This window comes from Rhinoderma darwinii, unplaced genomic scaffold, assembly GCF_050947455.1.
Source record: "Rhinoderma darwinii isolate aRhiDar2 unplaced genomic scaffold, aRhiDar2.hap1 Scaffold_601, whole genome shotgun sequence".
Classification (NCBI taxonomy): domain Eukaryota; kingdom Metazoa; phylum Chordata; class Amphibia; order Anura; family Rhinodermatidae; genus Rhinoderma; species Rhinoderma darwinii.
Window position 1 is genome coordinate 77,336 of NW_027464156.1, and position 70,781 is coordinate 148,116.

Consider the following 70,781-nt stretch of genomic DNA (forward strand, 5'->3'; position numbering starts at 1 on the left):
TCATATCCTATAACAGCCTGGACATGCTGGGATATGTAGTTATTTCCTTCAATACTCCTAATTGTAGTCTTCACTGATATTTTATAATAAGAGCCTAGACATGCTAGGAGTTATAGTTTTTTTTTCATGGAATATTCTCTGTTATACCCTAATAATAGCCAGAATATGTTGGGAGTTGTAATTCTCTCCTAAATATTGGTGTTTCCTGTCAGAGTAATCCTGCCTGTGATAATAATGAGATCGTACTGAGAAGGGATCTCTACAGAACAGGAAGGGTCAGTCAATTCTGAATGGTGGATCCTGTGTTATCTACATATAGGTGTTACCTGCCAGAGTAATCCTACCTGTGATCGTGAGATGAGAAGTGATCTCTACAGAACAGGAAGAATCAATCTATTATGAATGGTGTATTCTGTGTTATCTATATAGAAGTGTTACCTGTCCTATTACATGGCCCAGGGATGGAATTCAAATTTTTAACAACAGGTTCCCTGTTTTTCGGACAAAGACATACGCGCCGCGGGGGAGGGGGGCTCACTGTGTTTTGCTGTGTATAGCGCCATTGAAAATGATTCTAATAATAAAATAAAACAATTACGATATTCCAAATACCCCCTACGTTAAAGTGGACTCTAAATAAAGAAATTCCCGGTCCAGAATGCTTTAGTGTGGATTGCCACACTATGTATATAATTACATAAGCGTGCAGACCTACCCACACATTATATTAAACTCACCCATTACGTATAGGCCTATATGGGCACATTCAATATTGTAAGCGTGCTCGGCCCATTTAGTTAGGCAGTGCACATGAGAAGAGTGGAGGACAGGGCGGAGTTCGCAGTAAGCCGTGACAACTCTCCCGGCTAATGCACAGATGCGATGTCAGGAAAAAGCTCGGTACATATATACAGCACCAGAACAAGCTCAGTACAAATATACAGCACCAGAACCAAGCTCAGTAAATATATACAACACCAAAATCAAGCTTAGTACCTAAGTACAACACCAGAACAAAGTTCAGTACATATATACAGCACCAGAACAAAGTAAAGAACTTATATACAGCACCAGAACAAAGCGTAGTACATATATACAGCACCAGAACAAAGCTCAGTACATATATACAACACCAGAACAAAGCTCAGTACATATATACAGCACCAGAACAAAGCTCAGTATATATACTAGTCCTTCTCAATGAATTAGAATGTCATCAGAGTTAATTGATATCAGTAATTCAATTCAAAAAGTGTCTCTCATATATTATATAGATTCATTACACACAGAGGAATCTATTTCCAGCATTTTTTTTTCTTGCAATTTTGATAATTATGGGAACAGTTAATGAAAACCCAAAATTTAAGTCACTCATAAAATTAGAATATTATATAAGCTCAATTTCACAAAATTGATTTTTAATACTGAAATGTTGTCCTACTAAAAAGTATATCCAGTATCTACCCTGGATACTTGGTCAGGGCTCCTTTTGCATGAATTACTGCATCAATGGTGTGGCATGGAAGCTATCAGCCTGTGGCACTGCTGAGGTGTTATCAATGCAGCGTGGCATGGAAGGGATCAGCCTGTGGCACTGCTGAGGTGTTATCAATGCGGCGTGACATGGAGGCGATCAGCCTGTGGCATTGCTCAGGTGTTATGGAAGCCCAGGTTGCTGTGATATCTGCCTTCAGCTCGTCTCCATTGTTGGGTCTGGTGCCCTCATCTTCCTCTTGACAATACCCTATAGATTATGGGGTTTAGATCAGATGAGTTTGCTGGCCAATCAGGCGCAGTGATCCTGTGGTTATTACACCAGGTATTGGTACTTTTGGCAGTGTGGGCAGGTGCCAAGTCCTTCTGGAAAATGAAATCCGCATCTCCATAAAGCGTGTCAGCAGAGGGAAGCATGAAGTGCTGGGAAATGTCCTGCTAGACGCTGCACTGACTCTGGACTTGATATAACACAGTGACCAACACCAGCAGATGACACAGCGCCCAAACCATCACTGACTGTGGAAACTTCACACTGGACCGCAAGACATTTGGATTGACGCCTCTCCACTCTTCCTCCAGACTCTGGGACTGAGATTTCCAAATGAAATGCAAAATTTACTTTGTGAAGTTTCCATAGTCAGTGATGAAGCAACCTGGGCTTCCATAACAGCTCAGCAGTGCCACAAGGTGATCGCGTCCATGCCATGCCATTGATGCAGTAATTCATGCAGAGTCGGAGCCCCGGCCAAGTATTGAGGGCAGATACTGCACATACTTTTCAGTAGGATGACATTTCCGTATTAAAAATCATTTTTGAAATTGGGCTTATATAATCCAATTTTCTGAGACACTAAATTTGGGGTTTTCAGTAACTGTTCCCATAATCATCAACATTAGAAGAAAACAATTTTGGAAATAGATCCCTCTGTGTGTAATGAATTCATAGAATATATGACAGACACTTTTTTAATTGAATTATATATGTTTTGAGATTGGTTGTTCTGATATACATGTACTGAGCTTGGTTCTGGTGCTGTATTTATGTACTGAGCTTGGTTCTGGTGGGTATATATGCACTGAGCTTGGTTCTGGTGTTGTATTTATGTACTGAGCTTGGTTCTGGAGTTGTATGCATGTACTGAGTTTTGTTCTAGTGTTGTATATGTGTATGAGCTTGGTTCTGGTGGGTATATATGTACTGAGCTTTGTTCTGGTGCTGTATTTATGTACTGAGCTTGGTTCTGGTGGGTATATATGCACTGAGCTTGATTCTGATGCTGTATTTATGTAGTAAGCTTTGTTCTGGTGTTGTATATGTGTATGAGCTTGTTCTGGTGCTGTATATATGTACTGAGCTTGGTTCTGGAGCTGTATATATGTACTGAGCTTGGTTCTGGTGTTGTATATGTGTATGAGCGTGGTTCTGGTGCTGTATTTATGTACTGAGCTTTGTTCTGGTGGGTATATATGTACTGAGCTTTGTTCTGGTGCTGTATTTATGTACTGAGCTTGGTTCTGGTGTTGTATTTATGTACTGAGCTTGGTTCTGGAGTTGTATACATGTACTGAGTTTTGTTCTGGTGTTGTACATGTGTATGAGCTTGGTTCTGGTGCTGTATTTATGTACTGAGCTTGGTTCTGGTGGGTATATATGCACTGAGCTTGATTCTGATGCTGTATTTATGTACTAAGCTTTGTTCTGGTGTTGTATATGTGTATGAGCTTGTTCTGGTGCTGTATATATGTACTGAGCTTGGTTCTGGAGCTGTATATATGTACTGATCTTGGTTCTGGTGTTGTATATGTGTATGAGCGTGGTTCTGGTGCTGTATTTATGTACTGAGCTTGGTTCTGGTGGGTATATATGTACTGAGCTTTGTTCTGGTGGGTATTTATGTACTGAGCTTGGTTCTGGTGGGTATATATGTACTAAGCTTGGTTCTGGTGGGTATATATGTACTGAGCTTGGTTCTGGTGAGTATATATGTACTGAGCTTGGTTCTGGTGGGTATATATGTACTGAGCTTTGTTCTGGTGCTGTATTTATGTACTGAGCTTGGTTCTGGTGTTGTATTTATGTACTGAGCTTGGTTCTGGACTTGTATACATGTACTGAGTTTTGTTCTGGTGTTGTACATGTGTATGAGCTTTGTTCTGGTGCTGTATTTATGTACAGAGCTTGGTTCTGGTGGGTATATATGCACTGTGCTTGATTCTGATGCTGTATTTATGTACTGAGCTTTGTTCTGGTGGGTATTTATGTACTGAGCTTGGTTCTGGTGGGTATATATGTACTGAGCTTGGTTCTGGTGGGTATATATGTACTGAGCTTGGTTCTGCTGGGTATATATGTACTGAGCTTTGTTCTGGTGCTGTATTTATGTACTGAGCTTGGTTCTGGTGGGTATATATGTACTGAGCTTGGTTCTGGTGTTGTATTTATGTACTGAGCTTGGTTCTGGAGTTGTATACATGTACTGAGTTTTGTTCTGGTGTTGTACATGTGTATGAGCTTGGTTCTGGTGCTGTATATACACTACCGTTCAAAAGTTTAGGGTCACTTAGAAATGTCCTTATTTTTGAAAGAAAAGCACAGTTTTTTTCAATGAAGATAACATTAAATTAATCAGAAATACACTCTATACATTGTTAATGTGCTAAATGACTATTCTAGCTGCAAACGTCTGGTGTTTAATGCAATATCTACATAGGTGTATAAAGGCCCATTTCCAGCAACCATCACTCCAGTGTTCTAACGGTACATTGTGTTTGCTAACTGTGTTAGAAGGCTAATGGATGATTAGAAAACGCTTGAAAAGCCTTGTGCAATTATGTTAGCACCGCTGTAAACAGTTTTGCTGTTTAGAGGAGCTATAAAACTGACCTTCCTTTGAGCTAGTTGAGAATCTGAAACATTACATTTGTGGGTTCCATTAAACCCTCAAAATGGCTAGAAAAAGAGAGCTTTCATGTGAAACTCGACAGTCTATTCTTGTTCTTAGAAATGAAGGCTATTCCATGCGAGAAATTGCCAAGAAACTGAGGATTTCCTACAACGGTGTGTACTACTCCCTTCAGAGGACAGCACAAACAGGCTCTAACCAGTGTAGATAGAGAAGTGGGAGGCCCCGCTGCACAACTGAGCAACAAGACAAGTACATTAGAGTCTCTAGTTTGAGAAATAGACGCCTCACAGGTCGTTAACTGGCAGCTTCATTAAATAGTACCCGCAAAACGCCAGTGTCAACGTCTACAGTGAAGAGGCGACTCCGGGATGCTGGCCTTCAGGGCAGGATGGCAAAGAAAAAGCCATATCTGAGACTGGCTAATAAAAGGAAAAGATTAATATGGGCAAAAGCACACAGACATTGGACAGAGGAAGATTGGAAAAAAGTGTTATGGACAGATGAATCGAAGTTGGAGGTGTTTGGATCACACAGAAGAACATTTGTGAGACGCAGAACAACTGAAAAGATGCTGGAAGAGTGCCTGACGCCATCTGTCAAGCATGGTGGAGGTCATGTGATGGTCTGGGGTAAAGTGGGAGATTTGTACAAGGTAAAAGGGATTTTGAATAAGGTAGGCTACCACTCCATTTTGCAATACCATGCCATACCCTGTGGACAGCGCTTGATTGGAGCCAATTTCATCCTACAACAGGACAATGACCCAAAGCCCACCTCCAAATGATGCAAGAACTATTTAGGGAAGAAGCCGGCAGCTGGTATTCTATCTGTAATGGAGTGGCCAGCGCAGTCACCAGATCTCAACCCCATAGATCTGTTGTGGGAGCAGTTTGACCGTATGGTACGCAAGAAGTGCCCATCAAGCCGATCCAACTTGTGGGTGGGGCTTCTGGAAGCATGGGGGGAAATTTCTCCCGATTACCTCAGCAAATTAACAGCTAGAATGCCAAAGGTCTGCAATGCTGTAATTGCTGCAAATGGAGCATTCTTTGACGAAAGCAAAGTTTGAAGGAGAAAATTATTATTTCAAATAAAAATCATTATTTCTAACCTTGTCAATGTCTTGGCTATATTTTCTAGTCATTTTGCAACTCATTTGATAAATATAAGTGTGAGGTTTCATGGAAAACACAAAATTGTCTGGGTGACCCCAAACTTTTGAATGGTAGTGTATGTACTAAGCTTTGTTCTGGTGTTTGTATATGTGTATGAGCTTGTTCTGGTGCTGTATATATGTACTGAGCTTGGTTCTGGGGCTGTATATTTGTACTAAGCTTTGTTCTGGTGTTGTATATGTGTATGAGCTTGTTCTGGTGCTGTATATATGTACTGAGCTTGGTTCTCCAGCTGTATATATGTACTGAGCTTGGTTCTGGTGTTGTATATGTGTATGAGCGTGGTTCTGGTGCTGTATTTATGTACTGAGCTTGGTTCTGGTGGGTATATATGTACTGAGCTTTGTTCTGGTGCTGTATTTATGTACTGAGCTTGGTTCTGGTGGGTATATATGTACTGAGCTTGGTTCTGGTGGGTATATATGTACTGAGCTTGGTTCTGGTGCTGTATTTATGTACTGAGCTTGGTTCTGGTGGGTATATATGTTCTGAGCTTGGTTTTGGTGTTGTATTTATGTACTGAGCTTGGTTCTGGAGTTGTATACATGTACTGAGTTTTGTTCTGGTGTTGTACATGTGTATGAGCTTGGTTCTGGTGCTGTATATATGTACTGAGCTTGGTTCTGGTGTTGTATATGTGTATGAGCTTTGTTCTGGTGCTGTATTTACGTACGGAGCTTGGTTCTGGTGGGTATATATGCACTGAGCTTGATTCTGATGCTGTATTTATGTACTGAGCTTTGTTCTGGTGTTGTATATATGTACTGAGCTTGGTTCTGGTGGGTATACATGTACTGAGCTTGGTTCTGGTGGGTATACATGTACTGAGCTTGGTTGTGGTGGGTATACATGTACAGAGCTTGGTTAGGGTTGGGGTTGGGGTTAGGGTTAGGGGTTGGGGTTAGGATTAGGGGTTAGGGTTTTGCTGCGGTTTCTGATGCGATTTTAAACAAATTCTTTACTTTTAGGGTTAGGGTTAGGATTAGGGTTAGGGTTGGGGTTGGATTTGAGGGTTGGGGTTAGGGTTAGGGGTTGGGGTTTGGGTTGGGGTTAGAATTAGGGTTGGGGTTGTGGTTAGGGTTAGGATTAGTTTTAAAGGTTTGCTGCGGTTTTTGATGCGATTTTTAAACAAATTCTTTGTTTTTAGGATTAGGGTGTAATGACAGGGGGGTAGGGAAACAAACAGTGAGCCCTAATCTACCCACCACTCGGTCCCTGCCTACTTGCAACGACCCGCCCAAGCGACGGGATACAACTGGGCGACGGTCCCTACGCTCAGTAGGTGCACGACAGACAAACAGACAAGGGGACACAAGCAAAGGGAAATGGGGCAGTTGCCCACGGCAACACCGTGAGCAACAAGAGAGGTGAACGAGCCGAGTCAAACCAGGAATGTACGAGGTACCAAACGCAGAGCAGGAGAGTAGTCAGTAAGCCGGGGTCAGTATGAAGAAAGGTCAAATAGCTAGGAGCTGCAGCAAGGCCAGGAAACCACACGAGAAGAATCACAAGCAAAGGAGGAACAGGAAAGGCAGGTATAAATAGACAGAGGGCGGGAGCTAGCTCCGTCTGGCCAGGCTGCGATAGGCTCTCCCACTCCTAAGACTGCCATCCTGAGTGGTGGAAGATGTGTATGACATAGAAGCAGGTGCAGACTGATTACCCATGGGCGTATACACAGAAGTTGTGCCTGGCAGATCCTTTACAGTACCCCCCCCCTCTTATGAGGGGCCACCGGACCCTTTCTAATTGGATCTAGTTTATGGGAAATGAAGGTGGAACTTCCTGACCAATACCCCAGCGTGAACATCCCGGGCGGGTACCCAAGTTCTCTCCTCAGGCCCGTATCCTCTCCAATGGACCAGGTACTGGAGGGAGCCTTGCACCATCTTGCTGTCCACAATCTTGGCCACCTCGAATTCCACCCCCTCAGGGGTGAGAACGGGAACAGGAGGTTTCCTCGAGGGAGTCCTGGACGGGCAGCAGCGTTTAAGGAGGGAGGCATGAAACACGTCGTGTATACGAAAAGATGGAGGCAACTCCAGTCGGAAGGAGACAGGATTGAGGACTTCAATTACCTTATATGGCCATATAAACCGGGGAGCAAACTTCTTGGACGGGACCTTAAGGCGCAAGTTCTTAGACGATAACCACACCAGATCCCCGACCACAAACAAGGGGTTAGCAGAACGTCTTCTATCAGCCTGAGTTTTTTGTATACTCTGGGACGCCTCTAGGTGCTTCTGAACCTGGGCCCAGACTGTGCACAGTTCCCGATGAACGACCTCTACCTCGGGATTGTTGGAACTACCAGGTGAAACGGAGGAGAACCGTGGATTAAACCCAAAATTACAGAAAAAGGGGGAGACCCCTGACGAGTTACTGACCCGGTTATTAACAGGTTCCCGACCGCTGGCCGTAAATATACGGCCAGCGGTCAGGGTCTCTAAAGTCCGGCGTATAGTATATATACGGCCGCACTTCAGAGACTGTGCACGCGCGATCGCGTGCACACAGCTCTATGCCCTGGCTGTTGCTAACAGCCATGGGCACTGGGCAGAATGTCAGGGGTCAATCTTTTGGCCCCTGAACATGTGATCGCTGTGACAACCAATCACAGCGATCACATGCATTTCTGCATAGAAAACAGTGTGCACGCGATCGCGTGCACACAGCCCTGTGCCCTCGCTGTTACCAACAGCTCTGGGCACTGGGCAGAGTATCAGGGACCAATCTGATGGTCCCTGAACATGTGGTCGCTGTGACAACCAATCACAGCGATCACATGCATTCCTGCTTATAAAACAGTGTGCACGCGATCGCGTGCACACAGCCCTGTGCCCTCGCTGTTACCAACAGCTCTGGGCACTGGGCAGAGTATCAGGGACCAATCTGATGGTCCCTGAACATGTGGTCGCTGTGAAAACCTATCACAGCGACCACATTTGTTTTATTTTGACTTTTCTGGCAGTAAATCTCCTGCCTCTTTTCTTCTCCTCAAACATTGTTTCAGTTTGAGGAGAAGAAGAGACTCGGGAGAATTGCTGCCAGAAGATTACAGTTACAGTTACAAAAAAATACAGTTACACTCTAAAACATTCTCTGTATAGATAGATTTCTATCTATCTATACAATCTATCTATCCATCTATCTTTTTTTCTATCTATCTACCTTTCTTTCTTTTATTCTATTAGAATAGGCAGGTAGGGAGTATATAATTATATATATATCCACATATATATAATATATATAGCAATAGCGGTTTATTTTTTTGTTAGCGGTAGTGTAGATATATATAGCAGTTAGTTTGTGTGTTTTATAAAAATAAAAAAAAATAAAAAAATTTGTTTAGTTAGTGTTAGTGTTAGTTACGTTATGGCGAGGAAGTTGTTTAGCGCCGAGGAGGCATACGCCATGCTGTGGTCTGAGCCGGAGACCGCATCAGAGATGGCGTCCGAGATGGAACCTGTTTTAGGTAGTGACGATGACAGCGTCACTTCAGGTTCATCTTCAGGGGACGTTGTCCCTGATGCAGTCGAAACTGCAGAACATGAAAGCGCAGGGCCAAGTAGCGCTGTAGCACGGGAGAGCCTGGTCCCTCCAGTCCAGGCTCTTGTATGGGCACCTGCCCCATCTTTTGGGCCTAGAATCCACGGATTTACGGCCACTCCTGGCATAACCGTGGACAATACAAATTTTGTCCAAATGGATTACTTCCATTTATTTATAACGGACGACATCCTAAATCAGATTGTCCACGAAACAAATTTATATGCCACGCAATATATAAGGCAGAAACCTTCATCCACCCATGCCAGAGATTGGACGCCCACCAATTTGCAGGAATTAAAAAATTTTTTGGGGCTCACCCTAAATATGGGTATTGTCAAAAAGCCCTCCATTAGGTCTTACTGGTCAACAAGACCCGCCCAAGCCACCCCAGTATATTCTGCAGTAATGCCCAGGTCTCGTTATGAGACAATAATGAGGTTCCTCCACTTCAATGACAACGCACAGGCCCCCCCAAGTACCGATGCAAACCGGGATCGGTTGTTCAAAATAAGACCGCTAATAAATTCCCTGAATAATTTATTTCTGCAACTCTACACCCCTGAGCAGAATGTAAGTGTGGACGAATCCCTCCTCAACTTTCATGGCAGACTTAGCTTTCGCCAATATCTACCTTCCAAAAGGGCAAGATATGGCGTTAAGCTCTACAAATTGTGTGAAAGCGGGTCAGGATATACCACCGCCTTCAGGATTTATGAAGGGCGGGACCGCACAATAAATGTTCCTGGATGCCCCCCTGATCTTTCCACCAGCAGTAAGATCGTGTGGGAGATAATGCAGCCTCTGCTTCACAAAGGGTACCACCTGTACTGTGATAATTTTTATTCGAGTGTGCCCCTGTTTAGGCATTTGCATGCTGCAAGGACTGGGGCATGTGGTACCATGCGCAAAAACCGAATTGGTTTTCCACAGCAATTAGTGGGGAAGCGCATGGTAAAGGGGGACTCCTGTGCTTATGCATCTGAAGAATTGCTGGCGGTCAAGTTCAGGGATCGCAAAGATGTGTATGCGCTAAGCACGATTCATACCGCAGGAACAGTGGCAGTGAGGGAAAGGGGGGCAACATCGGACAAGCACAAACCAGTGAGCGTGTCCGAATATAACAAGTACATGGGGGGGGTGGATTTAAGCGACCAGGTTTTACAGCCCTATTTAGTAAAACGCAAAACTAAAACCTGGTACAAAAAGGTGGCCATTTATTTGTTACAGGTGGCCATCCACAATTCATTTGTGCTGTATAAAAAAAACAGAGGCAGAGACACAAACCTGGATTTCCAGGAAAAAATTATTGAAGGCCTCATTTTTGATGTTCAGGACACCCGAGAATGCCCCCAGTCTGAGGATGTCACGCGACTGACTGAAAGACACTTCATCAGTCGGATTCCCCCAACAGCAACCAGAAGCAACCCCCAGAAAAAGTGCCGCGTCTGCAGAAAAGACCGGCACCGCAAAGATTCCCGATATTTCTGTCCCTCATGTCCCTCGCAACCAGGCCTGTGCATTGAGCCATGTTTTAAAAAATACCACACTGTTCTGAATTATTAGATTTTAGTTAATTTGTTGAAAATATATTTGCCCTACATTACGTTTTTATTTTTCCCATGATTTTACTCCAGGGGTGAGGGAGGGAATGGGTGGGGGGGGGTGGATGTCATGTTTGATGTTTTCTAAAGTTCATCTGCTGGAGAGCTCCATTTGCATTAACCTGCAATTTCTTATTTTAGAAAACCCCAAAAAATAAATTCCCATTATACCCCTAGATGAATATTTTGGGATTTCTGCTTCAAGAGCAGATATTTTGGACGTGTTATAGAAACTCTGTTGAGTTTTGTAAAACCAGCTTTGAAAAAAAGCGATATGTGAAATAAGCTTCTTCTATCCTCCGCCCTCCTACATCTCTATGTGATAAATAAGGCCACATATTTGGTATCCCCGTGCACGGGAGAAGTGGCAGAATGTGAACGGAGATTAATTTTGACCGTGGTCTATGCTGTGTGTGAAAAATGCTAGCATAAACTGACGCATTTGCTAAAAAATTGCTAATTTTATTTTGATCCATCTTATTCAAGAAACTTTCAGAAGAAAACTGGACTGTCTAAAAATATGATAAACCCCTTGAAGAAAACCTTGTGGGGTCTACTTGTGTGAATGAAGTCATTTATGGGGTGTTTCTAATCTTTCAGCAGCATTACACCCCCCAGAAAACAGTATGCGGCTATAAAATCAAGTGCAGAATTCCTGGACCGAAAAGGCCAAAAAGCCTCTTTTTATGCCAAGCCCTGGCACATGCCCATGAATAAAGCACACATATTTGGTATCCCCATGCACGGGAGAAGAGGAAGAATGTGAAATGCGATGAATTTTGTCCGTGGTCCATTTTGTGTGTGAAAAAGCTAGCATAAACTGACGCATTTGTTAAAAAAAAAAGCTAATTTTATTTTGTTCCATCTTATTCAAGAAACTTTCAGAAGAAAACTGGACTGTCTAAAAATATGATAAACCCCTTGAAGGAAACCTTGTGGGGTCTACTTGTGTGAATGAAGTCATTTATGGGGTGTTTCTAATGTTTCAGCAGCATTAGGCCCCCCAGAAAACAGTACGCTGCTATAAAATAAAATGCAGAATTCCTGGACCAAAAAGCCTCCTTTTATGCCAAGCCCTGGCACATGCCCGCACAGTAAATAAGGCACACATATTTGGTATCCCCATGCACGGGAGAAGTGGAAGAACGTGAAAGGAGATGAATTTTGGCCGTGGTCTATACCGTGTGTGAAAAATACTAGCCTAAACTGACGCATTTGCTAAAAAAGTGCTGATTTTATTTTGTTCCATCTTATTCAAGAAACTTTCAGAAGAAAACTGGACTTGCTAAAAATATGATAAACCCCTTGAAGGAAACCTTGTGGGGTCTACTTGTGTGAATGAAGTCATTTATGGGGTGTTTCTAATGTTTCAGCAGCATTACGCCCCCCAGAAAACAGTATGCTGCTATAAAATCAAATGCAAAATTCCTGGACCGAAAAGGCCAAAAAGCCTCCTTTTATGCCAAGCCCTGGCACATGCCCGCACAGCGAATAAGGCACACATATTTGGTATCCCCATGCACGGGAGAAGTGGAAGAACGTGAATGGAGATGAATTTTGGCCGTGGTCTATACCGTGTGTGACAAATACTAGCCTAAACTGACGCATTTGCTAAAAAAGTGCTGATTTTATTTTGGTCCATCTTATTCAAGAAACTTTCAGAAGAAAACTGGACTTGCTAAAAATATGATAAACCCCTTGAAGGAAACCTTGTGGGGTCTACTTGTGTGAATGAAGTCATTTATGGGGTGTTTCTAATGTTTCAGCAGCATTAGGTCCCCCAGAAAACAGTATGCTGCTATAAAATCAAATGCAAAATTCCTGGACCGAAAAGGCCAAAAAGCCTCCTTTTATGCCAAGCCCTGGCACATGCCCGCACAGCGAATAAGGCACACATATTTGGTATCCCCATGCACGGGAGAAGTGGAAGAACGTGAAAGGAGATGAATTTTTGCCGTGGTCTATACCGTGTGTGACAAATACTAGCCTAAACTGACGCATTTGCTAAAAAAGTGCTGATTTTATTTTGGTCCATCTTATTCAATAAACTTTCAGAAGAAAACTGGACTTGCTAAAAATATGATAAACCCCTTGAAGGAAACCTTGTGGGGTCTACTTGTGTGAATGAAGTCATTTATGGGGTGTTTCTAATGTTTCAGCAGCATTAGGCCCCCCAGAAAACAGTACGCGGCTATAAAATCAAATGCAAAATTCCTGGACCGAAAAGGCCAAAAAGCCTCCTTTTATGCCAAGCCCTGGCACATGCCCGCACAGTGAATAAGGCACACATATTTGGTATCCCCATGCACGGGAGAAGTGGAAGAACATGAAAGGAGATGAATTTTGGCCGTGGACTATACCGTGTGTGAAAAATACTAGCCTAAACTGACGCATTTGCTAAAAAAGTCCTGATTTTATTTTGTTCCATCTTATTCAAGAAACTTTCAGAAGAAAACTGGACTTGCTAAAAATATGATAAACCCCTTGAAGGAAAACTTGTGGGGTCTACTTGTGTGAATGAAGTCATTTATGGGGTGATTCTAATGTTTCAGCAGCATTAAGACCCCCAGAAAACAGTATACGGCTATAAAATAAAATGCAAAATTCCTGGACCGAAAAGGCCAAAAAGCCTCCTTTTATGCCAAGCCCTGGTACATGCCCGCACAGCGAATAAGGCACACATATTTGGTATCCCCATGCACGGGAGAAGTGGAAGAACGTGAAAGGAGATGAATTTTGGCCGTGGTCCATACCGTGTGTGAAAAATGCTAGCATAAACTGGCGCAATTGCTAAATTCTTGCATTTTTTTCCAATTTTGCCCACTTTAGAGAAAAAAATAAAAATGATATATACTGACAAATGCCACTAAAACAAAGCCCTATCTGTCCTTTAAAAAGAGTGTAAAATTCAAAGATGAACTTTATTCACCTGCAGAGTTATAGTCATCTAAAGAAGCGCATAGCAAAATTGTGAAATTTGCTCTGGTCATTTAGCTGTAAAACAGCCTAGTCCTTAACCGGTTAAGGGAAAATTCGGCGAGGTGAATGAATGAGACCCAATCATATTGACAGTCAGAGATAAAACACCTTAAATATTGTTCTAGAGACTGACTAGTCCTCTCAGTTTGGCCATTAGTTTCAGGATGGAAGGCAGAGGAGAAGGACAGATCAATCTCCAACTTTTTACAGAAGGCTCTCCAAAACAATGAAACAAATTGTACCCCTCTGTCCGAAACAATATTGACAGGGACCCCATGGAGATGCAGGATGTGTTTGACAAACAAGGTAGCTAACGTCTTAGCATTGGGTAGTTTCTTGAGGGGCACAAAGTGGCACATCTTACTGAAGCAGTCTACTACAACCCACACCACCGACTTGCCTTGAGATGGAGGCAAATCGGTGATAAAATCCATGGAGATATGGGTCCAAGGTCTCTGGGGAATGGGCAAAGAACGTAGTAAGCCCGCTGGTCGGGACCTGGGAGTCTTGGAACTGGCACAAACCTCACAAGTGGCGACGTAGGCCTTAACGTCTTTAGGCAACCCAGGCCACCAATAGTTTCTGGCAATGAGGTGTTTGGTACCCAGGATGCCTGGATGACCAGATAGTGCGGAGTCATGATTTTCCCTAAGTACCCTTAGCCGGAATTGCAGGGGAACAAACAACTTGTTCTCAGGAAGTTTCCCGGGAGCTGAACCTTGATCAGCCGCAATTTCAGAGGCTAAATCTGAATCAATAGAAGAAACGACTATACCAGGAGGCAAAATACAAGCAGGATCTTCCTCCGAAGGAGGGCTGGCCATGAAGCTACGCGACAGTGCATCGGCCTTAATATTTTTAGACCCAGCCCAATAGGTAACCAAAAAGTTGAATCTGGTAAAAAATAGCGCCCATCGAGCTTGTCTCGGGTTTAGCCTCTGGGCAGATTCTAGGAAAACCAGATTCTTGTGGTCGGTAAGGACCGTTAACTGGTGCCTAGCCCCCTCCAGGAAGTGGCGCCACTCTTCAAATGCCCATTTAATGGCTAAGAGTTCGCGGTTGCCAATATCATAGTTACTCTCAGTGGGCGAAAACTTCCTGGAGAAGTAGGCACAGGGACGGAGATGGGTGAGGGACCTGGGACAAGACAGCCCCCACTCCCACCTCGGATGCGTCAACCTCCACGATAAATGGCTCCATTTGGTTGGGCTGGACCAGCACTGGGGCCGAGATAAAGCACTTCTTAAGAAACTCAAAAGCCTGGACAGGCTCAGGAGGCCAGAGGAGGAGATCAGCACCTTTGCGAGTGAGGTCCGTAAGAGGCTTAGCGATGACCGAGAAGTCAGCAATAAATCTCCTGTAATAATTAGCGAACCCCAAGAAACACTGTAACGCCTTCAGGGAGGCAGGTTGGACCCATTCCGCCACAGCCTGGACCTTGGCGGGGTCCATGCGGAATTCATGAGGAGTGAGGATTTGACCCAAAAATGGTATCTCTTGCACCCCAAACACACATTTTTCGGTCTTAGCAAACAGTTTGTTTTCCCGAAGGACCTGGAGCACCTTCCTGACATGCTCAATGTGGGAGGACAAGTCCTTGGAAAACACAAGTATGTCATCAAGGTACACTACAAGAAATACCCCCAGGTAATCTCTTAAAATCTCATTTATGAAATTCTGGAAGACCGCGGGGGCATTACACAACCCAAAGGGCATGACGAGGTATTCGAAATGACCTTCGGGCGTGTTAAATGCAGTCTTCCACTCATCCCCCTCTTTGATGCGGATAAGGTTATACGCCCCCCGTAGATCAAACTTAGAGAACCATTGGGCCCCCTGGACTTGATTAAAGAGATCAGGAATCAAAGGAAGGGGATACTGGTTCCTTACAGTGACCTTATTCAAGTTACGGTAGTCAATGCATGGCCTAAGACCACCATCCTTCTTCCCTACGAAGAAGAAGCCAGCACCTACCGGAGAAGTAGAGGGGCGAATGTAACCCTTGGCCAGGCATTCCTGGATATTTTCCTCTCATGGCTTCATGTTCGGGACAAGAAAGGTTAAATATCCTACCCTTAGGGAGCTTAGCTCCTGGTACCAAATCGATAGCGCAATCGTATTCTCTATGAGGAGGTAACACTTCGGAGGCCTCCTTAGAGAAAACATAGGCGAAGTCCTGAACAAACTCAGGTAGCGTGTTCACCTCCTCAGGGGGAGAAATAAAATTAACAGAAAAACATGACGTCAAGCATTCATTACCCCATTTGGTAAGCTCCCCAGTATTCCAGTCAAACGTGGGATTATGCAACTGCAACCAGGGAAGGCCTAAAACCAAATCGGACGATAATCCCTGCATCAACAGTACAGAGCACTGCTCCAAATGCATGGAGCCAACAAGGAGTTCAAAAACAGGGGTATGCTGAGTAAAATAACCTTTAGCAAGAGGAGTGGAGTCGATACCCACTACCGGGACAGGTTTAAGCAAATCAATCAAAGGCATAGCTAGAGACATAGCAAATTCCACAGACATGATATTAGCAGAAGACCTTGAATCCACGAAGGCACTGCCGGTAGCAGACCTTACCACCAAAAGAGACCTGAAAGGGAAGCAAGATTTTATTACGTTTCATATTTACGGGAAATACCTGTGCGCCCAAGTGACCTCCCCGATGATCACTTAGGCGCGGAAGTTTTCCGGCTGCTTGTTCTTACGCCTAGGACAGGTGTTCACTTGATGTTTGTCATCCCCACAATAGAAGCAGAAACCATTCTTCCTGCGGAACTCTCTACGTTGTCGGGGGGACACGGAGGCCCCGAGTGTAATGGCAGGAAGGAGGTGAAGGGAACAAGTGAGCCCTAATCTACCCACCGCCCTGTCCCTGCCTACTTGCAACGACCCGCCCTAGGCGACGGGGTACAACTTGGCGGCGGTCCCTACGCTGTCTAAGTGCAAGGGAGACAAACAGGGAACACGCAAGGGAATACAGTAGCCCACGGAACGCCACGAGGAAACGGAGCGGGGAATGAGCCAGTCAGGATCAGGAAGTAGTGGAGTATACAAATGGGAGCACGGAGCAGAAGCAAGCCAGGGGTAGAGCAACGCAGGATAAACGGAACTGAAGCAAGGCAGAAGCACGGCAGAAGCATCCTGGAGCAAGGCAGCAGTGGGGCCAGGAATCCAAGAAGAATAACAAGCAAGGAGGAAGAGAAAACGGCAGGTATAAATGGACAGGGGGCGGAGCTAACTCTGACTGACCAGGCCGCGATAGGCTCTCCCACTCCTGAGCCTGCCACCCTGATTGGTGGGAGCAGGTGTCAGTCTAGAGGTCTGGCCTCAGGTGTCGACTGATTAATCCTGGGAGTATACCCAGACGTAGTGCCTGGCAGATCCTTTACAGTACTCCCCCTTTTATGAGGGGCCACCGGACCCTTGCTAAGAGGACCCGGTTTAGTGGGGAAGAGAAGGTGGAACCTCCTTATCAATACCCCAGCGTGAACATCTCGAGCAGGTACCCAAGTCCTCTCCTCCGGCCCGTATCCTCTCCAATGGACCAGGTACTGGAGGGAGCCCTGGATCATCCTACTGTCCACAATCTTGGCCACCTCGAATTCCACCCCCTCAGGGGTGAGAACGGGAACAGGAGGTTTCCTCGAGGGGGACCAGGACGGGGAGCAGCGTTTCAGGAGGGAGGCATGGAAGACGTCGTGTATGCAAAAGGATGGGGGCAGCTCCAGACGGAAGGATACAGGGTTGAGGACTTCAATGACCTTATAAGGTCCAATAAATCGGGGAGCAAACTTCCTGGACGGGACCTTAAGGCGCAAGTTCCTCGACGACAACCACACCAGATCCCCGACGACAAACCGGGGGTTAGCAGAACGTCTACTATCAGCCTAAATCTTTTGTGCGCTCTGGGACGCCTCTAGGTTCTTCTGAACCTGGGCCCAGACTGTGCACAGTTCCTGATGAACGTCCTCTACCTCGGGATTATTGGAACAACCAGGGGAAACAGAGGAGAACCTAGGATTAAACCCGAAATTACAGAAAAACGGGGAGACCCCTGACGAGTTACTGACCCGGTTATTCAGGGAAAATTCGGCGAGGGGAAGGAATGAGACCCAATCAAATTGACAGTCAGAAATGAAACACCTTAAATATTGTTCCAGGGATTGGTTAGTCCTTTCCGTTTGGCCATTAGTTTCGGGATGGAAGGCGGAGGAGAAGGATAGATCAATCTCCAACTTTTTACAAAAAGCTCTCCAAAATAAGGAAACAAATTGTACCCCTCTGTCCGAAACTATATTGACCGGGGCCCCGTGGAGACGCAGAATGTGTTTCACAAACAAAGAAGCTAACGTCTTGGCGTTAGGTAGTTTCTTAAGGGGCACAAAGTGGCACATCTTGCTGAAGCGGTCTACTACCACCCACACCACCGACTTGCCCTGAGATGGAGGCAAATCGTGATAAAATCCATGGAGATATGGGTCCAAGGTCTCTGGGGAATGGGCAAGGAACGTAGTAAGCCCGCAGGTCGGGACCTAGGGGTCTTGGACCTAGCACAGACCTCACAAGCGGCGACGTAAGCCCTAACGTCTTTAGGCAACCCAGGCCACCAATAGTTTCTGGTAATGAGGAGTTTGGTACCCAAGATGCCAGGATGACCAGATAGAGCGGAGTCATGGTTTTCCCTGAGTACCCTTAGCCGGTATTGCAGGGGGACAAACAGTTTGTCCCCAGGGAGGTTCCCGGGAGCTGAACCTTGATCAGCCGCGATGTCAGAGGCTAAGTCAGAATCAGTGGCAGAAACAATTATACCAGGGGGTAAAATACAAGAAGGATCCTTCTCAGAAGGAGGATTAGCCATGAAACTACGTGACAGTGCATCAGCCTTAATATTTTTGGACCCAGCCCTATAGGTAACCAAAAAATTAAATCTGGTAAAGAAGAGTGCCCAACGAGCTTGTCTAGGATTAAGCCTCCGGGCAGATTCTAGGAAAACCAGATTCTTGTGGTCAGTAAGGACCGTTACCTGGTGTCTGGCCCCCTCCAAGAAGTGACGCCACTCTTCAAAAGCCCATTTAATGGCTAAAAGTTTGTGGTTGCCAATATCATAGTTACACTCCGTGGGCGAAAACTTCCTAGAGAAGTAAGCACAGGGGCGGAGATGGGTGAGGGAGCTGGTACCCTGGGACAAGACGGCCCCCACTCCCACCTCGGACGCGTCAACCTCCACAATAAATGGCTCCCTTTGGTTGGGCTGAACCAGCACGGGGGCCGAGATAAAGCACTTCTTGAGGGTCTCAAAAGCCTGGACGGCCTCAGGGGGCCAATGGAGGACATCAGCACCCTTGCGAGTGAGGTCCGTAAGAGGCTTAGCGACAACCGAGAAGTTGGCAATAAATCTCCTGTAATAGTTAGCGAACCCCAAAAAACACTGTAGCGCCTTCAGGGAGGCAGGTGGGACCCATTCCGCCACAGCCTGAACCTTGGCAGGGTCCATGCGGAATTCATGAGGAGTGAGGATTTGACCTAAAAATGGTATCTCCTGTACCCCAAACACACATTTTTCGGTCTTCGCAAACAGATTATTATCCCGAAGGACCTGGAGGACCTTCCTGACATGCTCCACGTGCGAGGACCAGTCCTTGGAAAACACCAGTATGTCATCAAGGTACACTACAAGAAAATTACCCAGGTAATCTCTCAGAATTTCATTAATAAAATTCTGGAAGACGGCAGGGGCATTACACAACCCAAAGGGCATGACTAGGTATTCGAAATGACCTTCGGGCGTGTTGAACGCAGTTTTCCACTCATCCCCCTCTTTGATGCGGATAAGGTTATATGCCCCCCGTAGATCGAACTTAGAGAACCATTGGGCCCCCTGAACCTGATTAAAAAGATCCGGAATCAAAGGAATGGGATACTGGTTCCTTACTGTGACCTTATTCAAGTTCCGATAATCAATGCACGGCCTAAGACCACCATCCTTCTTCCCCACGAAAAAGAAGCCAGCACCTACAGGAGAAGTCGAGGGGCGAATGAAACCCTTGGCCAGGCATTCTTGGATATACTCCCTCATAGCTTTACGTTCAGGACATGAAAGATTAAATATCCTCCCCTTAGGAAGCTTGGCACCAGGCACCAAATCGATGGCGCAATCGTAATCTCTATGAGGGGGCAACACCTCGGAGGCCTCCTTAGAAAACACATCAGCGAAGTCCTGAACAAACTCAGGAAGCGAGTTTACCTCCTCCCGGGGAGAAATAGAGTTAACAGAAAGACATGACATCAGGCAATCACTACCCCATTTGGTGAGATCCCCAGTATTCCAATCAAACGTGGGATTATGCAGCTGCAACCAGGGAAGACCTAATACCAGATCGGACGATAATCCCTGCATCACCAGTACAGAGCACTGCTCCAAATGCATGGAGCCAACCAGGAGTTCAAAAACAGGAGTATGCTGAGTAAAATAACCATTAGCAAGAGGAGTGGAGTCGATACCCACTACCGGGATAGGATAAGGTAAATCAATAAAAGGCATTTTTAGAGACATAGCAAATTCCACAGACATGATATTAGCAGATGAGCCAGAATCCACGAAGGCACTGCCAGTGGCAGACCAGCCAGCAAACGAGACCTGAAAGGGAAGCAAAATCTTATTGCGTTTAGTATTAACGGGAAATACCTGTGCGCCCAAGTGACCTCCCCGATGATCACTTAGGCGCGGAAGTTTTCCGGCTGCTTATTCTTGCGCCTGGGACAGGTGTTCAGTAGATGCTTGTCGTCCCCACAATAGAAGCAGAGACCATTCTTCCTGCGAAACTCTCTACGTTGTCGAGGGGACATGGAGGCCCCGAGTTGCATAGGTACCTCCGAGTCCTCCGTGGAAGAGCGAGGTGACGGGACCTCGGGGGGAATCGCAGGGCAGTCAGAGGGGAAAACATTGAAACGTTCAAGCTGACGTTCCCTGAGACGTCGGTCAAGTCATACTGCTAGGGCCATAACCTGGTCTAGGGAGTCAGAAGAGGGGTAGCTAACCAGCAGATCCTTCAGGGCGTCAGATAATCCTAACCTAAACTGGCACTTTAGGGCCGGGTCGTTCCACCGAGAAGCTACGCACCACTTTCTAAAATCAGAACAGTATTCCTCAACAGGTCTCCCACCCTGACGTAAGGTCACCAGCTGACTCTCGGCTAAGGCAGTCCTGTCAGTCTCGTCGTAAATGAGACCGAGGGCAGAGAAAAACCGATCAACGGAGGAAATTTCAGGGGCGTCAGGAGCCAAGGAGAAGGCCCACTCTTGGGGCCCTTCCTGGAGTCGGGATATAATGATACCCACCCGCTGGTTCTCGGAACCTGAGGAGTGAGGTCTTAGGCAGAAATAAAGTCTGCAACTCTCCCGGAAGGAGAGAAAAGTCTTACGGTCCCCTGAGAACCGGTCAGGTAACTTGAGGTTGGGTTCTAAAGGTGAGGTGAGGGGTACTGCAAAGGCAGCGTCAGACTGATTGACCCTCTGAGCCAGGGCCTGGACCTGTAGGGAGAGGCCCTGCATCTGCTGTGTCGGGGTCTCAAGGGGGTCCATGATAGCGTCAGCGTAGAAGAAATGGTAGACTAGGTAAGGGCTTGTTATTATGTAATGGCAGGAAGGAGGTGAAGGGAACAAGTGAGCCCTAATCTACCCACCGCCCTGTCCCTGCCTACTTGCAACGACCCGCCCTAGGCGACGGGGTACAACTTGGCGGCGGTCCCTACGCTGTCTAAGTGCAAGGGAGACAAACAGGGAACACGCAAGGGAATACAGTAGCCCACGGAACGCCGCGAGGAAACGGAGCGGTGAATGAGCCAGTCAGGATCAGGAAGTAGTGGAGTATACAAACGGGAGCACGGAGCAGAAGCAAGCCAGGGGTAGAGCAACGCAGGATAAACGGAACTGAAGCAAGGCAGAAGCACGGCAGAAGCAGGCTGGAGCAAGGCAGCAGTGGGGCCAGGAATCCAAGAAGAATAACAAGCAAGGAGGAAGAGAAAACGGCAGGTATAAATGGACAGGGGGCGGAGCTAACTCTGACTGACCAGGCCGCGATAGGCTCTCCCACTCCTGAGCCTGCCACCCTGATTGGTGGGAGCAGGTGTCAGTCTAGAGGTCTGGCCTCAGGTGTCGACTGATTAATACTGGGAGTATACCCAGACGTAGTGCCTGGCAGATCCTTTACACCGAGTTGCATAGGTACCTCCGAGTCTTCCGTGGAAGAGCGAAGCAACGGGACCTCGGGAGGCATCATGGGGGAGTCAGAGGGGTAAACACAAAACCGTTCAAGTTGTCGTTCTCTGAGACGTCGGTCAAGTCGTACCACTAAAGCCATAACCTGGTCTAAGGAGTCAGAACAGGGATAGCTAACTAGCAGGTCTTTCAGGGCGTTCGACAGACCCAACCTAAACTGGCACCTTAAGGCAGGGTCATTCCACCGAGAAGCTACGCACCACTTCCTAAAGTCAGAGCAATACTCCTCCACTAGTCTCTTACCCTGACGTAAGGTCACCAGCTGACTCTCGGCAAAGGCAGTCCTGTCAGTCTCGTCATAAATGAGTCCGAGAGCAAAAAAGAAACGGTCAACGGAGGAAAGTTCAGGGGCGTCAGGAGCCAGGGAGAAGGCCCATTCTTGGGGCCCTTCCTGCAGCCAGGACATAATTATACCCACCCGCTGGCTCTCAGAACCTGAGGAGTGGGGCTTTAAGTGAAAGTAGAGCTTACAACTCTCCCGAAAGGAGAGAAAAGTCCTCCGGTCCCCTGAGAACCGGTCAGGCAACTTGAGGAGGGGTTCAAGAGGTGAGGTGAGGGGTACTACCATGGCAGCGTCAGGCTGGTTGACCCTCTGAGCCAGGGCCTGGACCTGTAGGGAGAGACCCTGCATTTGCTGAGCCAGGGTCTCAAAGGGGTTCATAATAGAGTGAGTGACCAGGGTAGCCTAGGTATATGGGCTTGTGATTATGTAATGACAGGGGGGTAGGGAAACAGACAGTGAGCCCTAATCTACCCACCACTCGGTGCCTGCCTACTTGCAACGACCCGCCCTAGGCGACGGGGTACAACTGGGCGACGGTCCCTACGCTCAGTAGGTGCACGACAGACAAACAGACAAGGGGACACAAGCAAAGGGAAATGGGGCAGTTGCCCACGGCAACACCGTGAGCAACAAGAGAGGTGAACGAGCCGAGTCAAACCAGGAATGTACGAGGTACCAAACACAGAGCATGAGAGTAGTCAGTAAGCCGGGGTCAGTATGAAGAAAGGTCAAATAGCTAGGAGCTGCAGCAAGGCCAGGAAACCACACGAGAAGAATCACAAGCAAAGGAGGAACAGGAAAGGCAGGTATAAATAGACAGAGGGCGGGAGCTAGCTCCGTCTGGCCAGGCTGCGATAGGCTCTCCCACTCCTAAGCCTGCCATCCTGAGTGGTGGAAGATGGAGTCAGTCTCAGAGACATAGAACCAGGTGCAGACTGATTACCCATGGGCGTATACACAGAAGTTGTGCCTGGCAGATCCTTTACATAGGGGTTGGGGTTAGGGTTTTGCTGCGGGTTTTTATGCGATTTTTAAGTAAATTCTTGTTTTACTCCGCATGCATTTCTGATGCGGTTTTTGATGCGGGTTTTGTGGCGATTTTTTATGCGCTTTTTAAACAAATTCTTTGTTTTTAGGATTAGGGGTTGGGGTTGGGGTTTGGGTTTTGCTGCGGTTTTTTATGCGATTTTTTATGCGATTTTTGATGCGATTTTTAAGTAAATTCTTATTTTACTCCGCATGCATTTCTGATGCGGTTTTTGATGCGGGTTTTGCTGCAATTTTTTATGAGATTTTTAAACAAATTCTTTGTTTTTAGGTTTAGGGTTAGGGGTTGGGGTTGGGGATAGGGTTAGGGGTTAGGGTATGTGCACACACACTAATTACGTCCGTAATTGACGGACGTATTTCGGCCGCAAGTAGTGGACCGAACACAGTGCAGGGAGCCGGGCTCCTAGCATCATACTTATGTACGATGCTAGGAGTCCCTGCCTCTCCGTGGAACTACTGTCCCGTAATGAAAACATGATTACAGTACGGGACAGTTGTCCTGCAGAGAGGCAGGGACTCCTAGCATCGTATATAACTATGATGCTAGGAGCCCGGCTCCCTGCACTGTGTTCGGTCCGGGACTTGCGGCCGAAATACGTCCGTCAAGTACGGACGTAATTAGTGTGTGTGCACATACCCTTAGGGTTTTGCTGCGGTTTCTGATGCGATTTTAAACAAATTCTTTGCTTTTAGGGTTAGGGTTGGGGTTGGGGTTGGAGTTGGGGTTGGGGGCTAGGATTGGGGTTAGGGTTGGGGTTGGTATTAGGGTTAGGGTTAGGGTCGGGGGTTGTGGTTAGGGTTAGGATTAGGGGTTAGGGTTTTGCTGCGGTTTTTGATGCGATTTTTAAACAAATTCTTTGTTTTTAGGGTTAGGGTTAGGGGTTGGGGTTGTTGTTAGGGTTAGGGTTAGGAGTTAGGGTTAGGGTTTTGCTGTGGTTTTTAATGCGATTTTAAAACAAATTCTTTGCTTTTAGGGTTAGGGTTGGGGTTGGGGTTAGGGTTTGGGTTAGGAGTTGTGGTTGGGGTTGGGGTTAGGGTTAGGGTTAGGGTTGGGGTTGGGGTTGAGGTTAGAGTTAGGGTTAGGGGTTGGGGTTAGGGTTTTGCAGCGGTTTCTGATGCGATTTTAAACAAATTCTTTGCTTGTAGGGTTAGGGTTGGGGTTAGGGTTTGGGTTAGGAGTTGTGGTTGGGGTTAGGGTTAGGGTTAGGGGTTGGGGTTGTGGTTAGGGTTAGGGTTTTGCTGCGGTTTCTGATGCGATTTTAAACAAATTCTTTACTTTTATGGTTAGGGTTAGGATTAGGGTTAGGGTTGGGGTTGAGGGTTGGGGTTGGGTTTGGAGGTTGGGGTTAGGGTTAAGGGTTAGGGGTTGGGGTTTGGGTTGGGGTTAGAATTAGGGTTAGGGTTAGAGTTAGGGGTTGGGGTTGTGGTTAGGGTTAGGATTAGGGGTTAGGGTTAAGGGTTTGCTGCGGTTTTTGATGCGATTTTTAAACAAATTCTTTGATTTTAAAGTTAGGGGTTTGGGTTTCGGTTAGGGTTAGGCTTAGGGTTAGGGGTTAGGGTTAGGGTTTTGCTGCCGTTTTTGATGCGATTTTTAAACAAATTCTTTGTGTTTAGGATTAGGGGTTGGGGTTGGGGTAAGGGTTAGGGGTTAGGGTTTTGCTGCGGTTTTTGATGCGATTTTTGATGCGATTTTTGATGCGATTTTTGATGCGATTTTTAAGTAAATTCTTGTTTTACTCCGCATGCGTTTCTGATGCGGTTTTTGATGCGGGTTTTGCTGCGATTTTTTATGCGATTTTTAAACAAATTCTTTGTTTTGTAGTGGGTCTGCACCACATGCGTTTTTGATGCGATTTTTGATGTGATTTTTGATGCGATTTTTAAGTAAATTCTTGTTTTACACTGCATGCGTTTCTGATGCAATTTTTGATGCGTTTTTTAATGCGTTTTCTAGGGTTAGGGGTTGGGGTTGGGGTTGTGGTTAGGGTTAGGATTAGGGGCTAGGGTTAGGGTTTTGCTGCGGTTTTTGATGCGATTTTTAAACAAATTCTTTGTTTTTAGGGTTAGGGTTAGGGGTTGGGGTTGGGGTTGTTGTTAGGGTTAGGAGTTAGGGTTTTGCTGTGGTTTTTGATGCGATTTTAAAACAAATTCTTTGCTTTTAGAGTTAGGGTTAGGGGTTGGGGTTGGGGTTGGGGTTAGGGTTAGGATTAGGGGTTAGGGTTAGGGTTTTGCTGCAGTTTTTGATGCGATTTTTAAACAAATGCTTTGTTTTTAGGGTTAGGGGTTAGGGGTTAGGGTTAGGGGTTTTCTGCAGTTTCTGATGCGATTTTAAACAAATTCTTTACTTTTAGGGTTAGGATTAGGGTTAGGGTTGGGGTTGGGTGTTGGGGTTGGGTTTGGGGGTTGGGGTTGGGGTTAAGGGTTAGGGGTTGGGGTTTGGGTTGGGGTTAGAATTAGGGTTAGGGGTTGTGGTTAGGGTTAGGATTAGGGGTTAGGGTTAAGGGTTTACTGCGGTTTTTGATGCGATTTTTAAACAAATTCTTTGTTTTTAGGGTTAGGGGTTGGGGTTGGGGTTAGGGTTTTGCTGCGGTTTTTGATGCGATTTTTAAACAAATTCTTTGTTTTTAGGACTAGGGGTTGGGGTTGGGGTTTTGCTACAGTTTTTGCTACGATGTTTGATGCGATTTTTGATGCGATTTTTAAGTAAATTTTTGTTTTACTCCGCATGCGTTTCTGATGCGGTTTTTGATGCAGGTTTTGCTGTGATTTTTTATGCCATTTTTAAACAAATTCTTTGTTTTTAAGTTTAGGGTTAGGGGTTGGGGTTGGGGATAGGGTTAGGGGTTAGGGTTTTGCTGCGGTTTTTGATGCGATTTTAAACATATTCTTTGTTTTGTAGTGGGTCTGCACCACATGCGTTTCTGATGCAATTTTTGATGCGTTTTTTAATGCGTTTTCTAGGGTTAGGGGTTGGGGTTGGGGTTGTGGTTAGGGTTAGGATTAGGGGCTAGGGTTAGGGTTTTGCTGTGGTTTTTGATGCGATTTTAAAACAAATTCTTTGCTTTTAGAGTTAGGGTTAGGGGTTGGGGTTAGGGTTTTGCTGCGGTTTCTGATGCGATTTTAAACAAATTCTTTGCTTTTAGGGTTAGGGTTGGGGTTGGGGTTAGGGTTTGGGTTAGGAGTTGTGGTTGGGGTTGGGGTTGGGGTTAGGGTTAGGGTTGGGGTTGGGGTTAAGGTTAGGGTTAGGGTTAGGGGTTGGGGTTGTGGTTAGGGTTAGGGTTTTGCTGCGGTTTCTGATGCGATTTTTAAACAAATTCTTTGATTTTTAAAGTTAGGGGTTTGGGTTGGGGTTAGGGTTAGGCTTAGGGTTAGGGGTTAGGGTTAGGGTTTTGCTGCCGTTTTTGATGCGATTTTTAACCAAATTCTTTGTGTTTAGGATTAGGGGTTGGGGTTGGGGTTAGGGTTAGGGGTTAGGGTTTTGCTGCAGTTTTTGATGCGATTTTTTATGCGATTTTTAAACAAATTCTTTGTTTTGTAGTGGGTCTGCACCACATGCTTTTTTGATGCAATTTTTGATGTGATTTTTGAAGCGATTTTTAAGTAAATTCTTGTATTACACTGCATGCGTTTCTGATGCGATTTTTTATGCGTTTTTTTATGTGTTTTCTAGGGTTAGGGGCTTGTGGTTAGGGTTAGGATTAGGGGTTAGGGTTAGGGTTTTGCTGTGTTTTTTGATGCGATTTTTAAACAAATTCTTTGTTTTTAGGGTTAGGGTTAGGGGTTGGGGTAGGGGTTTTTGTTAGGGTTAGGGTTAGGAGTTAGGGTTAGGGTTTTGCTGTGGGTTTTGATGCGATTTTAAACAAATTCTTTGCTTTTAGGGTTAGGGTTGGGGTTGGGGTTGGGGTTGGTATTAGGGTTAGGGTTAGGGTCGGGGTTGTGGTTAGGGTTAGGATTAGGGGTTAGGGTTTTGCTGCGGTTTCTGATGCGATTTTAAAAAAATTCTTTGTTTTTAGGGTTAGGGGTTGGGGTTGGGGTTAGGGTTAAGATTAGGGTTAGGGGTTAGGGTTTTGCTGCGGTTTTTGATGCGATTTTAAACAAATTCTTTGTTTTGTCGTGGGTCTGCACTACATGCATTTTTGATGCGATTTTTGATGTGATTTTTGATGCGATTTTTAAGTGAATTCTTGTATTACACTGCATGCGTTTCTGATGCGATTTTTGATGCGTTTTTAATGTGTTTTCTAGGGTTAGGGGTTGGGGTTGTGGTTAGGGTTAGGATTAGGGGTTAGGGTTTTGCTGCGGTTTTTGATGCGATTTTTAAACAAATTCTTTGTTTTTAGGGTTAGGGGTTGGGGATGGGGTTAGGGTTAGGGTTTTGCTGCGGTTTCTGATGCGATTTTAAACAAATTCTTTGCTTTTACGGTTAGGGTTAGAGTTGGGGTTGGGGGTTGGGGTTGGGGTTAGGGTTTGGGTTAGGGGTTGTGGTTGGGGTTGGGGTTAGGGTTGGGGTTGGGGTTAGGGGTTGGGGTTGTGGTTAGGGTTAGGATTAGGGGTTAAGGTTAGGGTTTTGCTGCAGTTTTTGATGCGATTTTTAAACAAATGCTTTGTTTTTAGGGTTAGGGGTTAGGGGTTAGGGTTAGGGGTTTTCTGCAGTTTCTGATGCGATTTTAAACAAATTCTTTACTTTTAGGGTTAGGGTTAGGATTAGGGTTAGGGTTGGGGTTGGGGTTGGGGTTAAGGGTTAGAGTTGGGGTTAAATTAGGTTTAGGGGTTGTGGTTAGGGTTAGGATTAGGGGTTAGGGTTAAGGATTTACTGCGGTTTTTGATGCGATTTTTAAACAAATTCTTTGTTTTTAGGGTTAGGGGTTGGGGTTGGGGTTAGGGTTAGGGGTGTGGGTTAGGGTTTTGCTGCGGTTTTTGATGCGATTTTTAAACAAATTCTTTGTTTTTAGGACTAGGGGTTGGGGTTGGGGTTAGAGTTTTGCTACAGTTGTTGCTGCGATTTTTGATGCGATTTTTAAGTAAATTCTTGTTTTACTCCGCATGCGTTTCTGATGCGGTTTTTGATGCAGGTTTTGCTGTGATTTTTTATGCCATTTTTAAACAAATTCTTTGTTTTTAGGTTTAGGGTTAGGGGTTGGGGTTGGGGATAGGGTTAGGGTTAGGGTTAGGGGTTAGGGTTTTGCTGCGGTTTTTGATGCGATTTTAAACATATTCTTTGTTTTGTAGTGGGTCTGCACCACATGCGTTTTTGATGCGATTTTTGATGTGATTTTTGATGCGATTTCTAGGGTTAGGGGTTGGGGTTGGGGTTGTGGTTAGGGTTAGGATTAGGGGTTAGGGTTAGGGTTTTGCTGCGGTTTTTGATGCAATTTTTAAACAAATTCTTTGTTTTTAGGGTTAGGGTTAGGGGTTGGGGTTGTTGTTAGGGTTAGGGTTAGGAGTTAGGGTTAGGGTTTTGCTGTGGTTTTTAATGCGATTTTAAAACAAATTCTTTGCTTTTAGGGTTAGGGTTGGGGTTGGGGTTAGGGTTTGGGTTAGGAGTTGTGGTTGGGGTTGGGGTTAGGGTTAGGGTTAGGGTTGGGGTTGGGGTTGAGGTTAGAGTTAGGGTTAGGGGTTGGGGTTAGGGTTTTGCTGCGGTTTCTGATGCGATTTTAAACAAATTCTTTGCTTGTAGGGTTAGGGTTGGGGTTAGGGTTTGGGTTAGGAGTTGTGGTTGGGGTTAGGGTTAGGGTTAGGGGTTGGGGTTGTGGTTAGGGTTAGGAGTTAGGGTTTTGCTGTGGTTTTTGATGCGATTTTAAAACAAATTCTTTGCTTTTAGAGTTAGGGTTAGGGGTTGGGGTTGGGGTTAGGGTTAGGATTAGGGGTTAGGGTTAGGGTTTTGCTGCAGTTTTTGATGCGATTTTTAAACAAATTCTTTGTTTTCAGGGTTAGGGGTTGGGGTTGGGGTTAGGGTAGGGGTGTGGGTTAGGGTTTTGCTGCGGTTTTTGATGCGATTTTTAAACAAATTCTTTGTTTTTAGGACTAGGGGTTGGGGTTGGGGTTAGAATTTTGCTACAGTTGTTGCTGCGATTTTTGATGCGATTTTTAAGTAAATTCTTGTTTCACTCCGCATGCGTTTCTGATGCGGTTTTTGATGCAGGTTTTGCTGTCATTTTTTATGCAATTTTTAAACAAATTCTTTGTTTTTAGGTTTAGGGTTAGGGGTTGGGGATAGGGTTAGGGTTAGGGTTAGGGGTTAGGGTTTTGCTGCGGTTTTTGATGCGATTTTAAACATATTCTTTGTTTTGTAGTGGGTCTGCACCACATGCGTTTTTGATGCGATTTTTGATGTGATTTTTGATGCGATTTCTAGGGTTAGGGGTTGGGGTTGGGGTTGTGGTTAGGGTTAGGATTAGGGGTTAGGGTTAGGGTTTTGCTGCGGTTTTTGATGCTATTTTTAAACAAATTCTTTGTTTTTAGGGTTAGGGTTAGGGGTTGGGGTTGTTGTTAGGGTTAGGGTTAGGAGTTAGGGTTAGGGTTTTGCTGTGGTTTTTAATGCGATTTTAAAACAAATTCTTTGCTTTTAGGGTTAGGGTTGGGGTTGAGGTTAGGGTTTGGGTTAGGAGTTGTGGTTGGGGTTGGGGTTAGGGTTAGTGTTGGGGTTGGGGTTGAGGTTAGAGTTAGGGTTAGGGGTTGGGGTTAGGGTTTTGCTGCGGTTTCTGATGCGATTTTAAACAAATTCTTTGCTTGTAGGGTTAGGGTTGGGGTTAGGGTTTGGGTTAGGAGTTGTGGTTGGGGTTAGGGTTAGGGTTAGGGTTAGGGGTTGGGGTTGTGGTTAGGGTTAGGGTTTTGCTGCGGTTTCTGATGCGATTTTAAACAAATTCTTTACTTTTATGGTTAGGGTTAGGATTAGGGTTAGGGTTGGGGTTGAGGGTTGGGGTTGGGTTTGGAGGTTGGGGTTAGGGTTAAGGGTTAGGGGTTGGGGTTTGGGTTGGGGTTAGAATTAGGGTTAGGGTTAGAGTTAGGGGTTGGGGTTGTGGTTAGGGTTAGGATTAGGGGTTAGGGTTAAGGGTTTGCTGCGGTTTTTGATGCGATTTTTAAACAAATTCTTTGATTTTAAAGTTAGGGGTTTGGGTTGGGGTTAGGGTTAGGCTTAGGGTTAGGGTTAGGGTTTTGCTGCCGTTTTTGATGCGATTTTTAAACAAATTCTTTGTGTTTAGGATTAGGGGTTGGGGTTGGGGTAAGGGTTAGGGGTTAGGGTTTTGCTGCGGTTTTTGATGCGATTTTTGATGCGATTTTTGATGCGATTTTTGATGCGATTTTTAAGTAAATTCTTGTTTTACTCCGCATGCGTTTCTGATGCGGTTTTTGATGCGGGTTTTGCTGCGATTTTTTATGCGATTTTTAAACAAATTCTTTGTTTTGTAGTGGGTCTGCACCACATGCGTTTTTGATGCAATGTTTGATGTGATTTTTGAAGCGATTTTTAAGTAAATTCTTGTATTACACTGCATGCGTTTCTGATGCGATTTTTTATGCGTTTTTTATGCGTTTTCTAGGGTTAGGGGCTTGTGGTTAGGGTTAGGATTGGGGGTTAGAGTTAGGGTTTTGCTGTGGTTTTTGATGCGATTTTTAAACAAATTCTTTGTTTTTAGGGTTAGGGGTTGGGGTTGGGGTTGGGGTTTTTGTTAGGGTTAGGAGTTAGGGTTAGGGTTTTGCTGTGGGTTTTGATGCGATTTTAAAACAAATTCTTTGCTTTTAGGGTTAGGGTTAGGGGTTGGGGTTAGGGTTAGGGTTTTGCTGCGGTTTCTGATGCGATTTTAAACAAATTCTTTGCTTTTAGGGTGAGGGTTAGGGTTGGGGTTGGGGTTAGGGTTTGGGTTAGGGGTTGTGGTTGGGGTTGTGGTTAGGGTTAGGGTTGGGGTTGGGGTTAGGGATAAGGGTTGGGGTTGGGGTTAGGGTTAGCTGTGGGTTTTGCTGTGGGTTTTGATGCGATTTTAAAACAAATTCTTTGCTTTTAGGGTTAGGGTTAGGGGTTGGGGTTAGGGTTAGGGTTTTGCTGCGGTTTTGCTGTGGGGTTTGCTGCGGTTTAGCTGTGGGGTTTGCTGTGGGTTTTGATGCGATTTTAAAACAAATTCTTTGCTTTTAGGGTTAGGGTTGGGGATAGGGTTAGGGTTAGGGTTAGGGGTTAGGGTTTTGCTGCGGTTTCTGATGCGATTTTAAACAAATTCTTTACTTTTATGGTTAGGGTTAGGATTAGGGTTAGGGTTGGGGTTGAGGGTTGGGGTTGGGTTTGGAGGTTGGGGTTAGGGTTAAGGGTTAGGGGTTGGGGTTTGGGTTGGGGTTAGAATTAGGGTTAGGGTTAGAGTTAGGGGTTGGGGTTGTGGTTAGGGTTAGGATTAGGGGTTAGGGTTAAGGGTTTGCTGCGGTTTTTGATGCGATTTTTAAACAAATTCTTTGATTTTAAAGTTAGGGGTTTGGGTTGGGGTTAGGGTTAGGCTTAGGGTTAGGGTTAGGGTTTTGCTGCCGTTTTTGATGCGATTTTTAAACAAATTCTTTGTGTTTAGGATTAGGGGTTGGGGTTGGGGTAAGGGTTAGGGGTTAGGGTTTTGCTGCGGTTTTTGATGCGATTTTTGATGCGATTTTTGATGCGATTTTTGATGCGATTTTTAAGTAAATTCTTGTTTTACTCCGCATGCGTTTCTGATGCGGTTTTTGATGCGGGTTTTGCTGCGATTTTTTATGCGATTTTTAAACAAATTCTTTGTTTTGTAGTGGGTCTGCACCACATGCGTTTTTGATGCAATGTTTGATGTGATTTTTGAAGCGATTTTTAAGTAAATTCTTGTATTACACTGCATGCGTTTCTGATGCGATTTTTTATGCGTTTTTTATGCGTTTTCTAGTGTTAGGGGCTTGTGGTTAGGGTTAGGATTGGGGGTTAGAGTTAGGGTTTTGCTGTGGTTTTTGATGCGATTTTTAAACAAATTCTTTGTTTTTAGGGTTAGGGGTTGGGGTTGGGGTTGGGGTTTTTGTTAGGGTTAGGAGTTAGGGTTAGGGTTTTGCTGTGGGTTTTGATGCAATTTTAAAACAAATTCTTTGCTTTTAGGGTTAGGGTTAGGGGTTGGGGTTAGGGTTAGGGTTTTGCTGCGGTTTCTGATGCGATTTTAAACAAATTCTTTGCTTTTAGGGTGAGGGTTAGGGTTGGGGTTGGGGTTAGGGTTTGGGTTAGGGGTTGTGGTTGGGGTTGTGGTTAGGGTTAGGGTTGGGGTTGGGGTTAGGGATAAGGGTTGGGGTTGGGGTTAGGGTTAGCTGTGGGTTTTGCTGTGGGTTTTGATGCGATTTTAAAACAAATTCTTTGCTTTTAGGGTTAGGGTTAGGGGTTGGGGTTAGGGTTAGGGTTTTGCTGCGGTTTTGCTGTGGGGTTTGCTGCGGTTTAGCTGTGGGGTTTGCTGTGGGTTTTGATGCGATTTTAAAACAAATTCTTTGCTTTTAGGGTTAGGGTTGGGGATAGGGTTAGGGTTAGGGTTAGGGGTTAGGGTTTTGCTGCGGTTTTTGATGCGATTTTAAACATATTCTTTGTTTTGTAGTGGGTCTGCACTACATGCGTTTTTGATGCGATTTTTGATGTGATTTTTGATGCGATTTTTAAGTAAATTCTTGTTTTACACTGCATGCGTTTCTGATGCAATTTTTGATGCGTTTTTTAATGCGTTTTCTAGGGTTAGGGGTTGGGGTTGGGGTTGTGGTTAGGGTTAGGATTAGGGGCTAGGGTTAGGGTTTTGCTGCGGTTTTTGATGCGATTTTTAAACAAATTCTTTGTTTTTAGGGTTAGGGTTAGGGGTTGGGGTTGGGGTTGTTGTTAGGGTTAGGAGTTAGGGTTTTGCTGTGGTTTTTGATGCGATTTTAAAACAAATTCTTTGCTTTTAGAGTTAGGGTTAGGGGTTGGGGTTGGGGTTGGGGTTAGGGTTAGGATTAGGGGTTAGGGTTAGGGTTTTGCTGCAGTTTTTGATGCGATTTTTAAACAAATGCTTTGTTTTTAGGGTTAGGGGTTAGGGGTTAGGGTTAGGGGTTTTCTGCAGTTTCTGATGCGATTTTAAACAAATTCTTTACTTTTAGGGTTAGGATTAGGGTTAGGGTTAGGGTTGGGGTTGGGTGTTGGGGTTGGGTTTGGGGGTTGGGGTTGGGGTTAAGGGTTAGGGGTTGGGGTTTGGGTTGGGGTTAGAATTAGGGTTAGGGGTTGTGGTTAGGGTTAGGATTAGGGGTTAGGGTTAAGGGTTTACTGCGGTTTTTGATGCGATTTTTAAACAAATTCTTTGTTTTTAGGGTTAGGGGTTGGGGTTGGGGTTAGGGTTAGGGGTGTGGGTTAGGGTTTTGCTGCGGTTTTTGATGCGATTTTTAAACAAATTCTTTGTTTTTAGGACTAGGGGTTGGGGTTGGGGTTTTGCTACAGTTTTTGCTACGATGTTTGATGCGATTTTTGATGCGATTTTTAAGTAAATTTTTGTTTTACTCCGCATGCGTTTCTGATGCGGTTTTTGATGCAGGTTTTGCTGTGATTTTTTATGCCATTTTTAAACAAATTCTTTGTTTTTAAGTTTAGGGTTAGGGGTTGGGGTTGGGGATAGGGTTAGGGGTTAGGGTTTTGCTGCGGTTTTTGATGCGATTTTAAACATATTCTTTGTTTTGTAGTGGGTCTGCACCACATGCGTTTCTGATGCAATTTTTGATGCGTTTTTTAATGCGTTTTCTAGGGTTAGGGGTTGGGGTTGGGGTTGTGGTTAGGGTTAGGATTAGGGGCTAGGGTTAGGGTTTTGCTGTGGTTTTTGATGTGATTTTTAAACAAATTCTTTGTTTTTAGGGTTAGGGTTAGGGGTTGGGGTTGTTGTTAGGGTTAGGAGTTAGGGTTAGGGTTTTGCTGTGGTTTTTGATGCGATTTTAAAACAAATTCTTTGCTTTTAGAGTTAGGGTTAGGGGTTGGGGTTAGGGTTTTGCTGCGGTTTCTGATGCAATTTTAAACAAATTCTTTGCTTTTAGGGTTAGGGTTGGGGTTAGGGTTTGGGTTAGGAGTTGTGGTTGGGGTTGGGGTTGGGGTTAGGGTTAGGGTTGGGGTTGGGGTTAAGGTTAGGGTTAGGGGTTGGGGTTGTGGTTAGGGTTAGGGTTTTGCTGCGGTTTCTGATGCGATTTTTAAACAAATTCTTTGATTTTTAAAGTTAGGGGTTTGGGTTGGGGTTAGGGTTAGGCTTAGGGTTAGGGGTTAGGGTTAGGGTTTTGTTGCCGTTTTTGATGCGATTTTTAACCAAATTCTTTGTGTTTAGGATTAGGGGTTGGGGTTAGGGTTAGGGGTTAGGGTTTTGCTGCAGTTTTTGATGCGATTTTTGATGCGATTTTTAAGTAAATTCTTGTTTTACTCCGCATGCGTTTCTTATGCGGTTTTTTATGCGTTTTTTTATGTGTTTTCTAGGGTTAGGGGCTTGTGGTTAGGGTTAGGATTAGGGGTTAGGGTTAGGGTTTTGCTGTGTTTTTTGATGCGATTTTTAAACAAATTCTTTGTTTTTAGGGTTAGGGTTAGGGGTTGGGGTAGGGGTTTTTGTTAGGGTTAGGGTTAGGAGTTAGGGTTAGGGTTTTGCTGTGGGTTTTGATGCGATTTTAAACAAATTCTTTGCTTTTAGGGTTAGGGTTGGGGTTGGGGTTGGTATTAGGGTTAGGGTTAGGGTCGGGGTTGTGGTTAGGGTTAGGATTAGGGGTTAGGGTTTTGCTGCGGTTTCTGATGCGATTTTAAAAAAATTCTTTGTTTTTAGGGTTAGGGGTTGGGGTTGGGGTTAGGGTTAAGATTAGGGTTAGGGGTTAGGGTTTTGCTGCGGTTTTTGATGCGATTTTAAACAAATTCTTTGTTTTGTCGTGGGTCTGCACTACATGCATTTTTGATGCGATTTTTGATGTGATTTTTGATGCGATTTTTAAGTGAATTCTTGTATTACACTGCATGCGTTTCTGATGCGATTTTTGATGCGTTTTTAATGTGTTTTCTAGGGTTAGGGGTTGGGGTTGTGGTTAGGGTTAGGATTAGGGGTTAGGGTTTTGCTGCGGTTTTTGATGCGATTTTTAAACAAATTCTTTGTTTTTAGGGTTAGGGGTTGGGGATGGGGTTAGGGTTAGGGTTTTGCTGTGGTTTTTGATGCGATTTTAAAACAAATTCTTTGCTTTTAGAGTTAGGGTTAGGGGTTGGGGTTAGGGTTTTGCTGCGGTTTCTGATGCAATTTTAAACAAATTCTTTGCTTTTAGGGTTTGGGTTGGGGTTAGGGTTAGGCTTAGGGTTAGGGGTTAGGGTTAGGGTTTTGTTGCCGTTTTTGATGCGATTTTTAACCAAATTCTTTGTGTTTAGGATTAGGGGTTGGGGTTAGGGTTAGGGGTTAGGGTTTTGCTGCAGTTTTTGATGCGATTTTTGATGCGATTTTTAAGTAAATTCTTGTTTTACTCCGCATGCGTTTCTTATGCGGTTTTTTATGCGTTTTTTTATGTGTTTTCTAGGGTTAGGGGCTTGTGGTTAGGGTTAGGATTAGGGGTTAGGGTTAGGGTTTTGCTGTGTTTTTTTATGCGATTTTTAAACAAATTCTTTGTTTTTAGGGTTAGGGTTAGGGGTTGGGGTAGGGGTTTTTGTTAGGGTTAGGGTTAGGAGTTAGGGTTAGGGTTTTGCTGTGGGTTTTGATGCGATTTTAAACAAATTCTTTGCTTTTAGGGTTAGGGTTGGGGTTGGGGTTGGTATTAGGGTTAGGGTTAGGGTCGGGGTTGTGGTTAGGGTTAGGATTAGGGGTTAGGGTTTTGCTGCGGTTTCTGATGCGATTTTAAAAAAATTCTTTGTTTTTAGGGTTAGGGGTTGGGGTTGGGGTTAGGGTTAAGATTAGGGTTAGGGGTTAGGGTTTTGCTGCGGTTTTTGATGCGATTTTAAACAAATTCTTTGTTTTGTCGTGGGTCTGCACTACATGCATTTTTGATGCGATTTTTGATGTGATTTTTGATGCGATTTTTAAGTGAATTCTTGTATTACACTGCATGCGTTTCTGATGCGATTTTTGATGCGTTTTTAATGTGTTTTCTAGGGTTAGGGGTTGGGGTTGTGGTTAGGGTTAGGATTAGGGGTTAGGGTTTTGCTGCGGTTTTTGATGCGATTTTTAAACAAATTCTTTGTTTTTAGGGTTAGGGGTTGGGGATGGGGTTAGGGTTAGGGTTTTGCTGCGGTTTCTGATGCGATTTTAAACAAATTCTTTGCTTTTACGGTTAGGGTTAGAGTTGGGGTTGGGGGTTGGGGTTGGGGTTAGGGTTTGGGTTAGGGGTTGTGGTTGGGGTTGGGGTTAGGGTTGGGGTTGGGGTTAGGGGTTGGGGTTGTGGTTAGGGTTAGGATTAGGGGTTAAGGTTAGGGTTTTGCTGCAGTTTTTGATGCGATTTTTAAACAAATGCTTTGTTTTTAGGGTTAGGGGTTAGGGGTTAGGGTTAGGGGTTTTCTGCAGTTTCTGATGCGATTTTAAACAAATTCTTTACTTTTAGGGTTAGGGTTAGGATTAGGGTTAGGGTTGGGGTTGGGGTTAAGGGTTAGAGTTGGGGTTAAATTAGGTTTAGGGGTTGTGGTTAGGGTTAGGATTAGGGGTTAGGGTTAAGGGTTTACTGCGGTTTTTGATGCGATTTTTAAACAAATTCTTTGTTTTTAGGGTTAGGGGTTGGGGTTGGGGTTAGGGTTAGGGGTGTGGGTTAGGGTTTTGCTGCGGTTTTTGATGCGATTTTTAAACAAATTCTTTGTTTTTAGGACTAGGGGTTGGGGTTGGGGTTAGAGTTTTGCTACAGTTGTTGCTGCGATTTTTGATGCGATTTTTAAGTAAATTCTTGTTTTACTCCGCATGCGTTTCTGATGCGGTTTTTGATGCAGGTTTTGCTGTGATTTTTTATGCCATTTTTAAACAAATTCTTTGTTTTTAGGTTTAGGGTTAGGGGTTGGGGTTGGGGATAGGGTTAGGGTTTGTGTTAGGAGTTGTGGTTGGGGTTGGGGTTAGGGTTAGGGTTAGGGTTGGGGTTGAGGTTTGGGTTAGGGCTTGGGGTTGTGGTTAGGGTTAGGGTTTTGCTGCGGTTTCTGATACGATTTTAAACAAATTCTTTACTTTTATGGTTAGGGTTAGGATTAGGGTTAGGGTTGGGGTTGAGGGTTGGGGTTGGGTTTGGAGGTTGGGGTTAGGGTTTGGGTTAGGGGTTGTGGTTGGGGTTGGGGTTAGGGTTAGGGTTTGTGTTAGGAGTTGTGGTTGGGGTTGGGGTTAGGGTTAGGGTTAGGGTTGGGGTTGAGGTTTGGGTTAGGGGTTGGGGTTGTGGTTAGGGTTAGGGTTTTGCTGCGGTTTCTGATACGATTTTAAACAAATTCTTTACTTTTATGGTTAGGGTTAGGATTAGGGTTAGGGTTGGGGTTGAGGGTTGGGGTTGGGTTTGGAGGTTGGGGTTAGGGTTAAGGGTTAGGGGTTAGGGTTAAGGGTTTGCTGCGGTTTTTGATGCGATTTTTAAACAAATTCTTTGTTTTTAAAGGTAGGGATTGGGGTTGGGGTTAGGGTTAGGCTTAGGTTTAGGGGTTAGGGTTAGGGTTTTGCTGCAGTTTTTGATGCGATTTTTAAACAAATTCTTTGTTTTTAGGATTAGGGGTTGGGGTTGGGGTTAGAGTTAGGGCTTAGGGTTTTGCTGCGGTTTTTGCTGTGGTTTTTTATGCGATTTTTGATGCGATTTTTAAGTAAATTCTTGTTTTACTCCGCATGCGTTTCTGATGCGGTTTTTGATTCAGGTTTTGCTGCGATTTTTTTATGCGATTTTTAAACAAATTCTTTGTTTTTAGGTTTAGGGTTAGGGGTTGGGGTTGGGGATAGGGTTAGGGTTAGGAGTTAGGGTTAGGGGTTAGGGTTTTGCTGCGGTTTTTTATGCGATTTTAAACAAATTCTTTGTATTGGAGTGGGTCTGCACAACATGCGTTTTTGATGCAATTTTTGATGTGATTTTTGATGCGATTTTTAAGTAAATTCTTGTATTACACTGCATGAGTTTCTGATGCAATTTTTGATGGGTTTTGTTATGCGTTTTCTAGGGTTAGGGTTAGGGGTTGGGGTTAGGGTTTTGGTTAGGGTTAGGATTAGGGGTTAGGGTTAGGGTTTTTCTGCGGTTTTTGATGCGATTTTTGATGCGATTTTTAAGTAAATTCTTGTTTTACTCCGCATGCGTTTCTGATGCGGTTTTTTATGCAGGTTTTGCGGCGATTTTTTATGCCATTTTTAAAGAAATTCTTTGTTTTTAGGTTTAGGGTTAGGGGTTGGGGTTGGGGATAGGGTTAGGGTTAGGGGTTAGGGTTTTGCTGCGGTTCTTGATGCGATTTTAAACAAATTCTTTGTTTTGTAGTGGGTCTGCACCACATGCGTTTTTGATGCGATTTTTAATGTGATTTTTGAAGCGATTTTTAAGTAAATTCTTGTATTACACTGCATGCGTTTCTGATGCGATTTTTTATGCATTTTTTTATGCGTTTTCTAGGGTTAGGGGTTGGGGTTGGGGTTGTTGTTAGGGTTAGGAGTTAGGGTTAGGGTTTTGCTGTGGTTTTTGATGCGATTTTAAAACAAATTCTTTGCTTTTAGGGTTAGGGGTTGGGGTTAGGGTTAGGGTTTTGCTGCGGTTTCTGATGCGATTTTAAACAAATTCTTTGCTTTTAGGGTTAGAGTTTGGGTTAGGGGTTGTGGTTGGGGTTGGGGTTAGGGTTGGGGTTGATGATAGGGTTAGGGGTTGAGGTTGTGGTTAGGGTTAGGGTTAGGGGTTAGGGTTAGGGTTTTGCTGCGGTTTCTGATGCGATTTTAAACAAATTCTTTACTTTTATGGTTAGGGTTAGGATTTGGGTTAGGGTTAGGGTTGGGGTTGAGGGTTGGGGTTGGGTTTGGAGGTTGGGGTTGGGGTTAGGGTTAAGGGTTAGGGGTTGGGGTTTGGGTTGGGGTTAGAATAAGGGTTAGGGTTAGAGTTAGGGGTTGGGGTTTGGGTTGTGGTTAGGATTAGGGGTTAGGGTTAAGGGTGTGCTGCGGTTTTTGATGCGATTTTTAAACAAATTCTTTGTTTTTAATGGTAGGGATTGGGGTTGGGGTTAGGGTTAGGCTTAGGGTTAGGGGTTAGGGATTTGCTGCGGTTTTTGATGCGATTTTTAAACAAATTCTTTGTTTTTAGGATTAGGGGTTGGGGTTAGAGTTAGGGGTTAGGGTTTTGATGCGATTTTTGATGCGATTTTTGATGCGATTTTTAAGTAAATTCTAGTTTTACTCCGCATGCGTTTCTGATGCGGTTTTTGATGCGGGTTTTGCTGCGATTTTTTATGCGATTTTTAAACAAATTCTTTGTTTTGTAGTGGGTCTGCACCACATGCGTTTTTGATGCAATTTTTGATGTGATTTTTGAAGCGATTTTTAAGTAAATTCTTGTATTACACTGCATGCGTTTCTGATGTGATTTTTGATGCGTTTTTTTATGCGTTTTCTAGGGTTAGGGGTTGGGGTTGTGGTTAGGGTTAGGATTAGGGGTTAGGGTTAGGGTTTTGCTGCGGTTTTTGATGCGATTTTTAAACAAATTCTTTGTTTTTAGGGTTAGGGTTAGGGGTTGGGGTTGTTGTTAGGGTTATGGTTAGGAGTTAGGGTTAGGGTTTTGCTGTGGTTTTTAATGCGATTTTAAAACAAATTCTTAGCTTTTAGGGTTAGGGTTGGGGTTGGGGTTAGGGTTTGGGTTAGGAGTTGTGGTTGGGGTTGGGGTTAGGGTTAGGGTTGGGGTTGGGGTTGAGGTTAGAGTTAGGGTTAGGGGTTGGGGTTAGGGTTTTGCTGCGGTTTCTGATGCGATTTTAAACAAATTCTTTGCTTGTAGGGTTAGGGTTGGGGTTGGGGTTAGGGTTTGGGTTAGGAGTTGTGGTTGGGGTTGGGGTTAGGGTTAGGGTTGGGGTTGGGGTTGAGGTTAGGGTTAGGGGTTGGGGTTGTGGTTAGGGTTAGGGTTTTGCTGCGGTTTCTGATGCGATTTTAAACAAATTCTTTACTTTTATGGTTAGGGTTAGGATTAGGGTTAGGGTTGGGGTTGAGGGTTGGGGTTGGGTTGGGAGGTTGGGGTTAGGGTTAAGGGTTAGGGGTTGGGGTTTGGGTTGGAGTTAGAATTAGGGTTAGGGTTAGAGTTAGGGGTTGGGGTTGTGGTTAGGGTTAGGATTAGGGGTTAGGGTTAAGGGTTTGCTGCGGTTTTTGATGCGATTTTTAAACAAATTCTTTGATTTTAAAGTTAGGGGTTTGGGTTGGGGTTAGGGTTAGGCTTAGGGTTAGGGTTAGGGTTTTGCTGCCGTTTTTGATGCGATTTTTAAACAAATTCTTTGTGTTTAGGATTAGGGGTTAGGGTTGGGGTAAGGGTTAGGGGTTAGGGTTTTGCTGTGGTTTTTGATGCGATTTTTAAACAAATTCTTTGTTTTGTAGTGGGTCTGCACCACATGCGTTTTTGATGCAATGTTTGATGTGATTTTTGAAGCGATTTTTAAATAAATTCTTGTATTACACTGCATGCGTTTCTGATGCAATTTTTTATGCGTTTTTTATGCGTTTTCTAGGGTTAGGGGCTTGTGGTTAGGGTTAGGATTGGGGGTTAGGGTTAGGGTTTTGCTGTGGTTTTTGATGCGATTTTTAAACAAATTCTTTGTTTTTAGGGTTAGGGGTTGGGGTTGGGGTTGGGGTTTTTGTTAGGGTTAGGAGTTAGGGTTAGGGTTTTGCTGTGGGTTTTGATGCGATTTTAAAACAAATTCTTTGCTTTTAGGGTTAGGGTTAGGGGTTGGGGTTAGGGTTAGGGTTTTGCTGCGGTTTCTGATGCGATTTTAAACAAATTCTTTGCTTTTAGGGTGAGGGTTAGGGTTGGGGTTGGGGTTAGGGTTTGGGTTAGGGGTTGTGGTTGGGGTTGGGGTTGTGGTTAGGGTTGGGGTTTGGGTTTTGCTGCGGTTTCTGATGCGATTTTAAACAAATTCTTTACTTTTATGGTTAGGGTAAGGATTAGGGTTAGGGTTGGGGTTGAGGGTTGGGGTTGAAGTTGGGTTTGGAGGTTGGGGTTGGGGTTAGGGTTAGGGATAAGGGTTAGGGGTTGGGGTTTGGGTTGGGGTTGGGTTTAGAATTAGGGTTAGGGTTAGAGTTAGGGGTTGGGGTTTGGCTTGTGGAGAGGGTTAGGATTAGGGGTTAGGGTTAAGGGTTTGCTGCGGTTTTTGATGCGATTTTTAAACAAATTCTTTGTTTTTAAAGGTAGGGATTGGGGTTGGGGTTAGGGTTAGGCTTAGGGTTAGGGGTTAGGGTTAGGGTTTTGCTGCGGTTTTTGATGCAATTTTTAAACAAATTCTTTGTTTTTAGGATTAGGGGTTGGGGTTGGGGTTAGAGTTAGGGGTTAGGGTTTTGCTGCGGTTTTTGCTGTGGTTTTTGATGCGATTTTTGATGCGATTTTAAAGTAAATTCTTGTTTTACTCCGCATGCGTTTCTGATGCGGTTTTTGATGCAGGTTTTGCTGTGATTTTTTATGCGATTTTTAAACAAATTCTTTGTTTTTAGGTTTAGGGTTAGGGGTTGGGGTTGGGGATAGGGTTAGGGTTAGGAGTTAGGGTTAGGGGTTAGGGTTAGGGTTTTGCTGCGGTTTTTGATGCAATTTTAAACAAATTCTTTGTATTGGAGTGGGTCTGCACCACATGCGTTTTTGATGCAATTTTTGATGTGATTTTTGATGCGATTTTTAAGTAAATTCTTGTATTACACTGCATGAGTTTCTGATGCAATTGTTGATGGGTTTTGTTATGCGTTTTCTAGGGTTAGGGTTAGGGGTTGGGGTTAGGGTTTTGGTTAGGGTTAGGATTAGGGGTTAGGGTTAGGGTTTTTCTGCGGTTTTTGATGCGATTTTTGATGCGATTTTTAAGTAAATTCTTGTTTTACTCCGCATGCGTTTCTGATGCGGTTTTTTATGCAGGTTTTGCGGCGATTTTTTATGCCATTTTTAAACATATTCTTTGTTTTTAGGTTTAGGGTTAGGGGTTGGGGTTGGGGATAGGGTTAGAGTTAGGGGTTAGGGTTTTGCTGCGGTTCTTGATGCGATTTTAAACAAATTCTTTGTTTTGTAGTGGGTCTGCACCACATGCGTTTTTGATGCGATTTTTAATGTGATTTTTGAAGCGATTTTTAAGTAAATTCTTGTATTACACTGCATGCGTTTCTGATGCGATTTTTTATGCGTTTTTTTATGTGTTTTCTAGGGTTAGGGGTTGGGGTTGGGGTTGTGGTTAGGGTTAGGATTAGGGGTTAGGGTTTTGCTGCCGTTTTTGATGCGATTTTTAAACAAATTCTTTTTTTTTAGGGTTAGGGTTATTGTTTGGGGTTGGGGTTGTTGTTAGGGTTAGGAGTTAGGGTTAGGGTTTTGCTGTGGTTTTTGATGCGATTTTAAAACAAATTCTTTGCTTTTAGGGTTAGGGGTTGGGGTTAGGGTTAGGGTTTTGCTGCGGTTTCTGATGCGATTTTAAACAAATTCTTTGCTTTTAGGGTTAGAGTTTGGGTTAGGGGTTGTGGTTGGGGTTGGGGTTAGGGTTGGGGTTGATGATAGGGTTAGGGGTTGAGGTTGTGGTTAGGGTTAGGGGTTAGGGTTAGGGTTTTGCTGCGGTTTCTGATGCGATTTTAAACAAATTCTTTACTTTTATGGTTAGGGTTAGGATTTGGGTTAGGGTTAGGGTTAGGGTTGGGGTTGAGGGTTGGGGCTGGGTTTGGAGGTTGGGGTTGGGGTTAGGGTTAAGGGTTAGGGGTTGGGGTTTGGGTTGGGGTTAGAATTAGGGTTAGGGTTAGAGTTAGGGGTTGGGGTTTGGGTTGTGGTTAGGATTAGGGGTTAGGGTTAAGGGTGTGCTGCGGTTTTTGATGCGATTTTTAAACAAATTCTTTGTTTTTAATGGTAGGGATTGGGGTTGGGGTTAGGGTTAGGCTTAGGGTTAGGGGTTAGGGATTTGCTGCGGTTTTTGATGCGATTTTTAAACAAATACTTTGTTTTTAGGATTAGGGGTTGGGGTTAGAGTTAGGGGTTAGGGTTTTGATGCGATTTTTGATGCGATTTTTGATGCGAATTTTGATGCGATTTTTAAGTAAATTCTAGTTTTACTCCGCATGCGTTTCTGATGCGGTTTTTGATGCGGGTTTTGCTGCGATTTTTTATGCAATTTTTAAACAAATTCTTTGTTTTTAGGGTTAGGGGTTGGGGTTGGGGTTGGGGTTTTTGTTAGGGTTAGGAGTTAGGGTTAGGGTTTTGCTGTGGGTTTTGATGCGATTTTAAAACAAATTCTTTGCTTTTAGGGTTAGGGTTAGGGGTTGGGGTTAGGGTTAGGGTTTTGCTGCGGTTTCTGATGCGATTTTAAACAAATTCTTTGCTTTTAGGGTGAGGGTTAGGGTTGGGGTTGGGGTTAGGGTTTGGGTTAGGGGTTGTGGTTGGGGTTGGGGTTGTGGTTAGGGTTGGGGTTGGGGTTGGGGTTAGGGATAAGGGTTGGGGTTGTGGTTAGCGTTAGGGTTAGGGTTTTGCTGCGGTTTCTGATGCGATTTTAAACAAATTCTTTACTTTTATGGTTAGGGTAAGGATTAGGGTTAGGGTTGGGGTTGGGGTTGAGGTTAGGGTTAGGGGTTGGGGTTGTGGTTAGGGTTAGGGTTTTGCTGCGGTTTCTGATGCAATTTTAAACAAATTCTTTACTTTTATGGTTAGGGTTATGATTAGGGTTAGGGTTGGGGTTGAGGGTTGGGGTTGGGTTGGGAGGTTGGGGTTAGGGTTAAGGGTTAGGGGTTGGGGTTTGGGTTGGAGTTAGAATTAGGGTTAGGGTTAGAGTTAGGGGTTGGGGTTGTGGTTAGAGTTAGGATTAGGGGTTAGGGTTAAGGGTTTGCTGCGGTTTTTGATGCGATTTTTAAACAAATTCTTTGATTTTAAAGTTAGGGGTTTGGGTTGGGGTTAGGGTTAGGCTTAGGGTTAGGGGTTAGGGTTAGGGTTTTGCTGCCGTTTTTGATGCGATTTTTAAACAAATTCTTTGTGTTTAGGATTAGGGGTTGGGGTTGGGGTAAGGGTTAGGGGTTAGGGTTTTGCTGTGGTTTTTGATGCGATTTTTAAACAAATTCTTTGTTTTGTAGTGGGTCTGCACCACATGCGTTTTTGATGCAATGTTTGATGTGATTTTTGAAGCGATTTTTAAGTAAATTCTTGTATTACACTGCATGCGTTTCTGATGCGATTTTTTATGCGTTTTTTATGCGTTTTCTAGGGTTAGGGGCTTGTGGTTAGGGTTAGGATTGGGGGTTAGGGTTAGGGTTTTTCTGTGGTTTTTGATGCGATTTTTAAACAAATTTTTTGTTTTTAGGGTTAGGGGTTGGGGTTGGGGTTGGGGTTTTTGTTAGGGTTAGGAGTTAGGGTTAGGGTTTTGCTGTGGGTTTTGATGCGATTTTAAAACAAATTCTTTGCTTTTAGGGTTAGGGTTAGGGGTTGGGGTTAGGGTTAGGGTTTTGCTGCGGTTTCTGATGCGATTTTAAACAAATTCTTTGCTTTTAGGGTGAGGGTTAGGGTTGGGGTTGGGGTTAGGGTTTGGGTTAGGGGTTGTGGTTGGGGATGGGGTTGTGGTTAGGGTTGGGGTTGGGGTTGGGGTTAGGGATAAGGGTTGGGGTTGTGGTTAGCGTTAGGGTTAGGGTTTTGCTGCGGTTTCTGATGCGATTTTAAACAAATTCTTTACTTTTATGGTTAGGGTAAGGATTAGGGTTAGGGTTGGGGTTGAGGGTTGGGGTTGAAGTTGGGTTTGGAGGTTGGGGTTGGGGTTAGGGTTAGGGATAAGGGTTAGGGGTTGGGGTTTGGGTTGGGGTTGGGTTTAGAATTAGGGTTAGGGTTAGAGTTAGGGGTTGGGGTTTGGCTTGTGGTTAGGGTTAGGATTAGGGGTTAGGGTTAAGGGTTTGTTGCGGTTTTTGATGCGATTTTTAAACAAATTCTTTGTTTTTAAAGGTAGGGATTGGGGTTGGGGTTAGGGTTAGGCTTAGGTTTAGGGGTTAGGGTTAGGGTTTTGCTGCGGTTTTTGATGCGATTTTTGATGCGATTTTTGATGCGATTTTTAAGTAAATTCTTGTTTTACTCCGCATGCTTTTCTGATGCGGTTTTTGATGCAGGTTTTGCTGTGATTTTTTATGCGATTTTTAAACAAATTCTTTGTTTTTAGGTTTAGGGTTAGGGGTTGGGGTTGGGGATAGGGTTAGGGTTAGGAGTTAGGGTTAGGGGTTAGGGTTAGGGTTTTGCTGCGGTTTTTGATGCAATTTTAAACAAATTCTTTGTATTGGAGTGGGTCTGCACCACATGCGTTTTTGATGCAATTTTTGATGTGATTTTTGATGCGATTTTTAAGTAAATTCTTGTATTACACTGCATGAGTTTCTGATGCAATTTTTGATGGGTTTTGTTATGCGTTTTCTAGGGTTAGGGTTAGGGGTTGGGGTTAGGGTTGTGGTTAGGGTTAGGATTAGGGGTTAGGGGTTAGGGTTAGGGTTTTGCTGCGATTTTTGATGCGATTTTTAAGTAAATTCTTGTTTTACTCCGCATGCGTTTCTGATGCGGTTTTTTATGCAGGTTTTGCGGCGATTTTTTATGCCATTTTTAAACAAATTCTTTGTTTTTAGGTTTAGGGTTAGGGGTTGGGGATAGGGTTAGGGTTATGCTGTGGTTTTTGATGCGATTTTAAACAAATTCTTTGTTTTGTAGTGGGTCTGCACCACATGCGATTTTTTATGTGATTTTTGAAGCGATTTTTAAGTAAATTCTTGTATTACACTGCATGCGTTTCTGATGCGATTTTTTATGCGTTTTTTTATGCGTTTTCTAGGGTTAGGGGTTGGGGTTGTGGTTAGGGTTAGGATTAGGGGTTAGGGTTAGGGTTTTGCTGCCGTTAATTTTTAAACAAATTCTTTTTTTTTAGGGTTAGGGCTATTGTTTGGGGTTGGGGTTGTTGTTAGGGTTAGGAGTTAGGGTTAGGGTTTTGCTGTGGTTTTTGATGCGATTTTAAAACAAATTCTTTGCTTTTAGGGTTAGGGTTAGGGGTTGGGTTAGGGTTAGGGTTTTGCTGCGGTTTCTGATGTGATTTTAAACAAATTCTTTGCTTTTAGGGTTAGAGTTTGGGTTAGGGGTTGTGGTTGGGGTTAGTGTTGGGGTTGATGTTAGGGTTAGGGGTTGAGGTTGTGGTTAGGGTTAGGGTTAGGGGTTAGGGTTTTGCTGCGGTTTCTGATGCGATTTTAAACAAATTCTTTACTTTTATGGTTAGGGTTAGGATTTGGGTTAGGGTTAGGGTTAGGGTTGGGGTTGAGGGTTGGGGTTGGGTTTGGAGGTTGGGGTTGGGGTTAGGGTTAAGGGTTAGGGATTGGGGTTTGGGTTGGGGTTAGAATTAGGGTTAGGGTTAGAGTTAGGGGTTGGGGTTTGGGTTGTGGTTAGGATTAGGGGTTAGGGTTAAGGGTGTGCTGCGGTTTTTGATGCGATTTTTAAACAAATTCTTTGTTTTTAAAGGTAGGGATTGGGGTTGGGATTAGGGTTAGGCTTAGGGTTAGGGGTTAGGGATTTGCTGCGGTTTTTGATGCGATTTTTAAACAAATTCTTTGTTTTTAGGATTAGGGGTTGGGGTTAGAGTTAGGGGTTAGGGTTTTGATGCGATTTTTGATGCGATTTTTGATGCGATTTTTGATGCGATTTTTAAGTAAATTCTAGTTTTACTCCGCATGCGTTTCTGATGCGGTTTTTGATGCGGGTTTTGCTGCGATTTTTTATGCGATTTTTAAACAAATTCTTTGTTCTCTAGTGGGTCTGCACCACATGCGTTTTTGATGCAATTTTTGATGTGATTTTTGAAGCGATTTTTAAGTAAATTCTTGTATTACACTGCATGCGTTTCTGATGCGATTTTGATGCGTTTTTTTATGCGTTTTCTAGGGTTAGGGGTTGGGGTTGTGGTTAGGGTTAGGATTAGGGTTAGGGTTTTGCTGCGGTTTTTGGTGCGATTTTTAAACAAATTCTTTGTTTTTAGGGTTAGGGTTAGGGGTTGGGGTTGTTGTTAGGGTTAGGGTTAGGAGTTAGGGTTAGGGTTTTGCTGTGGTTTTTGATGCGATTTTAAAACAAATTCTTTGCTTTTAGGGTTAGGGGCTGGGGTTAAGGTTAGGGTTTTGCTGCGGTTTCTGATGCGATTTTAAACAAATTCTTTGCTTTTAGGGTTAGGGTTAGGGTTGGGGTTGGGGTTAGGGTTTGGGTTAGGGGTTGTGGTTGGGGTTAGGGTTAGGGTTGGGGTTGGGGTTATGGTTAGGGGTTGGGGTTGTGGTTAGGGTTAGGGGTTAGGGTTAGGGTTTTGCTGCGGTTTCTGATGCGATTTTAAACAAATTCTTTACTTTTATGGTTAGGGTTAGAATTAGGGTTAGGGTTAGGGTCGGGGTTGAGGGTTGGGGTTGGGGTTGGGTTTGGAGGTTGGGGTTGGGGTTGGGGTTAGGGTTAGGGTTAAGGGTTAGGGGTTGGAGTTGGGATTTGGGTTGGGGTTGGGGTTAGAATTAGGGTTAGGGTTAGAGTTAGGGGTTGGGGTTTGGGTTGTGGTTAGGGTTAGGATTAGGGTTAAGAGTTTGCTGCGGTTTTTGATGCGATTTTTAAACAAATTCTTTGTTTTTAAAGGTAGGGATTGGGGTTGGGGTTAGGCTTAGGGTTAGGGGTTAGGGTTTTGCTGCGGTTTTTGATGCGATTTTTAAACAAATTCTTTGTTTTTAAAGGTAGGGATTGGGGTTGGTGTTGGGGTTAGGGGTTAGGGTTAGGGGTTAGGGTTTTGCTGCGGTTTTTGATGCGATTTTAAACAAATTCTTTGTTTTGGAGTGGGTCTGCACCACATGCGTTTTTGATGCGATTTTTGACGTTAATTTTGATGTGATTTTTAAGTAAATTCTTGTATTACACTGCATGAGTTTCTGATGCGATTTTTGATGCGTTTTTTTAATGCATTTTCTATGGTTAGGGTTAGGGGTTGGGGTTGTGGTTAGGGTTAGTATTAGGGGTTAGGATTAGGGGTTAGGGGTTAGGGTTTTGCTGCGGTTTTTGATGCGATTTTTAAACAAATTATTTGTTTTTAGGGTTAGGATTAGGGGTTGGTGTTGGGGTTAGTAATAGGGTTAGGGGTTAGGGTTAGGGTTTTGGTGCGGTTCTTGATGCGATTTTTAAACAAATTCTTTGTTTTTAGTTTTAGGGTTAGGGGTTGGGGTTAGGGTTAGGGTTAGGGTTAGGGGTTGGGGTTTGGGTTAGGGTTAAGGGTTAGGGCTTGGGGTTTGGGTTGGGGTTGGGTTTAGAATTAGGGTTAGGGTTAGAGTTAGGGGTTGGGGTTTGGCTTGTGGTTAGGGTTAGGATTAGGGGTTAGGGTTAGGGTTTTGCTGCGGTTTTTGATGCGATTTGAAACAAATTCTTTGTATTGGAGTGGGTCTGCACCACATGCGTTTTTGATGCAATTTTTGATGTGATTTTTGATGCGATTTTTAAGTAAATTCTTGTATTACACTGCATGCGTTTCTGATGCGATTTTTTATGCGTTTTTTTATGCGTTTTCTAGGGTTAGGGGTTGGGGTTGGGGTTGGGGTTGTGGTTAGGGTTAGGATTAGGGGTTAGGGTTAGGGTTTTGCTGCCGTTTTTGAGGCGATTTTTAAACAAATTCTTTTTTTTTAGGGTTAGGGTTATTGTTTGGGGTTGGGTTTGTTGTTAGGGTTACGAGTTAGGGTTAGGGTTTTGCTGTGGTTTTTGATGCAATTTTAAAACAAATTCTTTTCTTTTAGGTTTAGGGTTAGGGGTTGGGGTTAGGGTTAGGGTTTTGCTGCGGTTTCTGATGCGATTTTCTTGTATTACACTGCATGAGTTTCTGATGCAATTTTTGATGTGTTTTGTTATGCGTTTTCTAGGGTTAGGGGTTCGGGTTAGGGTTGTGGTTAGGGTTAGGATTAGGGGTTAGGGGTTAGGGTTAGGGTTTTGCTGCGGTTTTTGATGCGATTTTTGATGCGATTTTTGATGCGATTTTTAAGTAAATTCTTGTTTTACTCCGCATGCGTTTCTGATGCGGTTTTTTATGCAGGTTTTGCGGCGATTTTTTATGCCATTTTTAAACAAATTCTTTGTTTTTAGGTTTAGGGTTAGGGGTTGGGGTTGGGGATAGGGTTAGGGGTTAGGGTTAGGGGTTAGGGTTTTGCTGCGGTTTTTGATGCGATTTTAAACAAATTCTTTGTTTTGTAGTGGGTCTGCACCTCATGTGTTTTTGATGCGATTTTTAATGTGATTTTTGAAGCGATTTTTAAGTAAATTCTTGTATTACACTGCATGCGTTTCTGATGCGATTTTTTATGCATTTTTTTATGCGTTTTCTAGGGTTAGGGGTTGGGGTTGGGGTTGTGGTTAGGGTTAGGATTAGGGGTTAGGGTTAGGGTTTTGCTGCCGTTTTTGATGCGATTTTTAAACAAATTCTTTTTTTTTAGGGTTAGGGTTATTGTTTGGGGTTGGGGTTGTTGTTAGGGTTAGGAGTTAGGGTTAGGGTTTTGCTGTGGTTTTTGATGCGATTTTAAAACAAATTCTTTGCTTTTAGGGTTAGGGTTAGGGGTTGGGGTTAGGGTTAGGGTTTTGCTGCGGTTTCTGATGCGATTTTAAACAAATTCTTTGCTTTTAGGGTAAGAGTTTGGGTTAGGGGTTGTGGTTGGGGTTGGGGTTAGGGTTGGGGTTGATGTTAGGGGTTGAGGTTGTGGTTAGGGTTAGGGTTAGGGGTTAGGGTTAGGGTTTTGCTGCGGTTTCTGATGCGATTTTAAACAAATTCTTTACTTTTATGGTTAGGGTTAGGATTTGGGTTAGGGTTAGGGTTAGGGTTGGGGTTGAGGGTTGGGGTTGGGTTTGGAGGTTGGGGTTGGGGTTAAGGGTTAGGGGTTGGGGTTTGGGATGGGGTTAGAATTAGGGTTAGGGTTAGAGTTAGGGGTTGGGGTTTGGGTTGTGGTTAGGTTTAGGGTTAGGGTTTAGGGATTTGCTGTGGTTTTTGATGCGATTTTTAAACAAATTCTTTGTTTTTAGGATTAGGGGTTGGGGTTAGAGTTAGGGGTTAGGGTTTTGATGCGATTTTTGATGCGATTTTTGATGCGATTTTTAAGTAAATTCTATTTTTACTCCGCATGCGTTTCTGATGCGGTTTTTGATGCGGGTTTTGCTGCGATTTTTTATGCGATTTTTTTTTTTTGTATAAACTCTTTTTATTGAAAGTAGACATACATAGCATTTTAAACATAATAGTTTTTACAAACTTTCCTGTGTTTCATAGTACATTAACACTGTTTATCAGTGAACCATCACATCTTATCATACCATGCAAATTTACATACTATATCAACTGTTAATAATGTGCTTCTTTTCCGTAACCATGCGTGTGTCTACTGGTTTTCAGAACAAATAATTAACAGACATACAAACAATAAAAGAACATGTGAACCACTGTGATCGTATCTCAGATATAAACTGTAAATATCATTTGTTTGAAGACCCGGATTGCAATGTTAATAAGTAGATAAATATCCATTTCCTATCTTCTATCTATGTGTCTTTTTTGTAACTTTCGAAGTCTTCTGACTTTAATGACTGTTTGCATCTCTGTGTCCCTTCTATATTTCCAAACTTTATTTCTAAAATTTATCCCTATAGTTTATCCCTATAGTTTATCCAGGGCTGCCATATATTTAAGAAAGAGCTTCTATTTTTGTTTTCCCACGCAGCTAGTTCTTCCAACCTGCAGATCTGATGTACTTTAGCCATAAGTTGCGATCTAGTAGGTGGGAATGCCTTTTTCCATTGAGCTGGGATCAGTAGCTTTGCTGCAGATATTATATAAGTAGGTAGATTTTTAGTTGAAGGCGAAAAATCTTTAATAGGCAACCAAAGCAACACTAGTTCTTTCGTGAGGCTTATCGAGACAGAACACACATCTCCAATCAAAGTTTCCACTTCTTTCCAGAAACCCTGAATTTTCGTACAAAACCACCAAATATGTGACATATTACCTACTTCTTTATCACATCTCTAGCACGTGTTCACTGGTAAGACTGATATGTTATGCAAGAATTCAGGTGTTCTGTACCAACGTGTGAGTATTTTATATGAGTTTTCTTGTACTCTCATACATCTCGAGAAGCCATGGGAGTGTCTCATGATAATAGATCTCTCTTTTTCAGAGAATCTGCAGCCAAATTCTTTCTCCCAAGCATACACATAACTCGGGACACTATTTGACATACTAGTTATTAGTTCTTTATATATCTTGGAAATAGATTTTTTGGGAATTGTAGGAAATAGTGTATAATTTTCTAACCAAGTCGGCTCTGATTTTCTCTCTTTTGCTAACAACTTCAACTTCTGACATGTGTGTGTAAAATCCAGTGTTTGTATATCGTTGGGTTGCGGTATGTGTAGTTCTCTGTGTAATTGCTTCAGAGATGGTAGCTCAGTTTGTTCGAAGAGCTTCGCTATTTTTATGGAGTGCAGCTGTGACCATGTCTCTGGAATCCGAGTACAATTCTTATCAAGTACACATGGTGCTATGGATAGAGGCATCAGAGTTGAGTACATATTATCCTGTAAATGTAAAGCCGAGGAGGTTTGACATGTCTTAATTAGTCCCCTAGTCATGTCACTCTGAATCAATGTTCTGGGGGGCAATTGTGACTTTACCCACAAATAAGATACCATGCTATTACCTAATGAGTACCTTTCTATATCAACATGTGGCAGTGAAATATTTTTGTTTGCTAACTGTGTCCATCTCCCTAATTGTATAGCTCTATAATAGGTATTTAGATCTGGGAATGACAACCCTCCTTCCCCCCTTCTCCTCATTAATTGTGCGTATGCAATTCTAGGACGTTTTTTATTCCATAAGAACTCCATGAGTAACCTTTTGAATCTAGAGAAGTAATACGTTGGTATATCAATGGGCAAGGATTGTAAGATGTAAAGAATTTGAGGTATGACAAATGCTGTAATCAGGTTTTTTCTGCCTAGCATTGTCATAAATGGTATTTTCAGTTTTGCTAAAAACTTTTTTATTTTGTAGTATATCGGATTATAATTTCTATCAAACAGCATGTTTGGGTTCGCTGTAATTTTTAAACCTAAATATTTTAGTTCAGACTTCGGCCATTTAAAGGGAGACTGTGTACTGACAGCTAGGAACAGATTATGTGGCAGTGATACATTAAGTGCTTCTGATTTGTCATAATTGATTTTAAAGTTAGATACTTGGCCAAATTCTTCAAAGATCTGTAAAATTTTTGGAAGCGCTTCTAAGGGGTTGGTTATATAAATTAACAAATCGTCAGCAAAGGCAGCTGTTTTATGTTCAAAATTCCCTACCTGAAGTCCTTTAATTTTGGGAGTTTGTCTTATCTTTAATAACAAAGTTTCCATTACCAGTATGAACAAGGTAGGGGATAGGGGGCATCCCTGACGTGTTCCATTCCCAATAGGGAAGGGAGCTGAAAAGATGCCGTTCACTTGTATTCTTGCTGAGGGGTTCTTATATAAGGAGAAAATTGCGTCAATGAATTGTTGCGGGAAGTCAAATTTATGCAGAACCGCTTTTAAATAAGGCCAGTCGATCCGGTCAAATGCTTTTTCTGCATCTGTACCAAGAAGCATCAGAGGAATCTTATGTTGTTTTGCATAGAACAGGGCTTGAATGGTTCTAGTAGTGTTAAACTTCCCCTCTCGTCCAGGCACAAATCCCACTTGTTCCACTCCTATCAGCTTTGCCAGAAAGGAACCAATTCTTGTCGCTAATATTTTTGCCCACCATTTTAAATCCGCATTTAGTAGTGAAATGGGTCTATAGTTACCGCATCTTTCCAGGTACCTCCCCTCCTTAGGGATTATTGTGATGTTTGCTGCTAATGTTTGCATTGGGAAATGTGTACCTTTCAAAACATCATTACATACCGACATGAAATAAGGTAATAGGGTTTGTTTAAACTTTTTAAAGTAGATAATCGGAAGACCGTCTGGTCCAGGGCTTTTCCCATTTGGAATTGAGCTCAGGCTTTTTTCTATTTCCTCTAAAGTGAATGGGGCGATTAACGAGGATTTTTCCTCTTCTGTCAAGGATGGGGTCTCAATCGATTTCAAAAAATTCTCTACCATATTAGCCCGAGAAACCTCTTTATTTTGATCACTTGTATCTAGGTTATATAGCCCCTCATAATAGTTCCGAAATTCTTGAGCTATATGGGCTGTCTTCGTGACTTTCTTATTTACGGTGTCTCGAATAGATGATATAAATGTTTTCCCTCTTTGCTGTTTAATAAGATTTGACATCATTTTATTCCCTTTATTACCGTGGGCATATGATTTATATTTAAGTAACTGAAGGGATTTCGCTGCTCTTACATTCAATATATTCTTCAATTTTTGTCTGAGGTTCTGTAGTTCTATCTGATTAGCTTGCAATTGCGATTTCTTATGTACTGCTTCTAAATAGGAGATTTGGTTTAACACCTCGTTTATGAGTTGAGATCTCTGTCTCTTTACACGCGAGCCCAAAGCTATTAATTCTCCTCTCACAAACGCCTTATGTGTCTCCCATAATACAGGTCTAGATATGAGAGGGTCATCGTTAAATGCAAAGAATTCTGTCAATTTACTTTCAATTGAGGCTACATCTGTAGTACTTTCTAATAGTGTATCATTTAATCTCCAATTCCACTCCCTGGCAGGTAATTCTGTCAAAGTTATCTTAACGGAAATTGGGGCATGATCTGAAATGGTAATATTCCCAATTGTGGAAGAACATATTTGGGGCAAATACTGTTTAGATAAAAACAAATAATCTAAGCAATGGTACGAATCGTGTGGGTTAGAGTAGAAGGTGTAATCTCTCATAGATGGGTGTTGAAGTCTCCATACATCTATTAATTGGAATTTGTTTAGCATGACTTTAAGACGTCTAAGGTTTTTGTGGGCAACAGGTGAAACTTTTGAAGAGGAATCCATAAGCGGGTCTAAAGTCAGGTTAAAGTCTCCCCCTAATACCACTAGGCCCTCAAAAAAGGGTTGCAATAATCGCATTACTTTCAGCAACCACTGCGCCTGTCTCACGTTCGGCGCATAGAGGTTTACTAGCGTTACTTTCCTACCGGATATAGTACCTTTTATAAAGATATATCTACCTAATGGGTCTACTTGCGAGGTTTCAAGGGTAAATGGTATAGTATTCCGTATGCCAATTGAAACGCCTCTAGAAGCCGCATTATGAGTGCAATGATACCATTTATCATATGTTTTAGTATGGAGTGAAGGGATCTTGTTTGTTTTAAAGTGTGTTTCCTGCAAGAAGACCAAATCGGCATCTTCCCGTCTCATTAAGTTGAATATCTGGCTTCTTTTTTGCGGAATATTCAATCCTTTAACATTAAATGATATTATTTTGCACGAAGCCATCTATCTACCGCATTGTGAGACAGGCGCAGTATTATCCAAGCACGATCACAGTATAAACTTAACAAATTATGTACAAATGCATTTTCAAACTCTTCTTCTTTATCTTGCTCTTTTTGTATAACTGAACTTAGCGATATGTCAAGACACAGAATTAACCATATTTTGATGACCATATAGAGATAGAACTTCTCCCTGGTCGCCATTTGCCTTTTCCCACTAAAACAGTAAGAAAGTAAGGAAAGACAAGAGGGGGGGGGGTAAGCATAGCGCCACCAGATATAAATTCCCCCTTCAGAATCTTTAGTAGCGAATTAAACAATCTTTGCGGTAAAGAACAGCTTCTCCTCTGCTTATGCTAAACTTAATGCAAACTTATTTTCTACAGGAATTACTTAGAGCGGCCATTTTACATTTTCTCATCTACTTATATTTACTGTGAAAAGTTAACTCTTCAGCATACAATAAAATAAAATAGCGTAAACTTGAAATAAAATGTAATGAAATAAAATTACGTGTATGGATGAGATATAATTAAAACATATGTTTTACATCACTCACGCAATCTTCTAATTTCACCGCTATCTGTAGAAATGAGAAAAAATATATTATCACATAACGTCCTTCTGTCCAGGTCAAGTGTCTCGAGGCCTGAAGTCAGTCGTTTGTTGTTTCTTATTTCTTGGTGACTTCAATCTAGAAGCTCTCTGCCATTCCTCTTGTGTCGGTAGTACCGGAAAATTTGTATCTAGCTGTGCCGGTAGCCAGGACGGGATTTCAATTGGTTGTATTTCTGTCTTCTCCCAGAACTTCGGTAAATCCTCTGGAGCTCGAATGGAAATTTGCCGTCCATCTTTTATGGTTGCCAATCCGAACGGATATAGCCATCTCACTGGTAATTTATTAGCTCTCAATTTGTCCGTGACAGGTTTCAAAATTCTCCTCTTTGCAAGGGTACTAGGAGCAAGATCTTGAAAAAATAATAGTTTGGACTCTTCGAACTGAAAGTCTCCTTTTTCTCTCGCTGCTTTCAACAAACATGCCGTATCCACAAAGCTCAACAGTCCACAGATTATATCTCTCGGAGGTTCATGAAATGCAGGCTTTGGTCTAAGAGCTCTATGCACCCGCTCTATCACCATTGTAGCGGCTCTCTCTTGCCCCACTAGTTCCACAAAAATTTGGTTCGTCACCTGTTGCAGCTCTTCTCCTGTTGTCAGTTCGGAGAGGCCTCTTATTCTTATATTCCGTCTTCTGCTGCGGTTTTCTTGATCCTCTATCATCAGGTGAGTATTATTAATGTGGAGTTGATGTGATGCAAGCGTCGTATTAATCGCGGCACTATGTTCCAAGATGGAGGACTGGGCTTCTTCCAACGCATCTACTCTGTGTCCAATTTGTCTGATGTCGTTTTTTATATCTGCTAACTCCTGCATTATCGGTGAGACCGCCTGTGTCAGGGCTTTCTTAAAATATGATCTCGATAATGTATCTCTGCTCCTTGCCGTATCCGAGTATGTTGTCGAACTTTCTCCATCGGAGTCGTCATCTCCGGCCTCTTCTGCTTGGCGTTCCAGCGCCATTTTTGCCGGGGACGTGAGTTTTTTCCTCAGAAATTTGTCCATTTCAGGTTGTTGTTTCCCCTGTTTTGTCAGACCAGGAGAGTCTTTGTATTTATCTTTAGAGGTTCTCACCATTTTGTCGCTGTTTTGTCGCTGTAAACCGCTTAAAAGCTGTTGTTTCTGGAGGTGAAGTGAGGAGCTCTCGAGTTAAGCGTCCATCACGATGCGCGGTAACTCCGCCCCCCTTTTTATGCGATTTTTAAACAAATTCTTTGTTTTGTAGTGGGTCTGCACCACATGCGTTTTTGATGCGATTTTTGATGTGATTTTTGAAGCGATTTTTAAGTAAATTCTTGTATTACACTGCATGCGTTTCTGATGCGATTTTTTATGCGTTTTTTTATGCGTTTTCTAGGGTTAGGGGTTGGGGTTGTGGTTAGGGTTAGGATTAGGGTTAGGGTTTTGCTGCGGTTTTTGATGCGATTTTTAAACAAATTCTTTGTTTTTAGGGTTAGGGTTAGGGGTTGGGGTTGGGGTTGTTGTTAGGGTTAGGGTTAGGAGTTAGGGTTAGGGTTTTGCTGTGGTTTCTGATGCGATTTTAAAACAAATTCTTTGCTTTTAGGGTTAGGGGCTGAGGTTAAGGTTAGGGTTTTGCTGCGGTTTCTGATGCGATTTTAAACAAATTCTTTACTTTTATGGTTAGGGTTAGGATTAGGGTTAGGGTTAGGGTCGGGGTTGAGGGTTGGGGTTGGGTTTGGAGGTTGGGGTTGGGGTTGGGGTTAGGGTTAGGGTTAAGGGTTAGGGGTTGGAGTTGGGGTTTGGGTTGGGGTTGGGGTTAGAATTAGGGTTAGGGTTAGAGTTAGGGGTTGGGGTTTGGGTTGTGGTTAGGGTTAGGATTAGGGTTAAGAGTTTGCTGCGGTTTTTGATTCGATTTTTAAACAAATTCTTTGTTTTTAAAGGTAGGGATTGGGGTTGGGGTTAGGCTTAGGGTTAGGGGTTAGGGTTAGGGTTTTGCTGCGGTTTTTGATGCGATTTTTAAACAAATTCTTTGTTTTTAAAGGTAGGGATTGGGGTTGGGGTTGGGGTTAGGGGTTAGGGTTAGGGGTTAGGGTTTTGCTGCGGTTTTTGATGCGATTTTAAACAAATTCTTTGTTTTGGAGTGGGTCTGCACCACATGCGTTTTTGATGCGATTTTTGACGTTAATTTTGATGTGATTTTTAAGTAAATTCTTGTATTACACTGCATGAGTTTCTGATGCGATTTTTGATGCGTTTTTTTAATGCGTTTTCTATGGTTAGGGTTAGGGGTTGGGGTTGGGGTTGTGGTTAGGGTTAGTATTAGGGGTTAGGATTAGGGGTTAGGGGTTAGGGTTAGGGTTTTGATGCGGTTTTTGATGCGATTTTTAAACAAATTATTTGTTTTTAGGGTTAGGATTAGGGGTTGGTGTTGGGGTTAGTAATAGGGTTAGGGGTTAGGGTTAGGGTTTTGGTGCGGTTCTTGATGCGATTTTTAAACAAATTCTTTGTTTTTAGTTTTAGGGTTAGGGGTTGGGGTTAGTGTTAGGGGTTAGGGTTTTGCTGCGGTTAGGGTTTTCTAGGGTTAGGGGTTGGGGTTGGGGTTGTGGTTAGGGTTAGGATTAGGGTTAGGGTTTTGCTGCGGTTTTTGATGCGATTTTTAAACAAATTCTTTGTTTTTAGGGTTAGGGTTAGGGGTTGGGGTTGTTGTTAGGATTAGGGTTAGGAGTTAGGGTAAGGGTTTTGCTTTGGTTTTTGATGCGATTTTAAAACAAATTCTTTGCTTTTAGGGTTAGGGGTTGGGTTTAGGGTTAGGATTTTGCTGCTGTTTCTGATGCGATTTTAAACAAATTCTTTGCTTTTAGGTTTAGGGTTGGGATTGGGGTTAGGGTTTGGGTTAGGGGTTGTGGTTGGGGTTGGGGTTAGGGTTAGGGGTTGGGGTTGTGGTTAGGGTTTGGGGTTAGGGTTAGGGTTTTGCTGCGGTTTCTGATGCGATTTTAAACAAATTCTTTACTTTTATGGTTAGGGTTAGGATTAGGTTTAGGGTTAGGGTTGAGGGTTGGGGTTGGGTTTGGAGGTTGGGGTTGGGGTTAGGGTTAAGGGTTAGGGGTTGGGGTTGGGGTTTGGGTTGGGGTTAGAATTAGGGTTAGGGTTAGGGTTAACCCTAGAATTAGGGTTAGGGTTAGGGTTAGGGTTAGGGTTAAGGGTTAGGGGTTGGGGTTGGGGTTTGGGTTGGGGTTAGAATTAGGGTTAGGGTTAGAGTTAGGGGTTGGGGTTTGGCTTGTGGTTAGGGTTAGGATTAGGGGTTAGGGTTAAGGGTTTGCTGCGGTTTTCGATGCGATTTTTAAACAAATCTTTGTTTTTAAAGGTAGGGATTGGGGTTAGGGTTAGGGTTAGGGGTTAGGGTTAGGGTTTTGCTGCGGTTTTTGATGCGATTTTTAAGTAAATTCTTTGTTTTTAGGATTAGGGGTTGGGCTTGGGGTTAGAGTTAGGGGTTAGGGTTTTGCTGCGATTTTTGCTGCGATTTTTGATGCGATTTTTGATGCGATTTTTAAGTAAATTCTTGTTTTACTCTACATGCGTTTCTGATGCGGTTTTTGATGCGGTTTTTGCTGCGATTTTTAATGCGATTTTTAAACAAATTCTTTGTTTTTAGGTTTAGGGTTAGGGGTTGGGGATCGGGTTAGGGGTTAGAGTTAGGGGTTAGGGTTAGGGTTTTGCTGCGGTTTTTGATGCGATTTTAAACAAATTCTTTGTTTTGGACTGGGTCTGCACCACATGCGTTTTTAATGCGATTTTTGACGTGATTTTTGATGTGATTTTTAAGTAAATTCTTGTATTACACTGCATGTATTTCTGATGCGATTTTTGATGCGTTTTTTTAATGCGTTTTCTAGGGTTAGGGTTAGGGGTTGGGGTTGGGGTTGGAGTTGGTGTTAGGGTTAGGATTAGGTGTTAGGGTTAGGGTTTTGCTGCAGTTTTTGATGCGATTTTTAAACAAATTCTTTGTTTTTAGGGTTAGGTTTAGGGGTTGGTGTTGGTGTTGGGGTTAGGGTTAGGGGTTAGGGTTAGGGTTTTGGTGCGGTTTTTGATGCGATTTTTAAACAAATTCTTTGTTTTTAGTTTTAGGGTTAGGGGTTGGGGTTAGGGTTAGGGGTTAGGGTTTTGCTGCGGTTTTTGATGCGATTTTCAAACAAATTCTTTGTTTTGGAGTGGGTCTGCACCACATGCATTTTTGATGCAATTTTTGATGTGATTTTGATGCGATTTTTAAGTAAATTCTTGTTATACACTGCATGCGTTTCTGATGCGATTTTTGATGCGTTTTTAATGTGTTTTCTAGGGTTAGGGTTAGGGGTTGGGGTTGGGGTTGTGGTTAGGGTTAGGGGTTGGGGTTAGGGTTAGGGTTAGGGTTTTGCTGTGGTTTTTGATGCGATTTTTAAACAAATTCTTTGTTTTTAGGGTTAGGGGTTGGGGTTGGGTTTAGGGTTAGGGTTTTGCTGCGGTTTCTGATGCGATTTGAAACAAATTCTTTGCTTTTAGGGTTAGGGTTGGGGTGGGGGTTAGGGTTAGGGTTTGGGTTAGGGGTTGTGGTTGGGGTTGGGGTTAGGGTTGGGGTTGGGGTTAGGGTTAGGGGTTGGGGTTGTGGTTAGGGTTAGGGGTTAGGGGTTAGGGTTTTGCTGTGGTTTCTGATGCGATTTTAAACAAATTCTTTACTTTTATAGTTAGGGTTAGGATTAGGGTTAGGGTTGGGGTTAAGGGTTGGGGTTGGGGTTGGGTTTGGTGGTTGGGGTTGGGGTTAGGGTTAAGGGTTAGGGGTTGGGGTTTGGATTGGGGTAAGAATTAAGGTTAGAGTTAGGGGTTGGGGTTGGGGTTGTGGTTAGGGTTAGGATTAGGGGTTAGAGTTAAGGTTTTGCTGCGGTTTTTGATGCGATTTTTAAACAAATTCTTTGTTTTTAAAGTTAGGGGTTTGGGTTGGGGTTAGGGTTAGGTTTAGGGTTAGGGGTTAGGGTTAGGGTTTTGCTGCGGTTTTTGATGCGATTTTTAAACAAATTCTTTGTGTTTAGGATTAGGGGTTGGGGTTGGGGTTAGGGTTAGGGGTTAGGGTTTTGCTGCGGTTTTTGATGCGATTTTTGATGCGATTTTTGATCCGATTTTTAAGTAAATTCTTGTTTTACTTCGCATGCGTTTCTGATGCGGTTTTTGATGCGGGTTTTGCTGCGATTTTTTTATGCGATTTTGAAACAAATTCTTTGTTTTTAGGTTTAGGGTTAGGGGTTGGGGATAGGGTTAGGGTTAGGGGTTAGGGTTAGGGTTTTGCTGCGGTTTTTGATGCGATTTTAAACAAATTCTTTGTTTTGGAGTGGGTCTGCACCACATGCGTTTTTGATGCGATTTTTGACGTGATTTTTGATGTGATTTTTAAGTAAATTCTTGTATTACACTGCATGCGTTTCTGATGCGATTTTTGATGCGTTTTTTATGCGTTTTCTAGGGTTAGGGTTAGGGTTGGGGTTGTGGCTAGGGTTAGGATTAGGGATTAGGGTTAGGGTTTTGCTGCTGTTTTTGATGCGATTTTTGATGCGATTTTTGATGCGATTTTTAAGTAAATTCTTGTTTTACTCTGCATGCGTTTCTGATGCCATTTTTGATGCAGGTTTTGCTGCGATTTTTTATGCCATTTTTAAACAAATGCTTTGTTTTTAGGGTTAGGGTTAGGGGTTGGGGTTGTTGTTAGGGTTAGGAGTTAGGGTTAGGGTTTTGCTGTGGTTTTTGATGCGATTTTAAAACAAATTCTTTGCTTTTAGGGTTTGGGTTAGGGGTTGGGGTTAGGGTTAGGGTTTTGCTGCGGTTTCTGATGCGATTTTAATCAAATTCTTTGCTTTTAGGGTTAGGTTTGGGGTTAGGGATAAGGTTAGGGTTTGGGTTAGGGGTTGTGGTTGGGGTTAGGGTTAGGTTTGTGGTTGGGGTTAGGGTTAGGGGTTGGGGTTGTGGTTAGGGGTTAGGGTTAGGGTTTTGCTGCGGTTTCTGATGCGATTTTAAACAAATTCTTTACTTTTATGGTTAGGGTTAGGATTAGGGTTAGGGTTAGGGTTGGGGTTGAGGGTTGGGGTTGAGGGTTGGGGTTGAGGGTTGGGGTTGGGTTTGGAGGTTGGCGTTAGGGTTAAGGGTTAGGAGTTGGGGTTGGGGTTTGGGTTGGGGTTGGGGTTAGAATTAGGGTTAGGGTTAGAGTTAGGGGTTGGGGTTTGGGTTTTGGCTAGGGTTAGAATTAGGGGTTAGGGTTAAGGGTTTGCTGCGGTTTTTGATGCGATTTTTAAACAAATTCTTTGTTTTTAAAGGTAGGGGTTGGGGTTGGGGTTAGGGTTAGGCTTAGGGGTTAGGGTTAGGGTTTTGCTGCGGTTTTTGATGCGATTTTAAAACAAATTCTTTGCTTTTAGGGTTAGGGTTAGGGGTTGGGGTTAGGGTTAGGGTTAGGGGTTGTGGTTGGGGTTGGGGTTAGGGTTAGGGTTGGGGTTGGGGTTAGCGTTAGGGTTAGGGTTGAGGATGTGGTTAGGGTTAGGGGTTAGAGTTAGGGTTTTGCTGCGGTATCTGATGCGATTTTAAACAAATTCTTTACTTTTATGGTTAGGGTTAGGATTTGGGTTAGGGTTAGAGTTGGGTTTGGAGGTTGGGGTTAGGGTTAAGGGTTAGAGGTTGGGGTTGGGGTTAGAAGTAGGGTTAGGGTTAGAGTTAGGGGTTGGGGTTTGGGTTGTGGTTAGGATTAGGGGTTAGGGTTAAGGGTTTGCTGCAGTTTTTGATGCGATTTTTAAACAAATTCTTTGTTTTTAAAGGTAGGGATTGGGGTTAGAGTTAGGATTAGGGTTAGGGGTTAGGGTTTTGCTGCGGTTTTTGATGCGATTTTTAAACAAATTCTTTGTTTTTAGGATTAGGGGTTGGGGTTAGAGTTAGGGGTTAGGGTTTTGCTGCGGTTTTTGCTGCGATTTTTGCTGCGATTTTTGATGCGATTTTTGATGCGATTTTTAAGTAAATTCTTGTTTTACTCCACATGCGTTTCTGATGCGGTTTTTGATGCGGGTTTTGTTGCGATTTTTAATGCGATTTTTAAACAAATTCTTTGTTTTTAGGTTTAGGGTTAGGGGTTGGGGATAGGGTTAGGGGTTAGAGTTAGGGGTTAGGGTTAGGGTTTTGCTGCGGTTTTTGATGCGATTTTAAATAAATTCTTTGTTTTGGAGTGGGTCTGCACCACATGCGTTTTTAATGCGATTTTTGACGTGATTTTTTATGTGATTTTTAAGTAAATTCTTGTATTACACTGCATGCATTTCTGATGCGATTTTTGATGCGTTTTTTAAATGCGTTTTCTAGGGTTAGGGTTAGGGGTTGGGGTTGGGGTTGGAGTTGTTGTTAGGGTTAGGATTAGGGGTTAGGGGTTAGGGTTTTGCTGCAGTTTTTGATGCGATTTTTAAACAAATTCTTTGTTTTTAGGGTTAGGTTTAGGGGTTGGTGTTGGGGTTAGGGTTAGGGGTTAGGGTTAGGGTTTTGGTGCGGTTTTTGATACGATTTTTAAACAAATTCATTGTTTTTAGTTTTAGGGTTAGGGGTTTGGGTTAGGGTTAGGGGTTTGGGTTTTGCTGCAGTTTTTGATGCGATTTTCAAACAAATTCTTTGTTTTTAGGGTTAGGGGTTGGGGTTGGGGTTGGGGTTAGGGGTTAGGGTTTTGCTGCGGTTCTTGATGCGAGTTTAAACAAATTCTTTGTTTTTAGTGTTAGGGGTTGGGGTTGGGGTTAGGGGTTAGGGTTAGGGTTTTGCTGTGGTTTTTGATGCGATTTTAAACAAATTCTTTGTTTTGGAGTGGGTCTGCACCACATGCATTTTTGATGCGATTTTTGATGTGATTTTTGATGCGATTTTTAAGTAAATTCTTGTTATACACTGCATCCTTTTCTGATGCGATTTTTGATGCGTTTTTAATGTGTTTTCTAGGGTTAGGGTTAGGGGTTGGGGTTGTGGTTAGGGTTAGGATTAGGGGTTAGGGATAGGGTTTTGCTGCGGTTTTTGATGCGATTTTTAAACAAATTCTTTGTTTTTAGGATTAGGGGTTGGGGTTAGAGTTAGGGGTTAGGGTTTTGCTGCGGTTTTTGCTGCGATTTTTGATGCGATTTTTGATGCGATTTTTGATGCGATTTTTAAGTAAATTCTTGTTTTACTCCACATGCATTTCTGATGCGGTTTTTGATGCGGGTTTTGTTGCGATTTTTAATGCGATTTTTAAACAAATTCTTTGTTTTTAGGTTTAGGGTTAGGGGTTGGGGATAGGGTTAGGGGTTAGAGTTAGGGGTTAGGGTTAGGGTTTTGCTGCGGTTTTTGATGCGATTTTAAATAAATTCTTTATTTTGGAGTGGGTCTGCACCACATGCATTTTTAATGCGATTTTTGATGTGATTTTTTATGTGATTTTTAAGTAAATTCTTGTATTACACTGCATGCATTTCTGATGCGATTTTTGATGCGTTTTTTAAATGCGTTTTCTAGGGTTAGGGTTAGGGGTTGGGGTTGGAGTTGTTGTTAGGGTTAGGATTAGGGGTTAGGGGTTAGGGTTTTGCTGCAGTTTTTGATGCGATTTTTAAACAAATTCTTTGTTTTTAGGGTTAGGTTTAGGGGTTGGTGTTGGGGTTAGGGTTAGGGGTTAGGGTTAGGGTTTTGGTGCGGTTTTTGATACGATTTTTAAACAAATTCTTTGTTTTTAGTTTTAGGGTTAGGGGTTTGGGTTAGGGTTAGGGGTTAGGGTTTTGCTGCAGTTTTTGATGCGATTTTCAAACAAATTCTTTGTTTTTAGGGTTAGGGGTTGGGGTTGGGGTTGGGGTTAGGGGTTAGGGTTTTGCTGCGGTTCTTGATGCGAGTTTAAACAAATTCTTTGTTTTAGTGTTAGGGGTTGGGGTTGGGGTTAGGGTTAGGGGTTAGGGTTAGGGTTTTGCTGTGGTTTTTGATGCGATTTTAAACAAATTCTTTGTTTTGGAGTGGGTCTGCACCACATGCATTTTTGATGCGATTTTTGATGTGATTTTTGATGCGATTTTTAAGTAAATTCTTGTTATACACTGCATCCTTTTCTGATGCGATTTTTGATGCGTTTTTAATGTGTTTTCTAGGGTTAGGGTTAGGGGTTGGGGTTGTGGTTAGGGTTAGGATTAGGGGTTAGGGATAGGGTTTTGCTGTGGTTTTTGATGCGATTTTTAAACAAATTCTTTGTTTTTAGGGTTAGGGTTAGGGGTTGGGGTTGTTGATAGGGTTAGGGTTAGGAGTTAGGGTTAGGGTTTTGCTGCGGTTTCTGATGCGATTTTAAACAAATTCTTTGCTTTTAGGGTTAGGGTTAGGGTTGGGGTTAGGGTTAGGGTTTGGGTTAGGGGTTGTGGTTGGGGTTGAGGTTGGGGTTAGGGTTGGGGTTGGGGTTAGGGTTAGGGGTTGGGGTTGTGGTTAGGGTTAGGGGTTAGGGTTTTGCTGCGGTTTCTGATGCGATTTTAAACAAATTCTTTACTTTTATGGTTAGGGTTAGGATTAGGGTTAGGGTTGGGATTGAGGGTTGGGGTTGGGGTTGGGTTTGGAGGTTAGTGTTGGGGTTAGGGTTAAGGGTTAGGGGTTGGGGTTTGGGTTGGGGTAAGAATTAGGGTTAGGGTTAGAGTTAGGGGTTGGGGTTGGGGTTGTGTTTAGGGTTAGGATTAGGGGTTAGAGTTAAGGGTTTGCTGAGGTTTTTGATGCGATTTTTAAACAAATTCTTTGTTTTTAAAGTTAGGGGTTTGGATTGGGGTTAGGGTTAGGGGTTAGGGTTAGGGTTTTGCTGCGGTTTTTGATGCGATTTTTGATGCGATTTTTGATGCGATTTTTGATCCGATTTTTAAGTAAATTCTTGTTTTACTCCGCATGCGTTTCTGATGCGGTTTTTGATGCGGGTTTTGCTGCGATTTTTTATGCGATTTTGAAACAAATTCTTTGATTTTAGGTTTAGGGTTAGGGGTTGGGGTTGGGGATAGGGTTAGGGTTAGGTGTTAGGGTTAGGGTTTTGCTGCGGTTTTTGATGCGAGTTTTTAAACAAATTCTTTGTGTTTAGGATTAGGGGTTGGGGTTGGGGTTAGGGTTAGGGGTTAGGGTTTTGCTGCGGTTTTTGATGCGATTTTTGATGCGATTTTTGATCCGATTTGTAAGTAAATTCTTGTTTTACTCCGCATGCGTTTCTGATGCGGTTTTTGATGCGGGTTTTGCTGCGATTTTTTTATGCGATTTTGAAACAAATTCTTTGTTTTTAGGTTTAGGGTTAGGGGTTGGGGTTGGGGATAGGGTTAGGGTTAGGAATTAGGGTTAGGGTTTTGCTGCGGTTTTTGATGCGATTTTAAACAAATTCTTTGTTTTGGAGTGGGTCTGCACCACATGCGTTTTTGATGCGATTTTTGACGTGATTTTTAAATAAATTCTTGTATTACACTGCATGCGTTTCTGATGCGATTTTTTATGCGTTTTTTTATGCGTTTTCTAGGGTTAGGGATAGGGGTTAGGGTTGGGGTTGTGGTTAGGGTTAGGATTAGGGATTAGGGTTAGGGTTTTGCTGCGGTTTTTGATGCGATTTTTGATGCGTTTTTTTATGCGTTTTCTAGGGTTAGGGGTTGGGGTTGGGGTTGTGGTTAGGGTTAGGATTAGGGGTTAGGGTTAGGGTTTTGCTGCCATTTTTGATGCGATTTTTAAACAAATTCTTTTTTCTTAGGGTTAGGGTTATTGTTTGGGGTTGGGGTTGGGGTTGTGGTTAGGGTTAGGGTTAGGAGTTAGGGTTAGGGTTTTGCTGTGGTTTTTGATGCGATTTTAAAACAAATTCTTTGCTTTTAGGGTTAGGGTTAGGGGTTGGGGTTAGGGTTAGGGTTTTGCTGCGGTTTCTGATGCGATTTTAAACAAATTCTTTGCTTTTAGGGTTAGAGTTTGGGTTAGGGGTTGTGGTTGGGGTTGGGGTTAGGGTTGGGGTTGATGTTAGGGTTAGGGGTTGAGGTTGTGGTTAGGGTTAGGGGTTAGGGTTTTGCTGCGGTTTCTGATGCGATTTTAAACAAATTCTTTACTTTTATGGTTAGGGTTAGGATTTGGGTTAGGGTTAGGGTTGGGGTTGAGGGTTGGGGTTGGGTTTGGAGGTTGGGGTTGGGGTTAGGGTTAAGGGTTAGGGGTTGGGGTTTGGGTTGGGGTTAGAATTAGGGTTAGGGTTAGAGTTAGGGGTTGGGGTTTGGGTTGTGGTTAGGATTAGGGGTTAGGGTTAAGGGTGTGCTGCGGTTTTTGATGCGATTCTTAAACAAACTCTTTGTTTTTAAAGGTAGGGATTGGGGTTGGGGTTAGGGTTAGGCTTAGGGTTAGGGGTTAGGGATTTGCTGCGGTTTTTGATGCGATTTTTAAACAAATTCTTTGTTTTTAGGATTAGGGGTTGGGGTTAGAGTTAGGGGTTAGGGTTTTGATGCGATTTTTGATGCGATTTTTGATGCGATTTTTGATGCGATTTTTGATGCGATTTTTAAGTAAATTCTAGTTTTACTCCGCATGCGTTTCTGATGCGGTTTTTGATGCGGGTTTTGCTGCGATTAGGGTTAGGGTTAGGGGTTAGGGTTTTGCTGCCTCTTCTGATGCGATTTTAAACAAATTCTTTGTTTTGTAGTGGGTCTGCACCACATGCGTTTTTGATGCAATTTTTGATGTGATTTTTGAAGCGATTTTTAAGTAAATTCTTGTATTACACTGCATGCGTTTCTGATGCGATTTTTGATGCGTTTTTTTATGCGTTTTCTAGGGTTAGGGGTTGGGGTTGTGGTTAGGGTTAGGATTAGGGGTTAGGGTTAGGGTTTTGCTGCGGTTTTTGATGCGATTTTTAAACAAATTCTTTTTTTTTTAGGGTTAGGGTTATTGTTTGGGGTAGGAGTTGTTGTTAGGGTTAGGAGTTAGGGTTAGGGTTTTGCTGTGGTTTTTGATGCGATTTTAAAACAAATTCTTTGCTTTTAGGGTTAGGGGCTGGGGTTAAGGTTAGGGTTTTGCTGCGGTTTCTGATGCGATTTTAAACAAATTCTTTGCTTTTAGGGTTAGGGTTAGGGTTGGGGTTGGGGTTATGGTTTGGGTTAGGGGTTGTGGTTGGGGTTAGGGTTAGGGTTGGGGTTGGGGTTATGGTTAGGGGTTGGGGTTGTGGTTAGGGTTAGGGGTTAGGGTTAGGGTTTTGCTGCGGTTTCTGATGCGATTTTAAACAAATTCTTTACTTTTATGGTTAGGGTTAGAATTAGGGTTAGGGTTAGGGTCGGGGTTGAGGGTTGGGGTTGGGGTTGGGTTTGGAGGTTGGGGTTGGGGTTGGGGTTAGGGTTATGGTTAAGGGTTAGGGGTTGGAGTTTGGGTTGGGGTTGGGGTTAGAATTAGGGTTAGGGTTAGAGTTAGGGGTTGGGGTTTTGGTTGTGGTTAGGGTTAGGATTAGGGTTAAGAGTTTGCTGCGGTTTTTTGATGCGATTTTTAAACAAATTCTTTGTTTTTAAAGGTAGGGATTGGGGTTAGGGTTAGGGTTTTGCTGCGGTTTTTGATGCGATTTTTAAACAAATTCTTTGTTCTTAAAGGTAGGGATTGGGGTTGGGGTTAGGGTTAGGGGTTAGGGTTAGGGGTTAGGGTTTTGCTGCGGTTTTTGTCGCGATTTTAAACAAATTCTTTGTTTTGGAGTGGGTCTGCACCACATGCGTTTTTGATGCGATTTTTGACATTAATTTTGATGTGATTTTTAAGTAAATTCTTGTATTACACTGCATGAGTTTCTGATGCGATTTTTGATGCGTTTTTTTAATGCGTTTTCTATGGTTAGGGTTAGGGGTTGGGGTTGTGGTGAGGGTTAGTATTAGGGGTTAGGATTAGGGGTTAGGGGTTAGGGTTAGGGTTTTGCTGCGGTTTTTGATGCGATTTTTAAACAAATTATTTGTTTTTAGGGTTAGGATTAGGGGTTGGTGTTGGGGTTAGTAATAGGGTTAGGGGTTAGGGTTAGGGTTTTGGTGCGGTTCTTGATGCAATTTTTAAACAAATTCTTTGTTTTTAGTTTTAGGGTTAGGGGTTGGGGTTAGTGTTAGGGGTTAGGGTTTTGCTGCGGTTAGGGTTTTCTAGGGTTAGGGGTTGGGGTTGGGGTTGGGGTTGTGGTTAGGGTTAGGATTAGGGGTTAGGGTTAGGGTTTTGCTGCGGTTTTTGATGCGATTTTTAAACAAATTCTTTGTTTTTAGGGTTAGGGTTAGGGGTTGGGGTTGTTGTTAGGATTAGGGTTAGGAGTTAGGGTAAGGGTTTTGCTTTGGTTTTTGATGCGATTTTAAAACAAATTCTTTGCTGTTAGGGTTAGGGGTTGGGGTTAGGGTTAGGATTTTGCTGCTGTTTCTGATGCGATTTTAAACAAATTCTTTGCTTTTAGGGTTAGGTTTGGGATTGGGGTTAGGGTTTGGGTTAGGGGTTGTGGTTGGGGTTGGGGTTAGGGTTAGGGGTTGGGGTTGTGGTTAGGGTTAGGGTTTGGGGTTATGGTTAGGGTTTTGCTGCGGTTTCTGATGCGATTTTAAACAAATTCTTTACTTTTATAGTTAGGGTTAGGATTAGGTTTAGGGTTAGGGTTGGGGTTGAGGGTTGGGGTTGGGTTTGGAGGTTGGGGTTGGGGTTAAGTTTAACCCATTCCCGTTCCTTGACGTACTATTACGTCATGGCAGCTGTATCGTTCGCGCTCCATGCCGTAATAGTACGTCACGGGAGTAACGGCCATTTCGGCCGTCCTCCCGACACATACAGGAGCTGTGACAGCTGCTGTCTCGTACAGCAGATGTCACAGCTCCTACAGCGGGGACCGATCGCTGTGTCCCCGCTGATTAACCCCTTAAAAGCCGCGTTCTATAGAGATCGCGGCTTTTTAGGGGTTAAGCTGCCATCGCCGGCCTGCTACGCGACAGCGGCCGGCGATGGTGACTATGGCAACCAGACACCAAACAATGGCGTCCGGCTATGCCATAGACGGAAGCCTAGTGGGTCCTGACAACGTCAGGACCCACTATGCTTGCTGTCAGTGAGTAGCTGACAGTTCTAATACACTGCACTACGCATGTAGTGCAGTGTATTAGAATAGCGATCAGTGCCTCCTGCCCTCATGTCCCCTAGTGGGACAAAGTAATAAAGTAAAAAAAAAGTTAAAAAAAGATGTGTAAAAATAAGAAAATAAAATATTTAAAAGTATTAAAAGTAAAAATCCCCCTTTTTACCTTATCAGTCATTTATTATTAATAAAAGTATATAAACAAACAAATAAACTATACATAATTGGTATCGCCGTGTCCGTAACGGCCTGAACTACAAAATTATTCCATTATTTATCCCACACGGTGAACGCCGTAAAATAAAATAATAATAAACCGAACCACAATCACAATTCTTTGGTCACTTCACCTCCCAAAAAATGGAATAAAAAGAGATCAAAAAGTCGCATGTACCTAAAAATGATACTGATGGAAACTACAGTTCGTTACGCAAAAAATAAGTCCTGGCACGGCTTTATTGATGGAAAAATAAAAAAGTTCTGGCTCTTAGAATAAGGTAACACAAAAAGTGAATGATTGTTTACAAAACTTATTTTATTGTGCAAACGCCATAAGACATAAAAAAAAACTATAAACATCTGGTATCGACGTAATCGAATCGCCCCGCAGAATAAAGTGAACATGTCAATTATAGCGCACGGTGAACGCCGTAAAAAAAAAAAGAAAAAAAAAACAATCGTACAATTGCTGTTTTTTAGTCACCACGCCACCTAAAAATAGAATAAAAACTGATCAAAAAGCCGCATGCACCCCAAGAAAACTACAATGGATTCCTCAAGGGGTCTAGCTTCCAAATTGGGGTCACTTTTGGGGGTTCCCAATGTTTTGGCACCGCAAGACCTCTTCAAACCGGACATGGTGCCTAATAAAAAAGAGGCTTCAAAATCCACTAGGTGCTCCTTTGCTTCGGAGGCCGGTGCTTCAGTCCATTACCGCCCGAGGGCCACATGTGGGATATTTCTCAAAACTGCAGAATCTGGGCAATAAGTATTAAGTTGCGTTTCTCTGATAAATCCTTTTGTGTTATAAAAAAAATGGTATAAAGAGGATTTTCTGACAAAAAAAAAATGTACATTTCACCTCTACTTTGCTCTAAATTTTTGTGAAACACCTAAAGGGTTCATAAACTTTCTAAATGCTGTTGTGAATACTTTGAGGGGTCTAGTTTCTAAAATGGGGTATTTGATAGGGGTTTCTAATATATGGGTCCCTCAAAGCAACTTCAGAACTGAACTGGAACCTAAAAAAATAAA